Raw genomic sequence first — 70,008 nt, forward strand, 5'->3', positions numbered from 1 at the left:
AACGAGCCAGCCAGATATGAGAGCAAGCGGGCAAGCCAGATACGAGAGCGAGCGAGCCAGATAAGAGAGCGAGCCAGATATGAGAGCAAGCGAGCGAGCCATACATGAGAGCAAGCGGGCAAGCCAGATATGAGAGCGAGCGAGCCAGATAAGAGAGCGAGCCAGACAAGAGCGCAAGCGAGCGTGATAGATTTGAGAGCAAGACAGTAAGCCAGATATGCTAGCGAGCGAGCCATATAAGAGAACAAGCCAGACAAGAGAGCAAGCGAGCGAGCCAGATATGAGAGCGAGTGAGCCAGACATGAGAGCAAGCGAGTGAACCAGATATGAGAGTGAGCGAGCCAGACATGAGAGCAAGCGAGCGAGCCAGATATGAGAGCGAGCAAGCCAGACATGAGAGCAAGCGAGCGAGCCAGATATGAGAGCGAGCGAGCCAGACATGAGAGCAAGTGAGCGAGCCAGATATTATAGCGAGCGAGCCAGATATGCGAGCAAGCGAGCCAGATATGAGAGCGAGAGAGCCAGACAAGAGAGCAAGCGAGCGGGCCAGATATGAGAGCAAGCGAGTAAGCCAGATGTGAGAGCAAGCGAACGATCCAGATATGAGAGCGAGCAAGCCAGATAAGAGAGCAAGCGAGCGAGCCAGATATGAGAGCAAGCGAGCAAGCCAGATATGAGAGCAAGCGAGCGATCCAGCTATGAGAGCGAGCGAGCCTGACATGAGAGCAAGCGAGCGAGCCAGATATGTGAGCGAGCGAGACATGAGAGCAAGCGAGCCAGATATGAGAGTGAGCTAGCCAGATATGTGAGTGAACCAGATAAGAGAGCGAGCCAGACAAGAGAGCAAGCGAGCGAGCCAGATATGAGAGCAAGCGAGCGAGCCAGATTTGAGAGCAAGAGAGCATGCCAGACAAGACAGCAAGCGAGCGAGCCAGATATGAGAGCAAGAGAGCGAGCCAGAAATGAGAGCAAGCGAGCGAACCAGATATGAGAGCAAGCGAGCAAGCCAGATATGAGAGCGTGCCAGATAAGAGAGCGAACCAGACAAGAGAGCTAGCGAGCGAGACAGATATGAGAGCGAGCGAGCCAGACATGAGAGCAAGCCAGATATGTGAGCGAGCGAGCGAGACATGAGAGCAAGCGAGCGAGCCAGATATGAGAGCGAGCTAGCCAGATATGCGAGTGAACCAGATAAGAGAGCGAGCCAGACAAGAGAGCAAGCAAGCGAGCCAGATGTGAGAGCGAGCGAGCCAGATGTGAGAGTGAGCCATATAAGAGAGCGAGACAGACAAGAGAGCAAGCCAGATATGAGAGCAAGAGAGCAAACCAGACATGAGAGCGAGCCAGACAAGAGTTCAAGCGAACGAGCCAGATATGAGAGCAAGCGAGTGAGCCAGACATGCAAGCGAGCGAGCTATATAAGAGAGCGAGCCAGACATGAGAGCAAGCGAGCGAGCCAGGTATGACAGCGAGCGAGCCAGACATGAGAGCAAGCGAGCGAGCCAGATATGAAAGCGAGTGAGCCAGATATGCGAGCGAGCGAGCCAGATAAGAGCGAGCCAGATAAGAGAGCGAGCCAGACAAGAGAGCAAGCGATCGAGCCAGATGTGAGAGCGAGCAAGCCAGATATGCGAGCGAGCCAGATAAGAGAGCGAGCCAGACAAGAGAGCAAGCGAGCGAGCCAGATATGAGAGCGAGCGAACCAGACATGAGATCAAGCGAGCGAGCCAGATATGCGAGCGAGCGAGCCAGATAATAGAGCAAGCCAGACAAGAGAGCAAGCGAGCGAGACAGATATGAGTGCAAGCGAGCGAGCCAGATGTGAGAGCGAGCGAGCCAGATATGCGAGCGAGACAAACAAGAGAGCAAGCGAGCGAGCCAGATGTGAGTGAGTGAGCCAGATATGAGAGCAAGCAAGCCAAATATGAGAGTGAGCCAGATAAGAGAGCGAACCAGACAAGAGGGCAAGCGAGCGAGACAGATATGAGAGCGAGCGAGCCAGATATGAGAGCAAGTGAGCGAGACAGATATGAGAGCAAGCGAGCGATCCAGATATGAGAGCGAGCGAGCCAGACATGAGAGCAAGTGAGCGAGCCAGATATGAGAGCAATCGAGCCATCCAGATATGAGAGCGAGCGAGCCAGACATGAGAGCAAGCGAATGAGCCAGATGTGAGAGCAAGTGAGCGATCCAGATATGAGAGCGAGCAAGCCAGACATGAGAGCAAGCGAGCGAGCCAGATGTGAGAGTGAGTGAGCCAGATATGCGGGCGAGCCAGATAAGAGAGCGAGCCAGACAAGAGCGCTAGCGAGCGAGCCAGATATGAGAGCAAGCGAGTGAGCCAGATATGCGAGCGAGTGAGCCATATAAGTGAGCGAGCCAGACAACAGAGCAAGCGAGCGAGCCAGATATGAGAGCGAGTGAGCCAGACATGAATAAGTGAGCGAGCCAGATATGAGAGTGAGCGAGCCAGACATGAGAGCAAGCGAGCGAACCAGATATGAGAGCGAGCGAGCAAGATAAGGGAGCAAGCCAGACAAGAGAGCAAGCGAGCGAGCCAGATATGAGAGCAAGCGAGCGAGCCAGATGTGAGAGCGAGCCAGATAAGAGATCGATCCAGACAAGAGAGCAAGCGAGCGAGCAAGATATGAGAGCAAGCGAGCGAGCCAGATGTGAGAGCGAGCGAGCCAGATATGCGAGCAAACCAGATAAGAGAGCGAGCCAGATATGAGAGCAAGCGAGCGAGCCAGATGTGAGAGCGAGCAAGCCAGATATGAGAGCGAGCCATATAAGAGAGCGAGACAGACCAGAGAGCAAGCGAGCGAGCCAGATATGAGAACAAGCGAGCCAGCCAGATATGAGAGCAAGCGGGCAAGCCAGATATGAGAGCGAGCGAGCCAGATAAGAGAGCGAGCCAGATATGAGAGCAAGCGGGCGAGCCATATATGAGAGCAAGCGGGCAAGCCAGATATGAGAGCGAGCGAGCCAGATAAGAGAGCGAGCCAGACAAGAGCGCAAGCGAGCGTGATAGATATGAGAGCAAGACAGTGAGCCAGATATGCTAGCGAGCGAGCCATATAAGAGAACGAGCCAGACAAGAGAGAAAGCGAGCGAGCCAGATATGAGAGCGAGTGAGCCAGACATGAGAGCAAGCGAGTGAACCAGATATGAGAGTGAGCGAGCCAGACATGAGAGCAAGCGAGCGAGCCAGATATGAGAGCGAGCAAGCCAGACATGAGAGCAAGCGAGCGAGCCAGATATGAGAGCGAGCGAGCCAGACATGAGAGCAAGTGAGCGAGCCAGATATTATAGCAAGCGAGCCAGATATGCGAGCCAGATATGAGAGCGAGAGAGTCAGACAAGAGAGCAAGCGAGCGGGCCAGATATGAGAGCAAGCGAGTAAGCCAGATATGAGAGCATGCGAACGATCCAGATATGAGAGCGAGCAAGCCAGATAAGAGAGCAAGCGAGGGAGCCAGATATGAGAGCAAGCGAGCAAGCCAGATATGAGAGCAAGCGAGCGATCCAGATATGAGAGCGAGCGAGCCTGACATGAGAGCAAGCGAGCGAGCCAGATATGTGAGCGAGCGAGACATGAGAGCAAGCGAGCGAGCCAGATATGAGAGCGAGCTAGCCAGATATGCGAGTGAACCAGATAAGAGAGCGAGCCAGACAAGAGAGCAAGCGAGCGAGCCAGATATGAGAGCAAGCGAGCGAGCCAGATTTGAGAGCAAGAGAGCATGCCAGACAAGACAGCAAGCGAGCGAGCCAGATATGAGAGCGAGCCAGAAATGAGAGCAAGCGAGCGAACCAGATATGAGAGCAAGCGAGCAAGCCAGATATGAGAGCGAGCGAGCCAGACATGAGAGCAAGCGAGCAAGCCAGATATGTGAGCGAGCAAGCGAGACATGAGAGCAAGCGAGCGAGCCAGAAATGAGAGCAAGCTAGCCAGATATGCGAGTGAACCAGATAAGAGAGTGAGCCAGACAAGGGAGCAAGCAAGCGAGCCAGATATGAGAGCAAGCGAGCGAGCCAGATATGAGAGCAAGAGAGCATGCCAGACAAGACAGCAAGCGAGCGAGACAGATATGAGAGCGAGCCAGAAATGAGAGCAAGCGAGCAAGCCAGATATGAGAGCGTGCCAGATAAGAGAGCGAACCAGACAAAAGAGAAGCGAGCGAGACAGATATGAGAGCAAGAGAGCGAGCCAGAAATGAGAGCAAGCGACCCAGATATGAGAGCAAGCGAGCAAGCCAGATATGAGAGCGTGCCAGATAAGAGAGCGAACCAGACAAGAGAGCAAGCGAGCGAGACAGATATGAGAGCGAGCGAGCCAGACATGAGAGCAAGCCAGATATGTGAGCAAGCGAGCCAGACATGAGAGCAAGCGAGCGAGCCAGATATGAGAGCGAGCTAGCCAGATATGCGAGTGAACCAGATAAGAGAGCGAGCCAGACAAGAGAGCAAGCAAGCGAGCCAGATGTGAGAGCGAGCGAGCCAGATGTGAGAGTGAGCCATATAAGAGAGCGAGACAGACAAGAGAGCAAGCGAGCAAGCCAGATATGAGAGCAAGAGAGCAAACCAGACATGAGAGCGAGCCAGACAAGAGTTCAAGCGAGCGAGCCAGATATGAGAGCAAGCGAGTGAGCCAGACATGCAAGCGAGCGAGCTATATAAGAGAGCGAGCCAGACATGAGAGCAAGCGAGCGAGCCAGATATGACAGCGAGCGAGCCAGACATGAGAGCAAGCGAGCGAGCCAGATATGAAAGCGAGTGAGCCAGATATGCGAGCGAGCGAGCCAGATAAGAGCGAGCGAGCCAGATAAGAGAGCGAGCCAGACAAGAGAGCAAGCGAGCGAGCCAGATGTGAGAGCGAGCGAGCCAGATATGCGAGCGAGCCATATAAGAGAGCGAGACAGTCAAGAGAGCAAGCGAGCGAGCCAGATATGAGAGCAAGCGATCGAGCCAGATGTGAGAGCGAGCAAGCCAGATATGCGAGCGAGCCAGATAAGAGAGCGAGCCAGACAAGAGAGCAAGCGAGCGAGCCAGATATGAGAGCGAGCGAACCAGACATGAGATCAAGCGAGCGAGCCAGATATGCGAGCGAGCGAGCCAGATAATAGAGCAAGCCAGACAAGAGAGCAAGCGAGTGAGACAGATATGAGTGCAAGCGAGCGAGCCAGATGTGAGAGCAAACGAGCCAGATATGCGAGCGAGACAAACAAGAGAGCAAGCGAGCGAGCCAGATGTGAGTGAGTGAGCCAGATATGAGAGCAAGCAAGCCAAATATGAGAGTGAGCCAGATAAGAGAGCGAACCAGACAAGAGGGCAAGCGAGCGAGACAGATATGAGAGCGAGCGAGACAGATATGAGAGCGAGCGAGCGAGACAGATATGAGAGCAAGTGAGCGAGACAGATATGAGAGCAAGCGAGCGATCCAGATATGAGAGCGAGCGAGCCAGACATGAGAGCAAGTGAGCGAGCCAGATATGAGAGCAAGCGAGCGATCCAGATATGAGAGCGAGCGAGCCAGACATGAGAGCGAGCCATATGTGAGAGTGAGCGAGCCAGATATGCGGGAGAGCCAGATAAAAGAGCGAGCCAGACGAGCGCAGGCGAGCGAGCCAGATATGAGAGCAAGCGAGTGAGCCAGATATGCGAGCAAGTGAGCCATATAAGTGAGCGAGCCAGACAAGAGAGCAAGCGAGTGAGCCAGATATGAGAGCGAGTGAGCCAGATATGAGAGCAAGCGAGCGAGACAGATATGAGAGGCAGCGAGCCAGATATGAGAGCGAGCAAGCCAGATATGAGAGCAATCGAGCCATCCAGATATGAGAGCGAGCGAGCCAGACATGAGAGCAAGCGAATGAGCCAGATGTGAGAGCAAGTGAGCGATCCAGATATGAGAGCGAGCAAGCCAGACATGAGAGCAAGCGAGCGAGCCAGATGTGAGAGAGAGTGAGCCAGATATGCGGGCGAGCCAGATAAGAGAGCGAGCCAGACAAGAGCGCTAGCGAGCGAGCCAGATATGAGAGCAAGCGAGTGAGCCAGATATGCGAGTGAGCCATATAAGTGAGCGAGCCAGACAACAGAGCAAGCAAGCGAGCAAGATATGAGAGCGAGTGAGCCAGACATGAGAGCAAGTGAGCGAGCCAGATATGAGAGTGAGCGAGCCAGACATGAGAGCAAGCGAGCGAACCAGATATGAGAGCGAGCGAGCAAGATAAGGGAGCAAGCCAGACAAGAGAGCAAGCGAGCGAGCCAGATATGAGAGCAAGCGAGCGAGCCAGATGTGAGAGCGAGCCAGATAAGAGATCGATCCAGACAAGAGAGCAAGCGAGCGAGCAAGATATGAGAGCAAGCGAGCGAGCCAGATGTGAGAGCGAGCGAGCCAGATATGCGAGCAAACCAGATAAGAGAGCGAGCCAGATATGAGAGCAAGCGAGCGAGCCAGATGTGAGAGCGAGCAAGCCAGATATGAGAGCGAGCCATATAAGAGAGCGAGACAGACCAGAGAGCAAGCGAGCGAGCCAGATATGAGAACAAGCGAGCCAGCCAGATATGAGAGCAAGCGGGCAAGCCAGATATGAGAGCGAGCGAGCCAGATAAGAGAGCGAGCCAGATATGAGAGCAAGCGGGCGAGCCATATATGAGAGCAAGCGGGCAAGCCAGATATGAGAGCGAGCGAGCCAGATAAGAGAGCGAGCCAGACAAGAGCGCAAGCGAGCGTGATAGATATGAGAGCAAGACAGTGAGCCAGATATGCTAGCGAGCGAGCCATATAAGAGAACGAGCCAGACAAGAGAGCAAGCGAGCGAGCCAGATATGAGAGCGAGTGAGCCAGACATGAGAGCAAGCGAGTGAACCAGATATGAGAGTGAGCGAGCCAGACATGAGAGCAAGCGAGCGAGCCAGATATGAGAGCGAGCAAGCCAGACATGAGAGCAAGCGAGCGAGCCAGATATGAGAGCGAGCGAGCCAGACATGAGAGCAAGTGAGCGAGCCAGATATTATAGCGAGCGAGCTAGATATGCGAGCCAGATATGAGAGCGAGAGAGTCAGACAAGAGAGCAAGCGAGCGGGCCAGATATGAGAGCAAGCGAGTAAGCCAGATATGAGAGCATGCGAACGATCCAGATATGAGAGCGAGCAAGCCAGATAAGAGAGCAAGCGAGGGAGCCAGATATGAGAGCAAGCGAGCAAGCCAGATATGAGAGCAAGCGAGCGATCCAGATATGAGAGCGAGCGAGCCTGACATGAGAGCAAGCGAGCGAGCCAGATATGTGAGCGAGCGAGACATGAGAGCAAGCGAGCGAGCCAGATATGAGAGCGAGCTAGCCAGATATGCGAGTGAACCAGATAAGAGAGCGAGCCAGACAAGAGAGCAAGCGAGCGAGCCAGATATGAGAGCAAGCGAGCGAGCCAGATTTGAGAGCAAGAGAGCATGCCAGACAAGACAGCAAGCGAGCGAGCCAGATATGAGAGCGAGCCAGAAATGAGAGCAAGCGAGCGAACCAGATATGAGAGCAAGCGAGCAAGCCAGATATGAGAGCGAGCGAGCCAGACATGAGAGCAAGCGAGCAAGCCAGATATGTGAGCGAGCGAGCGAGACATGAGAGCAAGCGAGCGAGCCAGAAATGAGAGCGAGCTAGCCAGATATGCGAGTGAACCAGATAAGAGAGTGAGCCAGACAAGAGAGCAAGCAAGCGAGCCAGATATGAGAGCAAGCGAGCGAGCCAGATATGAGAGCAAGAGAGCATGCCAGACAAGACAGCAAGCGAGCGAGACAGATATGAGAGCAAGAGAGCGAGCCAGAAATGAGAGCAAGCGAGCAAGCCAGATATGAGAGCGTGCCAGATAAGAGAGCGAACCAGACAAAAGAGAAGCGAGCGAGACAGATATGAGAGCAAGAGAGCGAGCCAGAAATGAGAGCAAGCGACCCAGATATGAGAGCAAGCGAGCAAGCCAGATATGAGAGCGTGCCAGATAAGAGAGCGAACCAGACAAGAGAGCAAGCGAGCGAGACAGATATGAGAGCGAGCGAGCCAGACATGAGAGCAAGCGAGCAAGCCAGATATGTGAGCAAGCGAGCCAGACATGAGAGCAAGCGAGCGAGCCAGATATGAAAGCGAGCGAGCCAGATATGAGAGCAAGTGAGCGAGCCAGATATTAGAGCAAGCGAGTGAGCCAGATATGCGAGCGAGCGAGCCATATAGGAGAGCGAGCCAGACAAGAGAGCAAGCGAGCGAGCCAGATATGAGAGCGAGCCAGATAAGAGAGCGAGCCAGACAAGAGAGCAAGCGAGCGAGCCAGATGTGAGAGTGAGTGAGCCAGATAAGCGAGCGAGCCAGATATGAGAGTAAGCGAGTGAGCCAGATATGCGAGCGAGTGAGCCATATAAGTGAGCGAGCCAGACAACAGAGCAAGCGAGCGAGCCAGATATGAGAGCGAGTGAGCCAGACATGAGAGCAAGTGAGCGAGCCAGATATGAGAGTGAGCGAGCCAGACATGAGAGCAAGCGAGCGAGCCAGATATGAGAGCGAGCGAGCCAGATAAGGGAGCAAGCCAGACAAGAGAGCAAGCGAGCAAGCCAGATATGAGAGCGAGCGAGCCAGATGTGAGAGCGAGCCAGATAAGAGAGCAAGCGAGCGAGCAAGATATGAGAGCAAGCGAGCGAGCCAGATGTGAGAGCGAGCAAGCCAGATATGCGAGCAAACCAGATAAGAGAGCGAGCCAGATATGAGAGCAAGCGAGCGAGCCAGATATGAGAGCAAGCGAGCGAGCCAGATGTTAGAGCGAGCAAGCCAGATATGAGAGCGAGCCATAAAAGTGAACGAGACAGACCAGAGAGCAAGCGAGCGAGCCAGATATGAGAAGAAGCGAGCCAGCCAGATATGAGAGCAAGCGGGCAAGCCAGATACGAGAGCGAGCGAGCCAGATAAGAGAGCGAGCCAGATATGAGAGCAAGCGAGCAAGCCATATATGAGAGCAAGCAGGCAAGCCAGATATGAGAGCGAGCGAGCCAGATAAGAGAGCGAGCCAGACAAGAGCGCAAGCGAGCGTGATAGATATGAGAGCAAGAGAGTGAGCCAGATATGCTAGCGAGTGAGCCATATAAGAGAACGAGCCAGACAAGAGAGCAAGCGAGCGAGCCAGATATGAGAGCGAGTGAGCCAGACATGGGAGCAAGCGAGCGAGCCAGATATGAGAGCGAGCAAGCCAGACATGAGAGCAAGCGAGCGAGCCAGATATGAGAGCGAGCGAGCCAGACATGAGAGCGAGCGAGCCATACATGAGAGCGAGCGAGCCAGACATGAGTGCAAGCGAGCGAGACAGATATGAGAGCGAGCCAGATAAGAGAGTGAACCAGACAAGAGAGCAAGCGAGCAAGCCGGATATGAGAGGGAGCGAGCCAGACATGAGAGCAAGCAAGCGAGCCAGATATGAGAGCGAGCGAGCCAGCCATAAGAGCAAGCGAGCGAGCCAGATATGAGAGCGAGCGAGCCAGACATGAGAGCAAGCGAGCCAGACAAGAGCGCAAGCGAGCGAGCCAGATATGAGAGCAAGCGAGTGAGCCAGATATGCGAGTGAGCCATATAAGAGAGCGAGCCAGACAAGAGAGCAAGCGAGCGAACCAGATATGAGAGTGAGCGAGCCAGACATGAGAGCAAGCGAGCGAGCCAGATATGAGAGCCAGCGAGCCAGACATGAGAGCGAGCGAGCGATATATGAGAGCGAGCGAGCCTTACATGAGCGCAAGCGAGCGAGCCAGATATGAGAGTGAGCCAGATAAGAGAGCCAACCAGACAAGAGAGCAAGTGAGCGAGCCGGATATGAGAGGGAGTGAGTCAGACATGAGAGCAAGCGAGCGAGCCAGATATGAGAACGAGCAAGCCAGACATGAGAGCAAGTGTGCGAGCCAGATATAATAGCGAGCGAGCCAGATATGTGAGCAAGCGACCCAGATATGAGAGCGAGAGAGCCAGACAAGAGAGCAAGCGAGCGACCCAGATATGAGAGCAAGCGAGTAAGCCAGATATGAGAGCAAGCGAACGATCAAGATATGAGAGCGAGCAAGCTAGATAAGAGAGCAAGCGAGCGAGCCAGATATGAGAGCAAGCGAGCAAGCCAGATATGAGAGCAAGCGAGCGATCCAGATATGAGAGCGAGCGAGCCAGACATGAGAGCGAGCGAGCCATACATGAGAGCGAGCGAGCCAGACATGAGTGCAAGCGAGCGAGACAGATATGAGAGCGAGCCAGATAAGAGAGTGAACCAGACAAGAGAGCAAGCGAGCAAGCCGGATATGAGAGGGAGCGAGCCAGACATGAGAGCAAGCAAGCGAGCCAGATATGAGAGCGAGCGAGCCAGCCATAAGAGCAAGCGAGCGAGCCAGATATGAGAGCGAGCGAGCCAGACATGAGAGCAAGCGAGTAAGCCAGATATGAGAGCAAGCGAGTGAGCCAGATATGCGAGTGAGCCATATAAGAGAGCGAGCCAGACAAGAGCGCAAGCGAGCGAGCCAGATATGAGAGCAAGCGAGTGAGCCAGATATGCGAGTGAGCCATATAAGAGAGCGAGCCAGACAAGAGAGCAAGCGAGCGAACCAGATATGAGAGCAAGCGAGTAAGCCAGATATGAGAGCAAGCGAACGATCAAGATATGAGAGCGAGCAAGCTAGATAAGAGAGCAAGCGAGCGAGCCAGATATGAGAGCAAGCGAGCAAGCCAGATATGAGAGCAAGCGAGCGATCCAGATATGAGAGCGAGCGAGCCAGACATGAGAGCGAGCGAGCCATACATGAGAGCGAGCGAGCCAGACATGAGTGCAAGCGAGCGAGACAGATATGAGAGCGAGCCAGATAAGAGAGTGAACCAGACAAGAGAGCAAGCGAGCAAGCCGGATATGAGAGGGAGCGAGCCAGACATGAGAGCAAGCAAGCGAGCCAGATATGAGAGCGAGCGAGCCAGCCATAAGAGCAAGCGAGCGAGCCAGATATGAGAGCGAGCGAGCCAGACATGAGAGCAAGTGAGCCAGACAAGAGCGCAAGCGAGCGAGCCAGATATGAGAGCAAGCGAGCGAGCCAGATTTGAGAGCAAGAGAGCATGCCAGACAAGACAGCAAGCGAGCGAGCCAGATATGAGAGCAAGAGAGCGAGCCAGAAATGAGAGCAAGCGAGCGAACCAGATATGAGAGCAAGCGAGCAAGCCAGATATGAGAGCGTGCCAGATAAGAGAGCGAACCAGACAAGAGAGCTAGCGAGCGAGACAGATATGAGAGCGAGCGAGCCAGACATGAGAGCAAGCCAGATATGTGAGCGAGCGAGCGAGACATGAGAGCAAGCGAGCGAGCCAGATATGAGAGCGAGCTAGCCAGATATGCGAGTGAACCAGATAAGAGAGCGAGCCAGACAAGAGAGCAAGCAAGCGAGCCAGATGTGAGAGCGAGCGAGCCAGATGTGAGAGTGAGCCATATAAGAGAGCGAGACAGACAAGAGAGCAAGCGAGCAAGCCAGATATGAGAGCAAGAGAGCAAACCAGACATGAGAGCGAGCCAGACAAGAGTTCAAGCGAGCGAGCCAGATATGAGAGCAAACGAGTGAGCCAGACATGCAAGCGAGCGAGCTATATAAGAGAGCGAGCCAGACATGAGAGCAAGCGAGCGACCCAGATATGACAGCGAGCGAGCCAGACATGAGAGCAAGCGAGCGAGCCAGATATGAAAGCGAGTGAGCCAGATATGCGAGCGAGCGAGCCAGATAAGAGCGAGCGAGCCAGATAAGAGAGCGAGCTAGACAAGAGAGCAAGCGAGCGAGCCAGATGTGAGAGCGAGCGAGCCAGATATGCGAGCGAGCCATATAAGAGAGCGAGACAGTCAAGAGAGCAAGCGAGCGAGCCAGATATGAGAGCAAGCGATCGAGCCAGATGTGAGAGCGAGCAAGCCAGATATGCGAGCGAGCCAGATAAGAGAGCGAGCCAGACAAGAGAGCAAGCGAGCGAGCCAGATATGAGAGCGAGCGAACCAGACATGAGATCAAGCGAGCGAGCCAGATATGCGAGCGAGCGAGCCAGATAATAGAGCAAGCCAGACAAGAGAGCAAGCGAGCGAGACAGATATGAGTGCAAGCGAGCGAGCCAGATGTGAGAGCGAGCGAGCCAGATATGCGAGCGAGACAAACAAGAGAGCAAGCGAGCGAGCCAGATGTGAGTGAGTGAGCCAGATATGAGAGCAAGCAAGCCAAATATGAGAGTGAGCCAGATAAGAGAGCGAACCAGACAAGAGGGCAAGCGAGCGAGACAGATATGAGAGCGAGCGAGCCAGATATGAGAGCAAGTGAGCGAGACAGATATGAGAGCAAGCGAGCGATCCAGATATGAGAGCGAGCGAGCCAGACATGAGAGCAAGTGAGCGAGCCAGATATGAGAGCAAGCGAGCGATCCAGATATGAGAGCGAGCGAGCCAGACATGAGAGCGAGCCATATGTGAGAGTGAGCGAGCCAGATATGCGGGAGAGCCAGATAAAAGAGCGAGCCAGACGAGCGCAGGCGAGCGAGCCAGATATGAGAGCAAGCGAGTGAGCCAGATATGCGAGCAAGTGAGCCATATAAGTGAGCGAGCCAGACAAGAGAGCAAGCGAGTGAGCCAGATTTGAGAGCGAGTGAGCCAGATATGATAGCAAGCGAGCGAGACAGATATGAGAGGCAGCGAGCCAGATATGAGAGCGAGCGAGCCAGATATGAGAGCAATCGAGCCATCCAGATATGAGAGCGAGCGAGCCAGACATGAGAGCAAGCGAATGAGCCAGATGTGAGAGCAAGTGAGCGATCCAGATATGAGAGCGAGCAAGCCAGACATGAGAGCAAGCGAGCGAGCCAGATGTGAGAGTGAGTGAGCCAGATATGCGGGCGAGCCAGATAAGAGAGCGAGCCAGACAAGAGCGCTAGTGAGCGAGCCAGATATGAGAGCAAGCGAGTGAGCCAGATATGCGAGTGAGCCATATAAGTGAGTGAGCCAGACAACAGAGCAAGCGAGCGAGCAAGATATGAGAGCGAGTGAGCCAGACATGAGAGCAAGTGAGCGAGCCAGATATGAGAGTGAGCGAGCCAGACATGAGAGCAAGCGAGCGAACCAGATATGAGAGCGAGCGAGCAAGATAAGGGAGCAAGCCAGACAAGAGAGCAAGCGAGCGAGCCAGATATGAGAGCAAGCGAGCGAGCCAGATGTGAGAGCGAGCCAGATAAGAGATCGATCCAGACAAGAGAGCAAGCGAGCGAGCAAGATATGAGAGCAAGCGAGCGAGCCAGATGTGAGAGCGAGCGAGCCAGATATGCGAGCAAACCAGATAAGAGAGCGAGCCAGATATGAGAGCAAGCGAGCGAGCCAGATGTGAGAGCGAGCAAGCCAGATATGAGAGCGAGCCATATAAGAGAGCGAGACAGACCAGAGAGCAAGCGAGCGAGCCAGATATGAGAACAAGCGAGCCAGCCAGATATGAGAGCAAGCGGGCAAGCCAGATATGAGAGCGAGCGAGCCAGATAAGAGAGCGAGCCAGATATGAGAGCAAGCGGGCGAGCCATATATGAGAGCAAGCGGGCAAGCCAGATATGAGAGCGAGCGAGCCAGATAAGTGAGCGAGCCAGACAAGAGCGCAAGCGAGCGTGATAGATATGAGAGCAAGACAGTGAGCCAGATATGCTAGCGAGCGAGCCATATAAGAGAACGAGCCAGACAAGAGAGCAAGCGAGCGAGCCAGATATGAGAGCGAGTGAGCCAGACATGAGAGCAAGCGAGTGAACCAGATATGAGAGTGAGCGAGCCAGACATGAGAGCAAGCGAGCGAGCCAGATATGAGAGCGAGCAAGCCAGACATGAGAGCAAGCGAGCGAGCCAGATATGAGAGCGAGCGAGCCAGACATGAGAGCAAGTGAGCGAGCCAGATATTATAGCAAGCGAGCTAGATATGCGAGCCAGATATGAGAGCGAGAGAGTCAGACAAGAGAGCAAGCGAGCGGGCCAGATATGAGAGCAAGCGAGTAAGCCAGATATGAGAGCATGCGAACGATCCAGATATGAGAGCGAGCAAGCCAGATAAGAGAGCAAGCGAGGGAGCCAGATATGAGAGCAAGCGAGCAAGCCAGATATGAGAGCAAGCGAGCGATCCAGATATGAGAGCGAGCGAGCCTGACATGAGAGCAAGCGAGCGAGCCAGATATGTGAGCGAGCGAGACATGAGAGCAAGCGAGCGAGCCAGATATGAGAGCGAGCTAGCCAGATATGCGAGTGAACCAGATAAGAGAGCGAGCCAGACAAGAGAGCAAGCGAGCGAGCCAGATATGAGAGCAAGCGAGCGAGCCAGATTTGAGAGCAAGAGAGCATGCCAGACAAGACAGCAAGCGAGCGAGCCAGATATGAGAGCGAGCCAGAAATGAGAGCAAGCGAGCGAACCAGATATGAGAGCAAGCGAGCAAGCCAGATATGAGAGCGAGCGAGCCAGACATGAGAGCAAGCGAGCAAGCCAGATATGTGAGCGAGCGAGCGAGACATGAGAGCAAGCGAGCGAGCCAGAAATGAGAGCGAGCTAGCCAGATATGCGAGTGAACCAGATAAGAGAGTGAGCCAGACAAGAGAGCAAGCAAGCGAGCCAGATATGAGAGCAAGCGAGCGAGCCAGATATGAGAGCAAGAGAGCATGCCAGACAAGACAGCAAGCGAGCGAGACAGATATGAGAGCAAGAGAGCGAGCCAGAAATGAGAGCAAGCGAGCAAGCCAGATATGAGAGCGTGCCAGATAAGAGAGCGAACCAGACAAAAGAGAAGCGAGCGAGACAGATATGAGAGCAAGAGAGCGAGCCAGAAATGAGAGCAAGCGACCCAGATATGAGAGCAAGCGAGCAAGCCAGATATGAGAGCGTGCCAGATAAGAGAGCGAAACAGACAAGAGAGCAAGCGAGCGAGACAGATATGAGAGCGAGCGAGCCAGACATGAGAGCAAGCGAGCAAGCCAGATATGTGAGCAAGCGAGCCAGACATGAGAGCAAGCGAGCGAGCCAGATATGAAAGCGAGCGAGCTAGATATGAGAGCAAGTGAGCGAGCCAGATATTAGAGCAAGCGAGTGAGCCAGATATGCGAGCGAGCGAGCCATATAGGAGAGCGAGCCAGACAAGAGAGCAAGCGAGCGAGCCAGATATGAGAGCGAGCCAGATAAGAGAGCGAGCCAGACAAGAGAGCAAGCGAGCGAGCCAGATGTGAGAGTGAGTGAGCCAGATAAGCGAGCGAGCCAGATATGAGAGCAAGCGAGTGAGCCAGATATGCGAGCGAGTGAGCCATATAAGTGAGCGAGCCAGACAACAGAGCAAGCGAGCGAGCCAGATATGAGAGCGAGTGAGCCAGACATGAGAGCAAGTGAGCGAGCCAGATATGAGAGTGAGCGAGCCAGACATGAGAGCAAGCGAGCGAGCCAGATATGAGAGCGAGCGAGCCAGATAAGGGAGCAAGCCAGACAAGAGAGCAAGCGAGCAAGCCAGATATGAGAGCGAGCGAGCCAGATGTGAGAGCGAGCCAGATAAGAGATCGAGCCAGACAAGAGAGCAAGCGAGCGAGCAAGATATGAGAGCAAGCGAGCGAGCCAGATGTGAGAGCGAGCAAGCCAGATATGCGAGCAAACCAGATAAGAGAGCGAGCCAGATATGAGAGCAAGCGAGCGAGCCAGATATGAGAGCAAGCGAGCGAGCCAGATGTTAGAGCGAGCAAGCCAGATATGAGAGCGAGCCATAAAAGTGAACGAGACAGACCAGAGAGCAAGCGAGCGAGCCAGATATGAGAACAAGCGAGCCAGCCAGATATGAGAGCAAGCAGGCAAGCCAGATATGAGAGCGAGCGAGCCAGATAAGAGAGCGAGCCAGACAAGAGCGCAAGCGAGCGTGATAGATATGAGAGCAAGAGAGTGAGCCAGATATGCTAGCGAGTGAGCCATATAAGAGAACGAGCCAGACAAGAGAGCAAGCGAGCGAGCCAGATATGAGAGCGAGTGAGCCAGACATGGGAGCAAGCGAGCGAGCCAGATATGAGAGCGAGCAAGCCAGACATGAGAGCAAGCGAGCGAGCCAGATATGAGAGCGAGCGAGCCAGACATGAGAGCGAGCGAGCCATACATGAGAGCGAGCGAGCCAGACATGAGTGCAAGCGAGCGAGACAGATATGAGAGCGAGCCAGATAAGAGAGTGAACCAGACAAGAGAGCAAGCGAGCAAGCCGGATATGAGAGGGAGCGAGCCAGACATGAGAGCAAGCAAGCGAGCCAGATATGAGAGCGAGCGAGCCAGCCATAAGAGCAAGCGAGCGAGCCAGATATGAGAGCGAGCGAGCCAGACATGAGAGCAAGCGAGCCAGACAAGAGCGCAAGCGAGCGAGCCAGATATGAGAGCAAGCGAGTGAGCCAGATATGCGAGTGAGCCATATAAGAGAGCGAGCCAGACAAGAGAGCAAGCGAGCGAACCAGATATGAGAGTGAGCGAGCTAGACATGAGAGCAAGCGAGCGAGCCAGATATGAGAGCCAGCGAGCCAGACATGAGAGCGAGCGAGCGATATATGAGAGCGAGCGAGCCTTACATGAGCGCAAGCGAGCGAGCCAGATATGAGAGTGAGCCAGATAAGAGAGCCAACCAGACAAGAGAGCAAGTGAGCGAGCCGGATATGAGAGGGAGTGAGTCAGACATGAGAGCAAGCGAGCGAGCCAGATATGAGAACGAGCAAGCCAGACATGAGAGCAAGTGTGCGAGCCAGATATAATAGCGAGCGAGCCAGATATGTGAGCAAGCGACCCAGATATGAGAGCGAGAGAGCCAGACAAGAGAGCAAGCGAGCGACCCAGATATGAGAGCAAGCGAGTAAGCCAGATATGAGAGCAAGCGAACGATCAAGATATGAGAGCGAGCAAGCTAGATAAGAGAGCAAGCGAGCGAGCCAGATATGAGAGCAAGCGAGCAAGCCAGATATGAGAGCAAGCGAGCGATCCAGATATGAGAGCGAGCGAGCCAGACATGAGAGCGAGCGAGCCATACATGAGAGCGAGCGAGCCAGACATGAGTGCAAGCGAGCCAGACAGATATGAGAGCGAGCCAGATAAGAGAGTGAACCAGACAAGAGAGCAAGCGAGCAAGCCGGATATGAGAGGGAGCGAGCCAGACATGAGAGCAAGCAAGCGAGCCAGATATGAGAGCGAGCGAGCCAGCCATAAGAGCAAGCGAGCGAGCCAGATATGAGAGCGAGCGAGCCAGACATGAGAGCAAGCGAGCCAGACAAGAGCGCAAGCGAGCGAGCCAGATATGAGAGCAAGCGAGTGAGCCAGATATGCGAGTGAGCCATATAAGAGAGCGAGCCAGACAAGAGAGCAAGCGAGCGAACCAGATATGAGAGCAAGCGAGTAAGCCAGATATGAGAGCAAGCGAACGATCAAGATATGAGAGCGAGCAAGCTAGATAAGAGAGCAAGCGAGCGAGCCAGATATGAGAGCAAGCGAGCAAGCCAGATATGAGAGCAAGCGAGCGATCCAGATATGAGAGCGAGCGAGCCAGACATGAGAGCGAGCGAACCATACATGAGAGCGAGCGAGCCAGATATGAGTGCAAGCGAGCGAGACAGATATGAGAGCGAGCCAGATAAGAGAGTGAACCAGACAAGAGAGCAAGCGAGCAAGCCGGATATGAGAGGGAGCGAGCCAGACATGAGAGCAAGCAAGCGAGCCAGATATGAGAGCGAGCGAGCCAGCCATAAGAGCAAGCGAGCGAGCCAGATATGAGAGCGAGCGAGCCAGACATGAGAGCAAGCGAGCCAGACAAGAGCGCAAGCGAGCGAGCCAGATATGAGAGCAAGCGAGTGAGCCAGATATGCGAGTGAGCCATATAAGAGAGCGAGCCAGACAAGAGAGCAAGCGAGCGAACCAGATATGAGAGTGAGCGAGCCAGACATGAGAGCAAGCGAGCGAGCCAGATATAAGAGCCAGCGAGCCAGACATGAGAGCGAGCGAGCCTGACATGAGCGCAAGCGAGCGAGCCAGATATGAGAGCGAGCCAGATATGAGAGCGAACCAGATAAGAGAGCCAACCAGACAAGAGAGCAAGCGAGCGAGCCGGATATGAGAGGGAGCGAGTCAGACATGAGAGCAAGCGAGCGAGCCAGATATGAGAACGAGCAAGCCAGACATGAGAGCAAGTGTGCGAGCCAGATATAATAGCGAGCGAGCCAGATATGTGAGCAAGCGAGCCAGATATGAGAGCGAGAGAGCCAGACAAGAGAGCAAGCGAGCGACCCAGATATGAGAGCAAGCGAGTAAGCCAGATATGAGAGCAAGCGAACGATCAAGATAGGAGAGCGAGCAAGCTAGATAAGAGAGCAAGCGAGCGAGCCAGATATGAGAGCAAGCGAGCAAGCCAGATATGAGAGCAAGCGAGCGATCCAGATATGAGAGCGAGTGAGCCTGACATGAGAGCAAGCGAGCGAGCCAGATATGTGAGCGAGCGAGACATGAGAGCAAGCGAGCGAGCCAGATATGAGCGAGCTAGCCAGATATGCGAGTGAACCAGATAAGAGAGCGAGCCAGACAAGAGAGCAAGCGAGCGAGCCAGATATGAGAACAAGCGAGCCAGTTAGATGTGAGAGCGAGCGAGCCAGATATGAGAGCGAGCCAGATAAGAGAGTGAGCCAGACAAGAGAGCAAGCGAGCGAGCCAGATATGAGAGCAAGCGAGCGAGCCGGATATGAGAGCAAGCGAGCAAGCCAGATATGAGAGCAAGCGAGCGAGCCAGATTTGAGAGCGAGCGAGCCAGATATGCGAGCGGGCCATAAAAGAGAGCGAGACAGACAAGAGAGCAAGCGAGCGAGCCAGATATGAGAGCAAGCGAGCCAGCCAGAAATGAGAGCAAGTGAGCCAGTCAGATGTGAGAGCGAGCGAGCCAGATATGCGAGCAAGCCAGATAAGAGAGCGAGCCAGACAAGAGAGCAAGCGAGAAAGCCAGATATGAGAACGAGCGAGCCAGACATGAGAGCAAGCGAGCGAGCCAGATATGAGAGCGATCGAGCCAGATAAGAGAGCAAGCGTGCGAGCCAGATATGCTAGCGAGCAAGCTAGATAAGAGAGCGAGCCAGACAAGAGAGCAAGTGAGCGAGCCAGATATGAGAGCAAGCGAGCCAGCCAGATATGAGAGCAAGCGAGCAAGCCAGATATGAGAGCAAGCGAACGAGCCAGATATGAGAGCAAGCGAGCAAGCCAGATATGAGAGCAAGCGAGCGAACCAGATTTGAGAGCGAGCGAGCCAGATATGCGAGCGAGCCAGATAAGAGAGTGAGCCAGACAATAGAGCAAGCGAGTGAGCCAGATATGAGAGTAAGCGAGCGAGCCAGATATGAGAGCAAGCGAGCAAGCCAGATATGAGAGCGAAGCGAGCCAGACATGAGAGCGAGCGAGCCAGATATGCGAGCGAGCGAGCCAGATAAGAGAGCGAACCAGACAAGAGAGCAAGCGAGCGAGCCAGATATGAGAGCGAGCTAGCAAGGCAGATATAAGAGCGAGCCAGATAAGAGAGCGAGCCAGACAAGAGAGCAAGCGAGCCGGATATGAGAGCAAGCGAGCCAGCTAGATGTGAGAGCGAGCGAGCCAGGTATGCGAGCGAGCCAGATAAGAGAGCGAGCCAGACGAGAGCAAGCGAGAAAGCCAGATATGAGAGCGAGCCAGACATGAGAGCAAGCGAGCGAGCCATATATGAGAGCGAGCGAGCCAGATAAGAGAGCAAGCCAGACAAGAGAGCAAGCGTGCGAGCCAGATATGCTAGCGAGCAAGCCAGATAAGAGAGCGAGCCAGACAAGAAAGCAAGCGAGCGAGCCAGATATGAGAGCAAGCGAGCCAGCCAGATATGAGAGCGAGCAAGCCAGATAAGAGAGCGAGCAAGACAAGTGAGCAAGCGAGCTAGCCAGATATGAGAGCAAGCGAGCGAGCCAGATTTGAGAGCGAGCAAGCCAGATATGAGAGCGAGCCAGACAAGAGAGCGAGCCAGACAAGAGAGCAAGCGAGCGAGCCAGATATGAGAGCAAGCGAGCGAGCCGAATATGAGAGCAAGCGAGCAAGCCAGATATGAGAGCGAGCAAGCCAGATATGAGAGCAAGCGAGCGAGCCAGATATGCAAACGAGCCATAAAAGAGAGTGAGACAGACAAGAGAGCAAGCGAGCGAGCCAGATATGAGAGCAAGCGAGCCAGCCAGAAATGAGAGCAAGCCAGCCAGCCAGATGTGAGAGCGAGCGAGCCAGATAAGAGAACGAGCAAGACAAGAGAGCAAGCGAGCTAGCCAGATATGAGAGCAAGCGAGCGAACCAGATTTGAGAGTGAGCGAGCCAGATATGCGAGCGAGCCAGATAAGAGAGCGAGCCAGACAAGAGAGCAAGCGAGCGAGCCAGACAAGAGAGCAAGCGAGCGAGCCAGATATGAGAAAAAGCGAGCGAGCCAGATATGAGAGCAAGCGAGCGAGCCAGATATGAGAGCAAGCGAGCCAGCCAGATATGAGAGCGAGCGAGCCAGATAAGAGAGCGAGCAAGACAAAAGAGCAAGCGAGCTAGCCAGATATGAGAGCAAGCGAGCTAGCCAGATATGAGAGCAAGCGAGCGAGCCAGATTTGAGAGCGAGCGAGCCAGATATGCGAGCGAGCCAGATAAGAGAGCGAGCCAGACAAGAGAGCAAGCGAGCGAGCCAGACAAGAGAGCAAGCGAGCGAGCCAGATATGAGAAAAAGCGAGCGAGCCAGATATGAGAGCAAGCGAGCGAGCCAGATATGAGAGCAAGCGAGCCAGCCAGATATGAGAGCGAGCGAGCCAGATAAGAGAGCGAGCAAGACAAAAGAGCAAGCGAGCTAGCCAGATATGAGAGCAAGCGAGCTAGCCAGATATGAGAGCAAGCGAGCGAGCCAGATTTGAGAGCGAGCGAGCCAGATGTGCGAGCGAGCCAGATAAGAGAGTGAGCCAGACAATAGAGCAAGCGAGCGAGCCAGATATGAAAGTAAGCGAGCGAGCCAGATATGAGAGCAAGCGAGCAAGCCAGATATGAGAGCGAAGCGAGCCAGACATGAGAGCGAGCGAGCCAGATATGCGAGCGAGCGAGCCAGATAAGAGAGCGAACCAGACAAGAGAGCAAGCGAGCGAGCCAGATATGAGAGCGAGCTAGCAAGGCAGATATAAGAGCGAGCCAGATAAGAGAGCGAGCCAGACAAGAGAGCAAGCGAGCCGGATATGAGAGCAAGCGAGCCAGCTAGATGTGAGAGCGAGCGAGCCAGGTATGCGAGCGAGCCAGATAAGAGAGCGAGCCAGACGAGAGCAAGCGAGAAAGCCAGATATGAGAGCGAGCCAGACATGAGAGCAAGCGAGCGAGCCATATATGAGAGCGAGCGAGCCAGATAAGAGAGCAAGCCAGACAAGAGAGCAAGCGTGCGAGCCAGATATGCTAGCGAGCAAGCCAGATAAGAGAGCGAGCCAGACAAGAAAGCAAGCGAGCGAGCCAGATATGAGAGCAAGCGAGCCAGCCAGATATGAGAGCGAGCAAGCCAGATAAGAGAGCGAGCAAGACAAGTGAGCAAGCGAGCTAGCCAGATATGAGAGCAAGCGAGCGAGCCAGATTTGAGAGCGAGCAAGCCAGATATGAGAGCGAGCCAGACAAGAGAGCGAGCCAGACAAGAGAGCAAGCGAGCGAGCCAGATATGAGAGCAAGCGAGCGAGCCGAATATGAGAGCAAGCGAGCAAGCCAGATATGAGAGCGAGCAAGCCAGATATGAGAGCAAGCGAGCGAGCCAGATATGCAAACGAGCCATAAAAGAGAGTGAGACAGACAAGAGAGCAAGCGAGTGAGCCAGATATGAGAGCAAGCGAGCCAGCCAGAAATGAGAGCAAGCCAGCCAGCCAGATGTGAGAGCGAGCGAGCCAGATAAGAGAAAGAGCAAGACAAGAGAGCAAGCGAGCTAGCCAGATATGAGAGCAAGCGAGCGAGCCAGATTTGAGAGTGAGCGAGCCAGATATGCGAGCGAGCCAGATAAGAGAGCGAGCCAGACAAGAGAGCAAGCGAGCGAGCCAGACAAGAGAGCAAGCGAGCGAGCCAGATATGAGAAAAAGCGAGCGAGTCAGATATGAGAGCAAGCGAGCGAGCCAGATATGAGAGCAAGCGAGCCAGCCAGATATGAGAGCGAGCGAGCCAGATAAGAGAGCGAGCAAGACAAAAGAGCAAGCGAGCTAGCCAGATATGAGAGCAAGCGAGCTAGCCAGATATGAGAGCAAGCGAGCGAGCCAGATTTGAGAGCGAGCGAGCCAGATATGCGAGCGAGTCAGATAAGAGAGCGAGCCAGGCAAGAGAGCAAGCGAGCGAGCCAGATATGAGAGCAAGCCAGATATGGGAGAGAGCGAGCCAGACATGAGAGCGAGCGAGTAAGATATGAAAGCGAGCGAGCCAGATATGAGAGCGAACGAGCCAGAAATGAGAGCAAGCGAGCCAGCCAGATGTGAGAGCGAGCGAGCCAGATATGTGAGCAAGCCAGATAAGAGAGCGAGCCAGACAAGAGAGCAAGCGAGAAAGCCAGATATGAGAGCGAGCGAGCCAGACATGAGAGCAAGCGAGCGAGCCAGATATGAGAGCGAGCGAGCCAGATAAGAGATCAAGCCAGACAAGAGAGCAAGCGTGCGAGCCAGATATGCTAGCGAGCTAGCCAGATAAGAGAGCGAGCCAGACAAGAGAGCAAGCGAGCGAGCCAGATGTGAGACCAAGCTAGCCAGATATGCGAGCGAGCCATAAAAGAGAGCGAGACAGACAAGAGAGCAAGAGAGCGAGCCAGATATGAGAGCAAGCGAGCCAGCTAGATGTGAGAGCGAGCGAGCCAGATATGCGAGCGAGCCAGATAAGAGAGCGAGCCAGACAAGAGAGCAAGCGAGCGAGCCAGACAAGAGAGCAAGCGAGCGAGCCAGATATGAGAGCAAGCGAGCGAGCCGGATATGAGAGCAAGCGAGCAAGCCAGATATGAGAGCAAGCGAGCGAGCCAGATTTGAGAGCGAGCGAGCCAGATATGCGAGCGAGCCATAAAAGAGAGCGAGACAGACAAGAGAGCAAGCGAGCCAGATATGAGAGCAAGCGAGCCAGCCAGAAATGAGAGCAAGCGAGCCAGCCAGATGTGAGAGCGAGCGAGCCAGATATGCGAGCAAGCCAGATAAGAGAGCGAGCCAGACAAGAGAGCAAGCGAGAAAGCCAGATATGAAAGCGAGCGAGCCAGACATGAGAGCAAGCGAGCAAGCCAGATATGAGAGCGATCGAGCCAGATAAGAGAGCAAGCGTGCGAGCCAGATATGCTAGCGAGCAAGCCAGATAAGAGAGCGAGCCAGACAAGAGAGCAAGCGAGCGAGCCAGATATGCTAGCGAGCAAGCCAGATAAGAGAGCGAGCCAGACAAGAGAGCAAGCGAGCGAGCCAGATGTGAGAGCGAGACAGATAAGAGAGCAAGTCAGACAAGAGAGCAAGCGTGCGAGCCAGATATGCTAGCGAGCAAGCCAGATAAGAGAGCGAGCCAGACAAGAGAGCAAGCGAGCGAGCCAGATATGAGAGCAAGCGAACCAGCCAGATATGAGAGCGAGCGAGCCAGATATGAGAGCGAGCAAGACAAGAGAGAAAGCGAGCTAGCCAAATATGAGAGCAAGCGAGCGAGCCAGATTTGAGAGCGAGCGAGCCAGATATGCGAGCGAGCCAGAGAAGAGAGCGAGCCAGACAAGAGAGCAAGCGAGCGAGCCAGATATGAGAAAAAGCGAGCGAGCCAGATATGAGAGCAAGCGAGCGAGCCAGATATGAGAGCAAGCGAGCGAGCCAGATTTGAGAGCGAGCGAGCCAGATATGCGAGCGAGCCAGATAAGAGAGTGAGCCAGACAAGAGAGCAAGCGAGCGAGCCAGATATGAGAGTAAGCGAGCGAGCCAGATATGAGAGCAAGCGAGCAAGCCAGATATGAGAGCGAAGCGAGCCAGACATGAGAGCGAGCGAGCCAGATATGCGAGCGAGCGAGCCAGAAAAGAGAGCGAGCCAGACAAGAGAGCAAGCGAGCGAGCCAGATGTGAGAGCAAGCTAGCCAGATATGCGAGCGAGCCATAAAAGAGAGCAAGACAGACAAGAGAGCAAGCGAGCGAGCCAGATATAAGAGCGAGCTAGCAAGGCAGATATAAGAGCGAGCCAGATAAGAGAGCGAGCCAGACAAGAGAGCAAGCGAGCCAGATATGAGAGCAAGCGAGCCAGCTAGATGTGAGAGCGAGCGAGCAAGGTATGCGAGCGAGCCAGATAAGAGAGCGAGCCAGACAAGAGAGCATGCGAGAAAGCCAGATATGAGAGCGAGCCAGACATGAGAGCAAGCGAGCGAGCCAGATATGAGAGCGAGCGAGCCAGATAAGAGAGCAAGCCAGACAAGAGAGCAAGCGTGCGAGCCAGATATGCTAGCTACCAAGATAGATAAGAGAGCGAGCCAGACAAGAGAGCAAGCGAGCGAGCCAGTTATGAGAGCAAGCGAGCCAGCCAGATATGAGAGCGAGCGAGCCAGATAAGAGAGCGAGCAAGACAAGAGAGCAAGCGAGCTAGCCAGATATGAGAGCAAGCGAGCGAGCCAGAATTGAGAGCGAGCGAGCCAGATATGCGAGCGAGCCAGATAAGAGAGCGAGCCAGACAAGAGAGCAAGCGAGCAAGCCAGATATGCAAGCGAGCGAGCCGAATATGAGAGCAAGCGAGCAAGCCAGATATGAGAGTGAGCGAGCATGCCAGATATGAGAGCAAGCGAGCGAGCCAGATATGCAAACGAGCCATAAAAGAGAGTGAGACAGACAAGAGAGGAAGCGAGTGAGCCAGATATGAGAGCAAGCGAGCCAGCCAGAAATGAGAGCAAGCAAGCCAGCCAGATGTGAGAGCGAGCAAGCCAGATATGCGAGCGAGCCAGATATGCGAGCTAGCCAGATAAGAGAGCGAGCCAGACAAGAGAGCAAGCGAGAAAGCCAGATATGAGAGCGAGCCAGACATGAGAGCAAGCGAGCGAGCCAGACATGAGAGCAAGCGAGCGAGCCAGATATGAAAGCGAGCGAGCCAGATAAGAGAGCAAGCCAGACAAGAGAGCAAGCGTGCGAGCCAGATATGCTAGCGAGCAAACCAGATAAGAGAGCGAGCCAGGCAAGAGAGCAAGCGAGCGAGCCAGATATGAGAGCAAGCGAGCCAGCCAGATATGAGAGCGAGCGAGCCAGATAAGAGAGCGAGCAAGACAAGAGAGCAAGCGAGCTAGCCACATTTGAGAGCAAGCGAGCGAGCCAGATGTGAGAGCGAGCGAGCAAGATATGAGAGCAAGCGAGCCAGCCAGATATGAGAGCGAGCGAGCCAGATAAGAGAGCGAGCCAGACAATTAAGCAAGCGAGCGAGCCAGATATGAGAGCAAGTGGGCCAGATATGAGAGCAAGCGAGCGAGCCAGATATGAGAGCAAGCGAGCCAGTTAGATATGAGAGCGAGCGAGCCAGATAAGAGAGCGAGCAAGACAAGAGAGCAAACGAGCTAGCCAGATATGAGAGCAAGCGAGCTAGCCAGATATGAGAGCAAGCAAGCGAGCCAGATTTGAGAGTGAGCGCGCAAGATATGCGAGCGAGCCAGATAAGATAGCGAGCCAGACAAGAGAGCAAGCGAGCGAGCCAGATATGAGAGCAAGCGAGCAAGCTAGATATGAGAGCGAGCGAGCCAGACATGAGACGGAGCGAGTAAGATATGTGAGCGAGCGAACCAGATATGCGTGCGAGCAAGCGAGCGAGCCAGATATGAGAGCGAGCAAGCCAGATATGCGAGCGAGCTATAAAAGAGAGCGAGACAGAAAAGAGAGCAAACGAGCGAACCAGATATGAGAGCAAGCTAGCAAGTCAGATATGAGAGCGAGCCAGATAAGAGAGCGAGCCAGACAAGAGAGCAAGCGAGCGAGCCAAATATGAGAGCAAGCGAGCCAGCTAGATGTGAGAGCGAGCGAGCCAGATATATGAGCGAGCCAGATAAGAGAGCGAGCCAGACAAGAGAGAAAGCGAGCTAGCCAAATATGAGAGCAAGCGAGCAAGCCAGATATGAGAGCGAGCGAGCCAGATATGCGAGCGAGCCAGATAAGAGAGCGAGCCAGACAAGAGAGCAAGCGAGCGAGCCAGATATGAGAACAAGCGAGCGAGCCAGATATGAGAGCAAGTGAGCGAGCCAGATATGAGAGCAAGCGAGCAAGCCAGATATGAGAGCAAGCGAGCAAGCCAGATATGAGAGCGAGCGAGCCAGACATGAGAGCGAGCGAGCCAGATATGCGAGCGAGCGAGCCAGATAAGAGAGCGAGCCAGACAAGAGAGGAAGCGAGCGAGCCAGATGTGAGAGCAAGGGAGCCAGATATGCGAGCGAGCGAGCCAGATAAGAAAGCGATCCAGACAAGAGAGCAAGCGAGCGAGCCAGATATGAGAGCGAGCTAACAAGGCAGATATAAGAGCGAGCCAGATAAGAAAGCGAGCCAGACAAGAGAGCAAGCGAGCCATATATGAGAGCAAGGGAGCCAGCTAGATGGGAGAGCGAGCGAGCCAGGTATGAGAGCGAGCCAGATAAGAGAGCGAGCCAGACAAGAGAGCAAGCGAGAAAGCCAGATATGAGAGCGAGCGAGCCAGACATGAGAGCAAGCGAGCGAGCCAGATATGAGAGCGAGCGAGCCAGATAAGAGACCAAGCCAGACAAGAGAGCAAGCGTGCGAGCCAGATATGCTAGCGAGCTAGCCAGATAAGAGAGTGAGCCAGACAAGAGAGCAAGCGAGCGAACCAGATATGAGAGCAAGCGAGCCAGCCAGATATGAGAGCGAGCGAGCCAGATAAGAGAGCGAGCAAGACAAGAGAGCGAGCGAGCTAGCCAAATATGAGAGCAAGCGAGCGAGCCAGATAAGAGAGCGAGTGAGCCAGATATGCGAGCGAGCCAGATAAGAGAGCGAGCCAGACAAGAGAGCAAGCAAGCGAGCCAGATATGAGAGCAAGCGAGCAAGCCAGATATGAGAGCAAGCGAGCGAGCCAGATTTGAGAGCGAGCGAGCCAGATATGCGAGCGAGCCATAAAAGAGAGCGAGACAGACAAGAGAGCAAGCGAGCGAGCCAGATATGAGAGCGAGCGAGCCAGCCAGAAATGAGAGCAAGCGAGCCAGCCATATGTGAGAGCGAGCGAGCCAGATATGCGAGCAAGCCAGATAAGAGAGCGAGCCAGACAAGAGAGCAAGCGAGAAAGCCAGATATGAGAGCGAGCGAGCCAGACATGAGACGGAGCGAGTAAGATATGAGAGCGAGCGAACCAGATATGCGTGCGAGCAAGCGAGCGAGCCAGATGTGAGAGCGAGCAAGCCAGATATGCGAGCGAGCTATAAAAGAGAGCGAGACAGAAAAGAGAGCAAACGAGCGAACCAGATATGAGAGCAAGCTAGCAAGCCAGATATGAGAGCGAGCCAGATAAGAGAGCGAGCCAGACAAGAGAGCAAGCGAGCGAGCCAAATATGAGAGCAAGCGAGCCAGCTAGATGTGAGAGCGAGCGAGCCAGATATATGAGCGAGCCAGATAAGAGAGCGAGCCAGACAAGAGAGCAAGCGAGCGAGCCAGATATGAGAGCAAGCGAGCGAGCCAGATATGAGAGCGAGCGAGCCAGATAAGAGAGCAAGCCAGACAAGAGAGCAAGCGTGCAAGCCAGATATGCTAACGAGCAAGCCAGATAAGAGAGCGAGCCAGACAAGAGAGCAAGCGAGCGAGCCAGATATGAGAGCAAGCGAACCAGCCAGATATGATAGCGAGCAAGCCAGATAAGAGAGCGAGCAAGACAAGAGAGAAAGCGAGCTAGCCAAATATGAGAGCAAGCGAGCGAGCCAGATATGAGAGCGAGCGAGCCAGATATGCGAGCGAGCCAGATAAGAGAGCGAGCCAGACAAGAGAGCGAGCCAGACAAGAGAGCAAGCGAGCGAGCCAGATATGAGAACAAGCGAGCGAGCCAGATATGAGAGCAAGTGAGCGAGCCAGATATATGAGAGCAAGCGAGCAAGCCAGATATGAGAGCAAGCAAGCAAGCCAGATATGAGAGCGAGCGAGCCAGACATGAGAGCGAGCGAGACAGATATGCGAGCGAGCGAGCAAGATAAGAGAGCGAGCCAGACAAGAGAGCAAGCGAGCGAGCCAGATGTGAGAGCAAGGGAGCCAGATATGCGAGCGAGCGAGCCAGATAAGAGAGCGAGCCAGACAAGAGAGCAAGCGAGCGAGCCAGATATGAGAGCGAGCTAGCAAGGCAGATATAAGAGCGAGCCAGATAAGAAAGCGAGCCAGACAAGAGAGCAAGCGAGCCAGATATGAGAGCAAGGGAGCCAGCTAGATGTGAGAGCGAGCGAGCCAGGTATGAGAGCGAGCCAGATAAGAGAGCGAGCCAGACAAGAGAGCAAGCGAGAAAGCCAGATATGAGAGCGAGCGAGCCAGACATGAGAGCAAGCGAGCGAGCCAGATATGAGAGCGAGCGAGCCAGATAAGAGACCAAGCCAGACAAGAGAGCAAGCGTGCGAGCCAGATATGAGAGCAAGCGAGCCAGCCAGATATGAGAGCGAGCGAGCCAGATAAGAGAGCGAGCAAGACAAGAGAGCGAGCGAGCTAGCCAGATATGAGAGCAAGCGAGCGAGCCAGATTTGAGAGCGAGCGAGCCAGATATGCGAGCGAGCCAGATAAGAGAGCGAGCCAGACAAGAGAGCAAGCGAGCGAGCCAGATATGAGAGCAAGCGAGCAAGCCAGATATGAGAGCAAGCGAGCGAGCCAGATTTGAGAGCGAGCGAGCCAGATATGCGAGCGAGCCATAAAAGAGAGCGAGACAGACAAGAGAGCAAGCGAGCGAGCCAGATATGAGAGCAAGCGAGCCAGCCAGAAATGAGAGCAAGCGAGCCAGCCAGATGTGAGAGCGAGCGAGCCAGATATGCGAGCAAGCCAGATAAGAGAGCGAGCCAGACAAGAGAGCAAGCGAGAAAGCCAGAAATGAGAGCAAGCGAGCCAGCCAGATGTGAGAGCGAGCGAGCCAGATATGCGAGCAAGCCAGATAAGAGAGCGAGCCAGACAAGAGAGCAAGCGAGAAAGCCAGATATGAGAGTGAGCGAGCCAGACATGAGAGCAAGCGAGCGAGCCAGATATGAGAGCGATAGAGCAAGATAAGAGAGCAAGCGTGCGAGCCAGATATGCTAGCGAGCAAGCCAGATAAGAGAGCGAGCCAGACAAAAGAGCAAGCGAACGAACCAGATATGAGAGCAAGCGAGCGAGCCAGATGTGAGAGCGAGACAGATAAGAGAGCAAGCCAGACAAGAGAGCAAGCGTGCGAGCCAGATATGTGAGCGAGCCAGATAAGAGAGCGAGCCAGACAAGAGAGCAAGCGAGCGAGCCAGATATGAGAAAAAGCGAGCGAGCCAGATATGAGAGCAAGCGAGCGAGCCAGATATGAGAGCAAGCGAGCAAGCCAGATATGAGAGCAAGCGAGCGAGCCAGATTTGAGAGCGAGCGAGCCAGATATGCGAGCGAGCCAGATAAGAGAGTGAGCCAGACAAGAGAGCAAGCGAGCGAGCCAGATATGAGAGTAAGCGAGCGAGCCAGATATGAGAGCAAGCGAGCAAGCCAGATATGAGAGCGAGCGAGCCAGACATGAGAGCGAGCGAGCCAGATATGCGAGCGAGCGAGCCAGATAAGAGAGCGAGCCAGACAAGAGAGCAAGCGAGCGAGCCAGATGTGAGAGCAAGCTAGCCAGATATGCGAGCGAGCCATAAAAGAGAGCGAGACAGACAAGAGAGCAAGCGAGCGAGCCAGATATGAGAGCGAGCTAGCAAGGCAGATATAAGAGCGAGCCAGATAAGAGAGCGAGCCAGACAAGAGAGCAAGCGAGCCAGATATGAGAGCAAGCGAGCCAGCTAGATGTGAGAGCGAGCGAGCCAGATATGCGAGCGAGCCAGATAAGAGAGCGAGCCAGACAAGAGAGCAAGCGAGCGAGCCAGATATGAGAGCAAGCGAGCGAGCCGGATATGAGAGCAAGCGAGCAAGCCAGATATGAGAGCAAGCGAGCGAGCCAGATTTGAGAGCGAGCGAGCCAGATATGCGAGTGAGCCATAAAAGAGAGCGAGACAGACAAGAGAGCAAGCGAGCGAGCCAGATATGAGAGCAAGCGAGCCAGCCAGAAATGAGAGCAAGCGAGCCAGCCAGATGTGAGAGCGAGCGAGCCAGATATGCGAGCAAGCCAGATAAGAGAGCGAGCCAGACAAGAGAGCAAGCGAGAAAGCCAGATATGAGAGCGAGCGAGCCAGATATGAGAGCAAGCGAGCGAGCCAGATATGAGAGCGAGCTAGCCAGATAAGAGAGCGAGCCAGACAAGAGAGCAAGCGAGCGAGCCAGATATGAGAGCAAGCGAGCCAGCCAGATATGAGAGCGAGCGAGCCAGATAAGAGAGCGAGCAAGACAAGAGAGCAAGCGAGCTAGCCAGATATGAGAGCAAGCGAGCGAGCCAGATTTGAGAGCGAGTGAGCCAGATATGCGAGTGAGCCATAAAAGAGAGCGAGACAGACAAGAGAGCAAGCGAGCGAGCCAGATATGAGAGCAAGCGAGCCAGCCAGAAATGAGAGCAAGCGAGCCAGCCAGATGTGAGAGCGAGCGAGCCAGATATGCGAGCAAGCCAGATAAGAGAGCGAGCCAGACAAGAGAGCAAGCGAGAAAGCCAGATATGAGAGCGAGCGAGCCAGATATGAGAGCAAGCGAGCGAGCCAGATATGAGAGCGAGCTAGCCAGATAAGAGAGCGAGCCAGACAAGAGAGCAAGCGAGCGAGCCAGATATGAGAGCAAGCGAGCCAGCCAGATATGAGAGCGAGCGAGCCAGATAAGAGAGCGAGCAAGACAAGAGAGCAAGCGAGCTAGCCAGATATGAGAGCAAGCGAGCGAGCCAGATTTGAGAGCGAGTGAGCCAGATATGCGAGCGAGCATAAAAGAGAGCGAGACAGACAAGAGAGCAAGCGAGCGAGTCAGATATGAGAGCAAGCGAGCCAGCCAGAAATGAGAGCAAGCAAGCGAGCCAGATATGCGAGCAAGCCAGATAAGAGAGCGAGCCAGACAAGAGAGCAAGCTAGAAAGCCAGATATGAGAGCGAGCGAGCCAGACATGAGGGCAAGCGAGCGATCCAGATATGAGAGCGATCGAGCCAGATAAGAGAGCGAGCCAGACAAGAGAGCAAGCGAGCGAGCCAGATATGAGAGCAAGCGAGCAAGCCAGATATGAGAGAGAGCCAGATAAGAGAGCGAACCAGACAAGAGAGCAAGCGAGAAAGCCAGATATGAGAGCGAGCGAGCCAGACATGAGAGCAAGCGAGCGAGCCAGATATGAGAGCGAGCGAGCCAGATAAGAGACCAAGCCAGACAAGAGAGCAAGCGTGCGAGCCAGATATGCTAGCGAGCAAGCCAGATAAGAGAGCGAGCCAGACAAGAGAGCAAGCGAGCGAGCCAGATATGAGAGCAAGCGAACCAGCCAGATATGAGAGCGAGCGAGCCAGATAAGAGAGCGAGCAAGACAATAGAGAAAGCGAGCTAGCCAAATATGAGAGCAAGCGAGCGAGCCAGATTTGAGAGCTAGCGAGCCAGATATGCGAATGAGCCAGATAAGAGAGCGAGCCAGACAAGAGAGCAAGCGAGCGAGCCAGATATGAGAACAAGCGAGCAAGCCAGATATGAGAGCGAGCCAGATAAGAGAGCGACCATACAAGAGAGCAAGTGAGAAAGCCAGATATGAGAGCGAGCGAGCCAGACATGAGAGCAAGCGAGCGAGCCAGATATGAGAGCGATCGAGCCAGATAAGAGAGCAAGCCAGACAAGAGAGCAAGCGTGCGAGCCAGATATGCTAACGAGCAAGCCAGATAAGAGAGCGAGCCAGACAAGAGAGCAAACGAGCGAGCCAGATATGAGAGCAAGCGAGCGAGCCAGATGTGAGAGCGAGTCAGATAAGAGAGCAAGCCAGACAAGAGAGCAAGCGTGCGAGCCAGATATGCTAGCGAGCAAGCCAGATAAGAGAGCGAGCCAGACAAGAGAGCAAGCGAGCGAGCCAGATATGAGAGTAGGCGAACCAGCCAGATATGAGAGCGAGCGAGCCAGATAAGAGAGCGAGCAAGACAAGATAGAAAGAGAGCTAGCCAAATATGAGAGCAAGCGAGCGAGCCAGATATGAGAGCGTGCGAGCCAGATATGCGAGCGAGCCAGATAAGAGAGCGAGCCAGACAAGAGAGCAAGCGAGCGAGCCAGATATGAGAACAAGCGAGCGAGCCAGATATGAGAGCAAGCAAGCGAGCCAGATATGAGAGCAAGCGAGCAAGCCAGATATGAGAGCAAGCGAGCAAGCCAGATGAGAGCGAGCGAGCCAGACATGAGAGCGAGCGAGCCAGATATGCGAGCGAGCGAGCCAGATAAGAGAGCGAGCCAGACAAGAGAGCAAGCGAGCGAGCCAGATGTGAGAGCAAGGGAGCCAGATATGCGAGCGAGCCATAAAAGAGAGCGAGACAGACAAGAGAGCAAGCGAGCGAGCCAGATATGAGAGCGAGCTAGCAAGGCAGATATAAGAGCGAGCCAGATAAGAAAGCGAGCCAGACAAGAGAGCAAGAGAGCCAGATATGAGAGCAAGGGAGCCAGCTAGATGTGAGAGCGAGCGAGCCAGTTATGAGAGCGAGCCAGATAAAAGAGCGAGCCAGACAAGAGAGCAAGCGAGAAAGCCAGATATGAGAGCGAGCGAGCCAGACATGAGAGCAAGCGAGCGAGCCAGATATGAGAGCGAGCGAGCCGGATAAGAGAGCAAGCCAGACAAGAGAGCAAGCGTGCGGGCCAGATATGAGAGCGAGCGAGCCAGATAAGAGAGCAAGCCAGACAAGAGAGCAAGCGTGCGAGCCAGATATGCTAGCGAGCGAGCCAGATAAGTGAGCGAGCAAGACAAGAGAGCAAGCGAGCTAGCCAGATATGAGAGCAAGTGAGCGAGCCAGATTTGAGAGCGAGCGAGCCAGTTATGCGAGCGAGCCAGATAAGAGAGCGAGCCAGACAAGAGAGCAAGCGAGCAAGCCAGATATGAGAGCAAGCGAGCGAGCCGGATATGAGAGCAAGCGAGCAAGCCAGATATGAGAGCAAGCGAGCGAGCCAGATTTGAGAGCGAGCGAGCCAGATATGCGAGCGAGCCATAAAAGAGAGCGAGACAGACAAGAGAGCAAGCGAGCGAGACAGATATGAGAGCAAGCGAGCCAGCCAGAAATGAGAGCAAGCGAGCCAGCCAGATGTGAGAGCGAGCGAGCCAGATATGCGAGCAAGCCAGATAAGAGAGCGAGCCAGACAAGAGAGCAAGCGAGAAAGCCAGATATGAAAGCGAGCGAGCCAGACATGAGAGCAAGCGAGCCATATATGAGAGCGATCGAGCAAGATAAGAGAGCAAGCGTGCGAGCCAGATATGCTAGCGAGCAAGCCAGATAAGAGAGCGAGCCAGACAAAAGAGCAAGCGAGCGAGCCAGATATGAGAGCAAGCGAGCGAGCCAGATGTGAGAGCGAGACAGATAAGAGAGCAAGCCAGACAAGAGAGCAAGCGTGCGAGCCAGATATGCTAGCGAGCAAGCCAGATAAGAGAGTGAGCCAGACAAGAGAGCAAGCGAGCGAGCCAGATATGAGAGCAAGCGAACCAGCCAGATATGAGAGCGAGCGAGCCAGATATGAGAGCGAGCAAGAAAAGAGAGAAAGCGAGCTAGCCAAATATGAGAGCAAGCGAGCGAGCCAGATTTGAGAGCGAGCGAGCCAGATATGCGAGCGAGCCAGATAAGAGAGCAAGCCAGATAAGAGAGTGAGCCAGACAAGAGAGCAAGCGAGCGAGCGAGATATGAGAAAAAGCGAGCGAGCCAGATATGAGAGCAAGCGAGCGAGCCAGATATGGGAGCAAGCGAGCAAGCCAGATATGAGAGCAAGCGAGCGAGCCAGATTTGAGAGCGAGCGAGCCAGATATGCGAGCGAGCCAGATAAGAGAGTGAGCCAGACAAGAGAGCAAGCGAGCGAGCCAGATATGAGAGTAAGCGAGCGAGCCAGATATGAGAGCAAGCGAGCAAGCCAGATATGAGAGCGAGCGAGCCAGACATGAGAGCGAGCGAGCCAGATATGCGAGCGAGCGAGCCAGATAAGAGAGCGAGCCAGACAAGAGAGCAAGCGAGCGAGCCAGATATGAGAGCGAGCTAGCAAGGCAGATATAAGAGCGAGCCAGATAAGAAAGCGAGCCAGACAAGAGAGCAAGAGAGCCAGATATGAGAGCAAGGGAGCCAGCTAGATGTGAGAGCGAGCGAGCCAGTTATGAGAGCGAGCCAGATAAAAGAGCGAGCCAGACAAGAGAGCAAGCGAGCGAACCAGATATGAGAGCGAGCGAGCCAGACATGAGAGCAAGCGAGCGAGCCAGATATGAGAGCGAGCGAGCCGGATAAGAGAGCAAGCCAGACAAGAGAGCAAGCGTGCGAGCCAGATATGAGAGCGAGCGAGCCAGATAAGAGAGCAAGCCAGACAAGAGAGCAAGCGTGCGAGCCAGATATGCTAGCGAGCTAGCCAGATAAGAGAGCGAGCCAGACAAGAGAGCAAGCGAGCCAGCCTGATATGAGAGCAAGCGAGCCAGCCAGATATGAGAGCGAGCGAGCCAGATAAGTGAGCGAGCAAGACAAGAGAGCAAGCGAGCTAGCCAGATATGAGAGCAAGTGAGCGAGCCAGATTTGAGAGCGAGCGAGCCAGTTATGCGAGCGAGCCAGATAAGAGAGCGAGCCAGACAAGAGAGCAAGCGAGCGAGCCAGATATGAGAGCAAGCGAGCGAGCCGGATATGAGAGCAAGCGAACAAGCCAGATATGAGAGCAAGCGAGCGAGCCAGATTTGAGAGCGAGCGAGCCAGATATGCGAGCGAGCCATAAAAGAGAGCGAGACAGACAAGAGAGCAAGCGAGCGAGCCAGATATGAGAGCAAGCGAGCCAGCCAGAAATGAGAGCAAGCGAGCCAGCCAGATGTGAGAGCGAGCGAGCCAGATATGCGAGGAAGCCAGATAAGAGAGGGAGCCAGACAAGAGAGCAAGCGAGAAAGCCAGATATGAAAGTGAGCGAGCCAGACATGAGAGCAAGCGAGCCATATATGAGAGCGATCGAGCAAGATAAGAGAGCAAGCGTGCGAGCCAGATATGCTAGCGAGCAAGCCAGATAAGAGAGCGAGCCAGACAAAAGAGCAAGCGAGCGAGCCAGATATGAGAGCAAGCGAGCGAGCCAGATGTGAGAGCGAGACAGATAAGAGAGCAAGCCAGACAAGAGAGCAAGCGTGCGAGCCAGATATGCTAGCGAGCAAGCCAGATAAGAGAGTGAGCCAGACAAGAGAGCAAGCGAGCGAGCCAGATATGAGAGCAAGCGAACCAGCCAGATATGAGAGCGAGCGAGCCAGATATGAGAGCGAGCAAGACAAGAGAGAAAGCGAGCTAGCCAAATATGAGAGCAAGCGAGCGAGCCAGATTTGAGAGCGAGCGAGCCAGATATGCGAGCGAGCCAGATAAGAGAGCAAGCCAGATAAGAGAGTGAGCCAGACAAGAGAGCAAGCGAGCGAGCGAGATATGAGAAAAAGCGAGCGAGCCAGATATGAGAGCAAGCGAGCGAGCCAGATATGGGAGCAAGCGAGCAAGCCAGATATGAGAGCAAGCGAGCGAGCCAGATTTGAGAGCGAGCGAGCCAGATATGCGAGCGAGCCAGATAAGAGAGTGAGCCAGACAAGAGAGCAAGCGAGCGAGCCAGATATGAGAGTAAGCGAGCGAGCCAGATATGAGAGCAAGCGAGCAAGCCAGATATGAGAGCGAGCGAGCCAGACATGAGAGCGAGCGAGCCAGATATGCGAGCGAGCGAGCCAGATAAGAGAGCGAGCCAGACAAGAGAGCAAGCGAGCGAGCCAGATGTGAGAGCAAGCTAGCCAGATATGCGAGCGAGCCATAAAAGAGAGCGAGACAGACAAGAGAGCAAGCGAGCGAGCCAGATATGAGAGCGAGCTAGCAAGGCAGATATAAGAGCGAGCCAGATAAGAGAGCGAGCCAGACAAGAGAGCAAGCGAGCCAGATATGAGAGCAAGCGAGCCAGCTAGATGTGAGAGCGAGCGAGCCAGATATGCGAGCGAGCCAGATAAGAGAGCGAGCCAGACAAGAGAGCAAGCGAGCGAGCAAGATATGAGAGCAAGCGAGCGAGCCGGATATGAGAGCAAGCGAGCAAGCCAGATATGAGAGCAAGCGAGCGAGCCAGATTTGAGAGCGAGCGAGCCAGATATGCGCGCGAGCCATAAAAGAGAGCGATACAGACAAGAGAGCAAGCGAGTGAGCCAGATATGAGAGCAAGCGAGCCAGCCAGAAATGAGAGCAAGCGAGCCAGCCAGATGTGAGAGCGAGCGAGCCAGATATGCGAGCAAGCCAGATAAGAGAGCGAGCCAGACAAGAGAGCAAGCGAGAAAGCCAGATATGAGAGCGAGCGAGCCAGACATGAGAGCAAGCGAGCGAGCCCGATATGAGAGCGATGGAGCCAGATAAGAGAGCAAGCGTGCGAGCCAGATATGCTAGCGAGCAAGCCAGATAAGAGAGCGAGCCAGACAAGAGAGAAAGCGAGCGAGCCAGATAAGAGAGCAAGCGAGCGAGCCAGATGTGAGAGCGAGACAGATAAGAGAGCAAGCCAGACAAGAGAGCAAGCGTGCGAGCCAAATATGCTAGCGAGCAAGCCAGATAAGAGAGCGAGCCAGACAAGAGAGCAAGCGAGCGAGCCAGATATGAGAGCAAGCGAACCAGCCAGATATGAGAGCGAGCGAGCCAGATATGAGAGCGAGCAAGACAAGAGAGCAAGCGAGCTAGCCAGATATGAGAGCAAGCGAGCGAGCCAGATTTGAGAGCGAGCGAGCCAGATATGCGAGCGAGCCAGATAAGAGAGCGAGCCAGACAAGAGAGCAAGCGAGCGAGCCAGATATGAGAAAAAGCGAGCGAGCCAGATATGAGAGCAAGCGAGCGAGCCAGATATGAGAGCAAGCGAGCAAGCCAGATATGAGAGCAAGCGAGTGAGCCAGATTTGAGAGCGAGCGAGGTAGATATGCGAGCGAGCCAGATAAGAGAGTGAGCTAGACAAGAGAGCAAGCGAGCGAGCCAGATATGAGAGTAAGCGAGCGAGCCAGATATGAGAGCAAGCCAGATATGAGAGCGAAGCGAGCCAGACATGAGAGCGAGCGAGCCAGATATGCGAGCGAGCCAGATAAGAGAGCAAACCAGACAAGAGAGCAAGCGAGCGAGCCAGATGTGAGAGCAAGCTAGCCAGATATGCGAGCGAGCCATAAAAGAGAGGGAGACAGACAAGAGAGCAAGCGAGCGAGCCAGATATGAGAGCGAGCTAGCAAGGCAGATATAAGAGCGAGCCAGATAAGAGAGCGAGCCAGACAAGAGAGCAAGCGAGCCAGACATGAGAGCAAGCGAGCCAGCTAGATGTGAAAGCGAGCGAGCCAGGTATGCGAGCGAGCCAGATAAGAGAGCGAGCCAGACAAGAGAGCAAGCGAGAAAGCCAGATATGAGAGCGAGCCAGACATGAGAGCAAGCGAGCGAGCCAGATATGAGAGCGAGCGAGCCAGATAAGAGAGCAAGCCAGACAAGAGAGCAAGCGTGCGAGCCAGATATGCTAGCGAGCAAGCCAGATAAGAGAGCGAGCCAGACAAGAAAGCAAGCGAGCGAGCCAGATATGAGAGCAAGCGAGCCAGCCAGATATGAGAGAGAGCGAGCCAGATAAGAGAGCGAGCAAGGCAAGAGAGCAAGCGAGCTAGCCAGATATGAGAGCAAGCGAGTGAGCCAGATTTGAGAGCGAGCAAGCCAGATATGCGAGCGAGCCAGATAAGAGAGCGAGCCAGACAAGAGAGCAAGCGAGCGAGCCAGATATGAGAGCAAGCGAGCGAGCCGAATATGAGAGCAAGCGAGCAAGCCAGATATGAGAGTGAGCGAGCGAGCCAGATATGCAAACGAGCCATAAAAGAGAGTGAGACAGACAAGAAAGCAAGCGAGCGAGCCAGATATGAGAGCAAGCGAGCCAGCCAGACATGAGAGCAAGCGAGCCAGCCAGATGTGAGAGCGAGCGAGCCAGATAAGAGATCGAGCAAGACAAGAGAGCAAGCGAGCTAGCCAGATATGAGAGCAAGCGAGCGAGCCAGATTTGAAAGCGAGCGAGCCAGATATGCGAGCGAGCCAGATAAGAGAGCGAGCCAGACAAGAGAGCGAGCCAGACAAGAGAGCAAGCGAGCGAGCCAGACAAGAGAACAAGCGAGCGAGCCAGATATGAGAAAAAGCGAGCGAGCCAGATATGAGAGCAAGCGAGCGAGCCAGATATGAGAGCAAGCGAGCAAGCCAGATATGAGAGCAAGCGAGCGAGCCAGATTTGAGAGCGAGCGAGCCAGATATGCGAGAGAGCCAGATAAGAGAGTGAGCCAGACAAGAGAGCAAGCGAGCGAGCCAGATATGAGAGTAAGCGAGCGAGCCAGATATGAGAGCAAGCGAGCAAGCCAGATATGAGAGCGAAGCGAGCCAGACATGAGAGCGAGCGAGCCAGATATGCGAGCGAGCCAGATAAGAGAGCGAGCCAGACAAGAGAGCAAGCGAGCGAGCCAGATGTGAGAGCAAGCTAGCCAGATATGAGAGCGAGCCATAAAAGAGAGCGAGACAGACAAGAGAGCAAGCGAGCGAGCCAGATATGAGAGCGAGCTAGCAAGGCAGATATAAGAGCGAGCCAGATAAGAGAGCAAGCCAGACAAGAGAGCAAGCGTGCGAGCCAGATATGAGAGCAAGCGAGCGAGCCAGATGTGAGAGCGAGACAGATAAGAGAGCAAGCCAGACAAGAGAGCAAGCGAGCGAGCCAGATATGCTAGCGAGCAAGCCAGATAAGAGAGTGAGCCAGACAAGAGAGCAAGTGAGCCAAATGTGAGAGCGAGCGAGCAAGATATGCGAGCGAGCCAGATAAGAGAGCGAGCCAGACAAGAGAGCAGCGAGCGAGCCAGATATTAGAGCAAGCGAGCAAGCCAGATGTGAAAGAGAGCGAGGCAGATAAGAGAGTGAGCCAGACAATTAAGCAAGCGAGCGAGCCAGATATGAGAGCAAGCGAGCGATCCAGATATGAGAGCGAGCCAGACATGAGAGTGAGCGAGCCAGACATGAGAACGAGCGAGCCAGATATGAGAGCAAGCGAGCGAGCCAGATATGAGAGCAAGCGAGCCAGCCAGATATGAGAGCGAGCAAGCCAGATAAGAGAGCGAGCAAGACAAGAGAGCAAGCGAGCTAGCCAGATATGAGAGCAAGCGAGCTAGCCAGATATGAGAGCAAGCGAGCGAGCCAGATTTGAGAGCGATCGAGCCAGATAAGAGAGCAAGCGTGCGAGCCAGATATGCTAGCGAGCAAGCCAGATAAGAGAGCGAGCCAGACAAAAGAGCAAGCGAGCGAGCCAGATATGAGAGCAAGCGAGCGAGCCAGATGTGAGAGCGAGACAGATAAGAGAGCAAGCCAGACAAGAGAGTAAGCGAGCGAGCCAGATATGAGAGCAAGCGAACCAGCCAGATATGAGAGCGAGCGAGCCAGATATGAGAGCGAGCAAGACAAGAGAGAAAGCGAGCTAGCCAAATATGAGAGCAAGCGAGCGAGCCAGATTTGAGAGCGAGCGAGCCAGATATGCGAGCGAGCCAGATAAGAGAGCAAGCCAGACAAGAGAGCAAGCGACCGATCCAGATATGAGAAAAAGCGAGCGAGCCAGATATGAGAGCAAGCGAGCGAGCCAGATATGAGAGCAAGCGAGCAAGCCAGATATGAGAGCAAGCGAGCGAGCCCGTTTTGAGAGCGAGCGAGCCAGATATGCGAGCGAGCCAGATATGAGAGCAAGCGAGCAAGCCAGATATGAGAGCAAGCAAGCGAGGCAGATATGACAGTAAGCGAGCGAGCCAGATATGAGAGCAAGCGAGCAAGCCAGATATGAGAGCGAGCGAGCCAGACATGAGAGCGAGCGAGCCAGATATGCGAGCAAGCGAGCCAGATAAGAGAATGACCCAGACAAGAGAGCAAGCGAGCGAGCCAGATGTGAGAGCAAGCTAGCCAGATATGCGAGCGAGCCATAAAAGAGAGCGAGACAGACAAGAGAGCAAGCGAGCGAGCCAGATATGAGAGCGAGCTAGCAAGGCAGATATAAGAGCGAGCCAGATAAGAGAGCGAGCCAGACAAGAGAGCAAGCGAGCCAGATATGAGAGCAAGCGAGCCAGCTAGATGTGAGAGCGAGCGAGCCAGATATGCGAGCGAGCCAGATAAGAGAGCGAGCCAGACAAGAGAGCAAGCGAGCGAGCCAGATATGAGAGCAAGCGAGCGAGCCAGATATGAGAGGAAGCGAGCAAGCCAGATATGAGAGCAAGCGAGCGAGCCCGATTTGAGAGCGAGCGAGCCAGATATGCGAGCGAGCCAGATATGAGAGCAAGCGAGCGAGCCAGATATGAGAGCAAGCAAGCGAGCCAGATATGACAGTAAGCGAGCGAGCCAGATATGAGAGCAAGCGAGCAAGCCAGATATGAGAGCGAGCGAGCCAGACATGAGAGCGAGCGAGCCAGATATGCGAGCGAGCGAGCCAGATAAAAGAATGACCCAGACAAGAGAGCAAGCGAGCGAGCCAGATATGAGAGCGAGCTAGCAAGGCAGATATAAGAGCGATCCAGATAAGAGAGCGAGCCAGACAAGAGAGCAAGCGAGCCAGATATGAGAGCAAGCGAGCCAGCTAGATGTGAGAGCGAGCGAGCCAGATATGCGAGCGAGCCAGATAAGAGAGCGAGCCAGACAAGAGAGCAAGCGAGCGAGCCAGATATGAGAGCGAGCGAGCGAGCCGGATATGAGAGCAAGCGAGCAAGCAAGATATGAGAGCAAGCGAGCGAGCCAGATTTGAGAGCGAGCAAGCCAGATATGTGAGCGAGCCATAAAAGAGAGCGAGACAGACGAGAGCAAGCAAGCGAGCCAGATATGAGAGCAAGCGAGCCAGCCAGAAATGAGAGCAAGCGAGCCAGCCAGATGTGAGAGCGAGCGAGCCAGATATGCGAGCAAGCCAGATAAGAGAGCAAGCCAGACAAGAGAGCAAGCGAGAAAGCCAGATATGAGAGCGAGCAAGCTAGATAAGAGAGTGAGCCAGACAAGAGAGCAAGTGAGCCAAATGTGAGAGCGAGCGAGCAAGATATGCGAGCGAGCCAGATAAGAGAGCGAGCCAGACAAGAGAGCAGCGAGCGAGCCAGATATTAGAGCAAGCGAGCAAGCCAGATGTGAAAGAGAGCGAGGCAGATAAGAGAGTGAGCCAGACAATTAAGCAAGCGAGCGAGCCAGATATGAGAGCAAGCGAGCGATCCAGATATGAGAGCGAGCCAGACATGAGAGTGAGCGAGCCAGACATGAGAACGAGCGAGCCAGATATGAGAGCAAGCGAGCGAGCCAGATATGAGAGCAAGCGAGCCAGCCAGATATGAGAGCGAGCAAGCCAGATAAGAGAGCGAGCAAGACAAGAGAGCAAGCGAGCTAGCCAGATATGAGAGCAAGCGAGCTAGCCAGATATGAGAGCAAGCGAGCGAGCCAGATTTGAGAGCGATCGAGCCAGATAAGAGAGCAAGCGTGCGAGCCAGATATGCTAGCGAGCAAGCCAGATAAGAGAGCGAGCCAGACAAAAGAGCAAGCGAGCGAGCCAGATATGAGAGCAAGCGAGCGAGCCAGATGTGAGAGCGAGACAGATAAGAGAGCAAGCCAGACAAGAGAGTAAGCGAGCGAGCCAGATATGAGAGCAAGCGAACCAGCCAGATATGAGAGCGAGCGAGCCAGATATGAGAGCGAGCAAGACAAGAGAGAAAGCGAGCTAGCCAAATATGAGAGCAAGCGAGCGAGCCAGATTTGAGAGCGAGCGAGCCAGATATGCGAGCGAGCCAGATAAGAGAGCAAGCCAGACAAGAGAGCAAGCGACCGATCCAGATATGAGAAAAAGCGAGCGAGCCAGATATGAGAGCAAGCGAGCGAGCCAGATATGAGAGCAAGCGAGCAAGCCAGATATGAGAGCAAGCGAGCGAGCCCGTTTTGAGAGCGAGCGAGCCAGATATGCGAGCGAGCCAGATATGAGAGCAAGCGAGCAAGCCAGATATGAGAGCAAGCAAGCGAGCCAGATATGACAGTAAGCGAGCGAGCCAGATATGAGAGCAAGCAAGCAAGCCAGATATGAGAGCGAGCGAGCCAGACATGAGAGCGAGCGAGCCAGATATGCGAGCAAGCGAGCCAGATAAGAGAATGACCCAGACAAGAGAGCAAGCGAGCGAGCCAGATGTGAGAGCAAGCTAGCCAGATATGCGAGCGAGCCATAAAAGAGAGCGAGACAGACAAGAGAGCAAGCGAGCGAGCCAGATATGAGAGCGAGCTAGCAAGGCAGATATAAGAGCGAGCCAGATAAGAGAGCGAGCCAGACAAGAGAGCAAGCGAGCCAGATATGAGAGCAAGCGAGCCAGCTAGATGTGAGAGCGAGCGAGCCAGATATGCGAGCGAGCCAGATAAGAGAGCGAGCCAGACAAGAGAGCAAGCGAGCGAGCCAGATATGAGAGCAAGCGAGCGAGCCAGATATGAGAGGAAGCGAGCAAGCCAGATATGAGAGCAAGCGAGCGAGCCCGATTTGAGAGCGAGCGAGCCAGATATGCGAGCGAGCCAGATATGAGAGCAAGCGAGCGAGCCAGATATGAGAGCAAGCAAGCGAGCAAGATATGACAGTAAGCGAGCGAGCCAGATATGAGAGCAAGCGAGCAAGCCAGATATGAGAGCGAGCGAGCCAGACATGAGAGCGAGCGAGCCAGATATGCGAGCGAGCGAGCCAGATAAAAGAATGACCCAGACAAGAGAGCAAGCGAGCGAGCCAGTTATGAGAGCGAGCTAGCAAGGCAGATATAAGAGCGATCCAGATAAGAGAGCGAGCCAGACAAGAGAGCAAGCGAGCCAGATATGAGAGCAAGCGAGCCAGCTAGATGTGAGAGCGAGCGAGCCAGATATGCGAGCGAGCCAGATAAGAGAGCGAGCCAGACAAGAGAGCAAGCGAGCGAGCCAGATATGAGAGCGAGCGAGCGAGCCGGATATGAGAGCAAGCGAGCAAGCAAGATATGAGAGCAAGCGAGCGAGCCAGATTTGAGAGCGAGCAAGCCAGATATGTGAGCGAGCCATAAAAGAGAGCGAGACAGACGAGAGCAAGCAAGCGAGCCAGATATGAGAGCAAGCGAGCCAGCCAGAAATGAGAGCAAGCGAGCCAGCCAGATGTGAGAGCGAGCGAGCCAGATATGCGAGCAAGCCAGATAAGAGAGCAAGCCAGACAAGAGAGCAAGCGAGAAAGCCAGATATGAGAGCGAGCAAGCTAGATAAGAGAGCAAGCCAGACAAGAGAGCAAGCGTGCGAGCCAGATATGCTAGCGAGCTAGCCAGATAAGAGAGCGAGCCAGATATGAGAGCAAGCGAGCGAGCCAGATATGAGAGCAAGCGAGCCAGACAGATATGAGAGCAAGCGAGCGAGCCAGATTTGAGAGCGAGTGAGCCAGATATGCGAGCGAGCCATAAAAGAGAGCGAGACAGACAAGAGAGCAAGCGAGCGAGCCAGATATGAGAGCAAGCGAGCCAGCCAGAAATGAGAGCAAGCGAGCCAGCCAGATGTGAGAGCGAGCGAGCCAGATATGCGAGCAAGCCAGATAAGAGAGCGAGCCAGACAAGAGAGCAAGCGAGAAAGCCAGATATGAGAGCGAGCGAGCCAGACATGAGAGCAAGCGAGCGAGCCAGATATGAGAGCGATCGAGCCAGATAAGAGAGCGAGCCAGACAAGAGAGCAAGCGAGCGAGCCAGATATGAGAGCAAGCGAGCAAGCCAGATATGAGAGAGAGCCAGATAAGAGAGCGAACTAGACAAGAGAGCAAGCGAGAAAGCCAGATATGAGAGCGAGCGAGCCAGACATGAGAGCAAGCGAGCGAGCCAGATATGAGAGCGAGCGAGCCAGACATGAGAGCAAGCGAGCGAGCCAGATATGAGAGCGAGCGAGCCAGATAAGAGACCAAGCCAGACAAGAGAGCAAGCGTGCGAGCCAGATATGCTAGCGAGCAAGCCAAATAAGAGAGCGAGCCAGACAAGAGAGCAAGCGAGCGAGCCTGATATGAGAGCAAGCGAACCGGCCAGATATGAGAGCGAGCGAGCCAGATAAGAGAGCGAGCAAGACAAGAGAGAAAGCGAGCTAGCCAAATATGAGAGCAAGCGAGCGAGCCAGATTTGAGAGCTAGCGAGCCAGCTATGCGAGCGAGCGAGATAAGAGAGCGAGCCAGACAAGAGAGCAAGCGAGCAAGCCAGATATGAGAACAAGCCAGATAAGAGAGCGACCAGACAAGAGAGCAAGTGAGAAAGCCAGATATGAGAGCGAGCGAGCCAGACATGAGAGCAAGCGAGCGAGCCAGATATGAGAGCGATCGAGCCAGATAAGAGAGCAAGCCAGACAAGAGAGCAAGCGAGCGAGCCAAATATGAGAGCAAGCGAGCGAGCCAGATTTGAGAGCTAGCGAGCCAGCTATGCGAGCGAGCGAGATAAGAGAGCGAGCCAGACAAGAGAGCAAGCGAGCAAGCCAGATATGAGAACAAGCCAGATAAGAGAGCGACCAGACAAGAGAGCAAGTGAGAAAGCCAGATATGAGAGCGAGCGAGCCAGACATGAGAGCAAGCGAGCGAGCCAGATATGAGAGCGATCGAGCCAGATAAGAGAGCAAGCCAGACAAGAGAGCAAGCGTGCGAGCCAGATATGAGAGCAAGCGAGCGAGCCAGATGTGAGAGCGAGACAGATAAGAGAGCAAGCCAGACAAGAGAGCAAGCGAGCGAGCCAGATATGCTAGCGAGCAAGCCAGATAAGAGAGTGAGCCAGACAAGAGAGCAAGTGAGCCAAATGTGAGAGCGAGCGAGCAAGATATGCGAGCGAGCCAGATAAGAGAGCGAGCCAGACAAGAGAGCAGCGAGCGAGCCAGATATTAGAGCAAGCGAGCAAGCCAGATGTGAGAGAGAGCGAGGCAGATAAGAGAGTGAGCCAGACAATTAAGCAAGCGAGCGAGCCAGATATGAGAGCAAGCGAGCGATCCAGATATGAGAGCGAGCCAGACATGAGAGTGAGCGAGCCAGACATGAGAACGAGCGAGCCAGATATGAGAGCAAGCGAGCCAGCCAGATATGAGAGCGAGCGAGCCAGATAAGAGAGCGAGCAAGACAAAAGAGCAAGCGAGCTAGCCAGATATGAGAGCAAGCGAGCTAGCCAGATATGAGAGCAAGCGAGCGAGCCAGATTTGAGAGCGAGCGAGCCAGATATGCGAGCGAGTCAGATAAGAGAGCGAGCCAGACAAGAGAGCAAGCGAGCGAGCCAGATATGAGAGCAAGCCAGATATGGGAGAGAGCGAGCCAGACATGAGAGCGAGCGAGTAAGATATGAAAGCGAGCGAGCCAGATATGAGAGCGAACGAGCCAGAAATGAGAGCAAGCGAGCCAGCCAGATGTGAGAGCGAGCGAGCCAGATATGCGAGCAAGCCAGATAAGAGAGCGAGCCAGACAAGAGAGCAAGCGAGAAAGCCAGATATGAGAGCGAGCGAGCCAGACATGAGAGCAAGCGAGCGAGCCAGATATGAGAGCGAGCGAGCCAGATAAGAGATCAAGCCAAACAAGAGAGCAAGCGTGCGAGCCAGATATGCTAGCGAGCAAGCCAGATAAGAGAGCGAGCCAGACAAGAGAGCAAGCGAGCGAGCCAGATATGAGAGCAAGCGAGCCAGCCAGATATGAGAGCGAGCGAGCCAGATAAGAGAGCGAGCAAGACAAGAGAGCAAGCGAGCTAGCCAGATATGAGAGCAAGCGAGCGAGCCAGATTTGAGAGCGAGCGAGCCAGTTATGCGAGCGAGCCAGATAAGAGAGCGAGCCAGACAAGAGAGCAAGCGAGCGTGCCAGATATGAGAGCAAGCGAGCGAGCCGAATATGAGAGCAAGCGAGCAAGCCAGATATGAGAGTGAGCGAGCATGCCAGATATGAGAGCAAGCAAGCGAGCCAGATATGCAAACGAGCCATAAAAGAGAGTGAGACAGACAAGAGAGCAAGCGAGCGAGCCAGATATGAGAGCAAACGAGCCAGCCAGAAATGAGAGCAAGCGAGCCAGCCAGATGTGATAGCGAGCGAGCCAGATATGCGAGCGAGACAGATAAGAGAGCGAGCCAGACAAGAGAGCAAGTGAGAAAGCCAGATATGAGAGCGAGCCAGACATGAGAGCAAGCGAGCCAGACATGAGAGCAAGCGAGCGAGCCAGATATGAAAGCGAGCGAGCCAGATAAGAGAGCAAGCCAGACAAGAGAGCAAGCGAGCGAGCCAGATATGCTAGCGAGCAAGCCAGATAAGAGAGCGAGCCAGACAAAAGAGCAAGCGAGCGAGCCAGATATGAGAGCAAGCGAGCGAGCCAGATGTGAGAGCGAGACAGATAAGAGAGCAAGCCAGACAAGAGAGCAAGCGAGCGAGCCAGATATGAGAGCAAGCGAACCAGCCAGATATGAGAGCGAGCGAGCCAGATATGAGAGTGAGCAAGACAAGAGAGAAAGCGAGCTAGCCAAATATGAGAGCAAGCGAGCGAGCCAGATTCGAGAGCGAGCGAGCCAGATATGCGAGCGAGCCAGATAAGAGAGCAAGCCAGACAAGAGAGCAGGCGAGCGATCCAGATATGAGCAAAAGCGAGCGAGCCAGATATGAGAGCAAGCGAGCGAGCCAGATATGAGAGCAAGCGAGCAAGCCAGATATGAGAGCAAGCGAGCGAGCCCGATTTGAGAGCGAGCGAGCCAGATATGCGAGCGAGCCAGATATGAGAGCAAGCGAGCGAGCCAGATATGAGAGCAAGCAAGCGAGCCAGATATGACAGTAAGCGAGCGAGCCAGATATTAGAGCAAGCGAGCAAGCCAGATATGAGAGCGAGCGAGCCAGATAAGAGAATGACCCAGACAAGAGAGCAAGCGAGCGAGCCAGATGTGAGAGCAAGCTAGCCAGATATGCGAGCGAGCCATAAAAGAGAGCGAGACAGACAAGAGAGCAAGCGAGCGAGCCAGATATGAGAGCGAGCTAGCAAGGCAGATATAAGAGCGAGCCAGATAAGAGAGCGAGCCAGACAAGAGAGCAAGCGAGCCAGATATGAGAGCAAGCGAGCCAGCTAGATGTGAGAGCGAGCGAGCCAGATATGCGAGCGAGCCAGATAAGAGAGCGAGCCAGACAAGAGAGCAAGCGAGCGAGCCAGATATGAGAGCAAGCGAGCGAGCCAGATATGAGAGCAAGCGAGCAAGCCAGATATGAGAGCAAGCGAGCGAGCCCGATTTGAGAGCGAGCGAGCCAGATATGCGAGCGAGCCAGATATGAGAGCAAGCGAGCGAGCCAGATATGAGAGCAAGCAAGCGAGCCAGATATGACAGTAAGCGAGCGAGCCAGATATGAGAGCAAGCGAGCAAGCCAGATATGAGAGCGAGCGAGCCAGACATGAGAGCGAGCGAGCCAGATATGCGAGCGAGCGAGCCAGATAAGAGAATGACCCAGACAAGAGAGCAAGCGAGCGAGCCAGATGTGAGAGCAAGCTAGCCAGATATGCGAGCGAGCCATAAAAGAGAGCGAGACAGACAAGAGAGCAAGCGAGCGAGCCAGATATGAGAGCGAGCTAGCAAGGCAGATATAAGAGCGAGCCAGATAAGAGAGCGAGCCAGACAAGAGAGCAAGCGAGCCAGATATGAGAGCAAGCGAGCCAGCTAGATGTGAGAGCGAGCAAGCCAGATATGCGAGCGAACCAGATAAGAGAGCGAGCCAGACAAGAGAGCAAGCGAGCGAGCCAGATATGAGAGCGAGCGAGCGAGCCGGATATGAGAGCAAGCGAGCAAGCAAGATATGAGAGCAAGCGAGCGAGCCAGATTTGAGAGCGAGCAAGCCAGATATGCGAGCGAGCCATAAAAGAGAGCGAGACAGACGAGAGCAAGCGAGCGAGCCAGATATGAGAGCAAGCGAGCCAGCCAGAAATGAGAGCAAGCGAGCCAGCCAGATGTGAGAGCGAGTGAGCCAGATATGCGAGCGAGCCATAAAAGAGAGCGAGACAGACAAGAGAGCAAGCGAGCGAGCCAGATATGAGAGCAAGCGAGCCAGCCAGAAATGAGAGCAAGCGAGCCAGCCAGATGTGAGAGCGAGCGAGCCAGATATGCGAGCAAGCCAGATAAGAGAGCGAGCCAGACAAGAGAGCAAGCGAGAAAGCCAGATATGAGAGCGAGAGAGCCAGACATGAGAGCAAGCGAGCGAGCCAGATATGAGAGCGATCGAGCCAGATAAGAGAGCGAGCCAGACAAGAGAGCAAGCGAGCGAGCCAGATATGAGAGCAAGCGAGCAAGCCAGATATGAGAGAGAGCAAGATAAGAGAGCGAACTAGACAAGAGAGCAAGCGAGAAAACCAGATATGAGAGCGAGCGAGCCAGACATGAGAGCAAGCGAGCGAGCCAGATATGAGAGCGAGCGAGCCAGACATGAGAGCAAGCGAGCGAGCCAGATATGAGAGCGAGCGAGCCAGATAAGAGACCAAGCCAGACAAGAGAGGAAGCGTGCGAGCCAGATATGCGAGCGAGTCAGATAAGAGAGCGAGCCAGACAAGAGAGCAAGCGAGCGAGCCAGATATGAGAGCAAGCCAGATATGGGAGAGAGCAAGCCAGACATGAGAGCGAGCGAGTAAGATATGAAAGCGAGCGAGCCAGATATGAGAGCGAACGAGCCAGAAATGAGAGCAAGCGAGCCAGCCAGATGTGAGAGCGAGCGAGCCAGATATGCGAGCAAGCCAGATAAGAGAGCGAGCCAGACAAGAGAGCAAGCGAGAAAGCCAGATATGAGAGCGAGCGAGCCAGACATGAGAGCAAGCGAGCGAGCCAGATATGAGAGCGAGCGAGCCAGATAAGAGATCAAGCCAGACAAGAGAGCAAGCGTGCGAGCCAGATATGCTAGCGAGCAAGCCAGATAAGAGAGCGAGCCAGACAAGAGAGCAAGCGAGCGAGCCAGATATGAGAGCAAGCGAGCCAGCCAGATATGAGAGCGAGCGAGCCAGATAAGAGAGCGAGCAAGACAAGAGAGCAAGCGAGCTAGCCAGATATGAGAGCAAGCGAGCGAGCCAGATTTGAGAGCGAGCGAGCCAGTTATGCGAGCGAGCCAGATAAGAGAGCGAGCCAGACAAGAGAGCAAGCGAGCGTGCCAGATATGAGAGCAAGCGAGCGAGCCGAATATGAGAGCAAGCGAGCAAGCCAGATATGAGAGTGAGCGAGCATGCCAGATATGAGAGCAAGCGAGCGAGCCAGATATGCAAACGAGCCATAAAAGAGAGTGAGACAGACAAGAGAGCAAGCGAGCGAGCCAGATATGAGAGCAAGCGAGCCAGCCAGAAATGAGAGCAAGCGAGCCAGCCAGATGTGAGAGCGAGCGAGCCAGATATGCGAGCGAGCCAGATAAGAGAGCGAGCCAGACAAGAGAGCAAGTGAGAAAGCCAGATATGAGAGCGAGCCAGACATGAGAGCAAGCGAGCCAGACATGAGAGCAAGCGAGCGAGCCAGATATGAAAGCGAGCGAGCCAGATAAGAGAGCAAGCCAGACAAGAGAGCAAGCGAGCGAGCCAGATATGCTAGCGAGCAAGCCAGATAAGAGAGCGAGCCAGACAAAAGAGCAAGCGAGCGAGCCAGATATGAGAGCAAGCGAGCGAGCCAGATGTGAGAGCGAGACAGATAAGAGAGCAAGTCAGACAAGAGAGCAAGCGAGCGAGCCAGATATGAGAGCAAGCGAACCAGCCAGATATGAGAGCGAGCGAGCCAGATATGAGAGCGAGCAAGACAAGAGAGAAAGCGAGCTAGCCAAATATGAGAGCAAGCGAGCGAGCCAGATTTGAGAGCGAGCGAGCCAGATATGCGAGCGAGCCAGATAAGAGAGCAAGCCAGACAAGAGAGCAGGCGAGCGATCCAGATATGAGAAAAAGCGAGCGAGCCAGATATGAGAGCAAGCGAGCGAGCCAGATATGAGAGCAAGCGAGCAAGCAAGATATGAGAGCAAGCGAGCGAGCCCGATTTGAGAGCGAGCGAGCCAGATATGCGAGCGAACCAGACAAGAGAGCAAGCGAGCGAGCCAGATGTGAGAGCAAGCTAGCCAGATATGCGAGCGAGCCATAAAAGAGAGCGAGACAGACAAGAGAGCAAGCGAGCGAGCCAGATATGAGAGCGAGCTAGCAAGGCAGATATAAGAGCAAGCCAGATAAGAGAGCGAGCCAGACAAGAGAGCAAGCGAGCCAGATATGAGAGCAAGCGAGCCAGCTAGATGTGAGAGCGAGCGAGCCAGGTATGCGAGCGAGCCAGATAAGAGAGCGAGCCAGACAAGAGAGCAAGCGAGAAAGCCAGATATGAGAGCGAGCCAGACATGAGAGCAAGCGAGCGAGCCAGATATGAGAGCGAGCGAGCCAGATAAGAGAGCAAGCCAGACAAGAGAGCAAGCGTGCGAGCCAGATATGCTAGCGAGCAAGCCAGATAAGAGAGCGAGCCAGACAAGAGAGCAAGCGAGCGAGCCAGATATGAGAGCAAGCGAACCGGCCAGATATGAGAGCGAGTGAGCCAGATAAGAGAGCGAGCAAGACAAGAGAGAAAGCGAGCTAGCCAAATATGAGAGCAAGCGAGCGAGCAAGATTTGAGAGCTAACGAGCCAGCTATGCGAGCGAGCCAGATAAGAGAGCGAGCCAGACAAGAGAGCAAGCGTACAAGCCAGATATGAGAACAAGCCAGATAAGAGAGCGACCAGACAAGAGAGCAAGTGAGAAAGCCAGATATGAGAGCGAGCGAGCCAGACATGAGAGCAAGCGAGCGAGCCAGATATGAGAGCGATCGAGCCAGATAAGAGAGCAAGCCAGACAAGAGAGCAAGCGTGCGAGCCAGATATGAGAGCAAGCGAGCGAGCCAGATGTGAGAGCGAGACAGATAAGAGAGCACGCCAGACAAGAGAGCAAGCGAGCGAGCCAGATATGCTAGCGAGCAAGCCAGATAAGAGAGTGAGCCAGACAAGAGAGCAAGTGAGCCAAATGTGAGAGCGAGCGAGCAAGATATGCGAGCGAGCCAGATAAGAGAGCGAGCCAGACAAGAGAGCAGCGAGCGAGCCAGATATTAGAGCAAGCGAGCAAGCCAGATGTGAGAGAGAGCGAGGCAGATAAGAGAGTGAGCCAGACAATTAAGCAAGCGAGCGAGCCAGATATGAGAGCAAGCGAGCGATCCAGATATGAGAGCGAGCCAGACATGAGAGTGAGCGAGCCAGACATGAGAACGAGCGAGCCAGATATGAGAGCAAGCGAGCGAGCCAGATATGAGAGCAAGCGAGCCAGCCAGATATGAGAGCGAGCGAGCCAGATAAGAGAGCGAGCAAGACAAAAGAGCAAGCGAGCTAGCCAGATATGAGAGCAAGCGAGCTAGCCAGATATGAGAGCAAGCGAGCGAGCCAGATTTGAGAGCGAGCGAGCCAGATATGCGAGCGAGTCAGATAAGAGAGCGAGCCAGACAAGAGAGCAAGCGAGCGAGCCAGATATGAGAGCAAGCCAGATATGGGAGAGAGCGAGCCAGACATGAGAGCGAGCGAGTAAGATATGAAAGCGAGCGAGCCAGATATGAGAGCGAACGAGCCAGAAATGAGAGCAAGCGAGCCAGCCAGATGTGAGAGCGAGCGAGCCAGATATGCGAGCAAGCCAGATAAGAGAGCGAGCCAGACAAGAGAGCAAGCGAGAAAGCCAGATATGAGAGCGAGCGAGCCAGACATGAGAGCAAGCGAGCGAGCCAGATATGAGAGCGAGCGAGCCAGATAAGAGATCAAGCCAGACAAGAGAGCAAGCGTGCGAGCCAGATATGCTAGCGAGCAAGCCAGATAAGAGAGCGAGCCAGACAAGAGAGCAAGCGAGCGAGCCAGATATGAGAGCAAGCGAGCCAGCCAGATATGAGAGCGAGCGAGCCAGATAAGAGAGCGAGCAAGACAAGAGAGCAAGCGAGCTAGCCAGATATGAGAGCAAGCAAGCGAGCCAGATTTGAGAGCGAGCGAGCCAGTTATGCGAGCGAGCCAGATAAGAGAGCGAGCCAGACAAGAGAGCAAGCGAGCGTGCCAGATATGAGAGCAAGCGAGCGAGCCGAATATGAGAGCAAGCGAGCAAGCCAGATATGAGAGTGAGCGAGCATGCCAGATATGAGAGCAAGCGAGCCAGCCAGAAATGAGAGCAAGCGAGCCAGCCAGATGTGAGAGCGAGCGAGCCAGATATGCGAGCGAGCCAGATAAGAGAGCGAGCCAGACAAGAGAGCAAGTGAGAAAGCCAGATATGAGAGCGAGCCAGACATGAGAGCAAGCGAGCCAGACATGAGAGCAAGCGAGCGAGCGAGATATGAAAGCGAGCGAGCCAGATAAGAGAGCAAGCCAGACAAGAGAGCAAGCGTGCGAGCCAGATATGCTAGCGAGCAAACCAGATAAGAGAGCGAGCCAGACAAGAGAGCAAGCGAGCGATCCAGATATGAGAGCAAGCGAGCCAGCCAGATATGAGAGCGAGCGAGCCAGATAAGAGAGGGAGCAAGACAAGAGAGCAAGCGAGCTAGCCACATTTGAGAGCAAGCGAGCGAGCCAGATGTGAGAGCGAGCGAGCAAGATATGCGAGCGAGCCAGATAAGAGAGCGAGCCAGACAAGAGAGCAGCGAGCAAGCCAGATGTGAGAGAGAGCAAGCCAGATAAGAGAGCGAGCCAGACAATTAAGCAAGCGAGCGAGCCAGATCTGAGAGCAAGAGAGCCAGATATGAGAGCAAGCGAGCGAGCCAGATTTGAGAGCGAGCGAGCCAGATATGCGAGCGAGTCAGATAAGAGAGCGAGCCAGACAAGAGAGCAAGCGAGCGAGCCAGATATGAGAGCAAGCCAGATATGAGAGCGAGGGAGCCAGACATGAGAGCGAGCGAGTAAGATATGAAAGCGAGCGAGCCAGATATGAGAGCGAACGAGCCAGACATGAGAGCAAGCGAGCGAGCCACATTTGAGAGCAAGCGAGCGAGCCAGATGTGAGAGCGAGCGAGCGAGATATGCGAGCGAGCCAGATAAGAGAGCGAGCCAGACAATTAAGCAAGCGAGCGAGCCAGATATGAGAGTAAGAGAGCCAGATATGAGAGCAAGCGAGCGAGCCAGATATGAGAGCGAGCGAGCCAGCCAGATATGAGAGCGAGCGAGCCAGATAAGAGAGCGAGCAAGACAAGAGAACAAACGAGCTAGCCAGATATGAGAGCAAGCGAGCTAGCCAGATATGAGAGCAAGCAAGCGAGCCAGATTTGAGAGTGAGCGCGCAAGATATGCGAGCGAGCCAGATAAGAGAGCGAGCCAGACAAGAGAGCAAGCGAGCGAGCCAGATATGAGAGCAAGCGAGCAAGCCAGATATGAGAGCGAGCGGGTAAGATATGAGAGCGAGCGAACCAGATATGCGAGCGAGCAAGCGAGCGAGCCAGATGTGAGAGCGAGCGAGCCAGATATGCGAGCGAGCCATAAAAGAGAGCGAGACAGACAAGAGAGCAAGCGAGCGAGCCAGATATGAGAGCAAGCTAGCAAGCCAGATATGAGAGCGAGCCAGATAAGAGAGCGAGCCAGACAAGAGAGCAAGCGAGCGAGCCAAATATGAGAGCAAGCGAGCCAGCTAGATGTGAGAGCGAGCGAGCCAGATATGTGAGCGAGCCAGATAAGAGAGCGAGCCAGACAAGAGAGCAAGCGAGCGAGCCAGACATGAGAGCAAGCGAGCGAGCCAGATATGAGAGCGAGCGAGCCAGATAAGAGAGCAAGCCAGACAAGAGAGCAAGCGTGCAAGTCAGATATGCTAGCGAGCAAGCCAGATAAGAGAGCGAGATAGACAAGAGAGCAAGCGAGCGAGCCAGATATGAGAGCAAGCGAACCAGCCAGATATGAGAGCGAGCGAGCCAGATAAGAGAGCGAGCAAGACAAGAGAGAAAGCGAGCTAGCCAAATATGAGAGCAAGCCAGATATGAGAGCGAGCGGGGCCAGATATGCGAGCGAGCCAGATAAGAGAGCGAGCCAGACAAGAGAGCAAGCGAGCGAGCCAGATATGAGAACAAGCGAGCGAGCCAGATATGAGAGCAAGCGAGCGAGCCAGATATGAGAGCAAGCGAGCAAGCCAGATATGAGAGCAAGCGAGCAAGCCAGATATGAGAGCGAGCGAGCCAGACATGAGAGCGAGCGAGCCAGATATGCGAGCGAGCGAGCCAGATAAGAGAGCGAGCCAGAAAAGAGAGCAAGCGAGCGAGCCAGATGTGAGAGCAAGGGAGCCAGATATGCGAGCGAGCCATAAAAGTGAGCGAGACAGACAAGAGAGCAAGCCAGATATGAGAGCAAGCTAGCAAGGCAGATATAAGAGCGAGCCAGATAAGAAAGCGAGCCAGACAAGAGAACAAGCGAGCCAGATATGAGAGCAAGGGAGCCAGCTAGATATGAGAGCAAGCGAGCCAGCCAGAAATGAGAGCAAGCGAGCCAGCCAGATGTGAGAGCGAGCGAGCCAGATATGCGAGCGAGCCAGATAAGAGAGCGAGCCAGACAAGAGAGCAAGTGAGAAAGCCAGATATGAGAGCGAGCCAGACATGAGAGCAAGCGAGCCAGACATGAGAGCAAGCGAGCGAGCGAGATATGAAAGCGAGCGAGCCAGATAAGAGAGCAAGCCAGACAAGAGAGCAAGCGTGCGAGCCAGATATGCTAGCGAGCAAACCAGATAAGAGAGCGAGCCAGACAAGAGAGCAAGCGAGCGATCCAGATATGAGAGCAAGCGAGCCAGCCAGATATGAGAGCGAGCGAGCCAGATAAGAGAGGGAGCAAGACAAGAGAGCAAGCGAGCTAGCCACATTTGAGAGCAAGCGAGCGAGCCAGATGTGAGAGCGAGCGAGCAAGATATGCGAGCGAGCCAGATAAGAGAGCGAGCCAGACAAGAGAGCAGCGAGCAAGCCAGATGTGAGAGAGAGCAAGCCAGATAAGAGAGCGAGCCAGACAATTAAGCAAGCGAGCGAGCCAGATCTGAGAGCAAGAGAGCCAGATATGAGAGCAAGCGAGCGAGCCAGATTTGAGAGCGAGCGAGCCAGATATGCGAGCGAGTCAGATAAGAGAGCGAGCCAGACAAGAGAGCAAGCGAGCGAGCCAGATATGAGAGCAAGCCAGATATGAGAGCGAGGGAGCCAGACATGAGAGCGAGCGAGTAAGATATGAAAGCGAGCGAGCCAGATATGAGAGCGAACGAGCCAGACATGAGAGCAAGCGAGCGAGCCACATTTGAGAGCAAGCGAGCGAGCCAGATGTGAGAGCGAGCGAGCGAGATATGCGAGCGAGCCAGATAAGAGAGCGAGCCAGACAATTAAGCAAGCGAGCGAGCCAGATATGAGAGTAAGAGAGCCAGATATGAGAGCAAGCGAGCGAGCCAGATATGAGAGCGAGCGAGCCAGCCAGATATGAGAGCGAGCGAGCCAGATAAGAGAGCGAGCAAGACAAGAGAACAAACGAGCTAGCCAGATATGAGAGCAAGCGAGCTAGCCAGATATGAGAGCAAGCAAGCGAGCCAGATTTGAGAGTGAGCGCGCAAGATATGCGAGCGAGCCAGATAAGAGAGCGAGCCAGACAAGAGAGCAAGCGAGCGAGCCAGATATGAGAGCAAGCGAGCAAGCCAGATATGAGAGCGAGCGGGTAAGATATGAGAGCGAGCGAACCAGATATGCGAGCGAGCAAGCGAGCGAGCCAGATGTGAGAGCGAGCGAGCCAGATATGCGAGCGAGCCATAAAAGAGAGCGAGACAGACAAGAGAGCAAGCGAGCGAGCCAGATATGAGAGCAAGCTAGCAAGCCAGATATGAGAGCGAGCCAGATAAGAGAGCGAGCCAGACAAGAGAGCAAGCGAGCGAGCCAAATATGAGAGCAAGCGAGCCAGCTAGATGTGAGAGCGAGCGAGCCAGATATGTGAGCGAGCCAGATAAGAGAGCGAGCCAGACAAGAGAGCAAGCGAGCGAGCCAGACATGAGAGCAAGCGAGCGAGCCAGATATGAGAGCGAGCGAGCCAGATAAGAGAGCAAGCCAGACAAGAGAGCAAGCGTGCAAGTCAGATATGCTAGCGAGCAAGCCAGATAAGAGAGCGAGCCAGACAAGAGAGCAAGCGAGCGAGCCAGATATGAGAGCAAGCGAACCAGCCAGATATGAGAGCGAGCGAGCCAGATAAGAGAGCGAGCAAGACAAGAGAGAAAGCGAGCTAGCCAAATATGAGAGCAAGCCAGATATGAGAGCGAGCGGGGCCAGATATGCGAGCGAGCCAGATAAGAGAGCGAGCCAGACAAGAGAGCAAGCGAGCGAGCCAGATATGAGAACAAGCGAGCGAGCCAGATATGAGAGCAAGCGAGCGAGCCAGATATGAGAGCAAGCGAGCAAGCCAGATATGAGAGCAAGCGAGCAAGCCAGATATGAGAGCGAGCGAGCCAGACATGAGAGCGAGCGAGCCAGATATGCGAGCGAGCGAGCCAGATAAGAGAGCGAGCCAGAAAAGAGAGCAAGCGAGCGAGCCAGATGTGAGAGCAAGGGAGCCAGATATGCGAGCGAGCCATAAAAGTGAGCGAGACAGACAAGAGAGCAAGCGAGCGAGCCAGATATGAGAGCAAGCTAGCAAGGCAGATATAAGAGCGAGCCAGATAAGAAAGCGAGCCAGACAAGAGAACAAGCGAGCCAGATATGAGAGCAAGGGAGCCAGCTAGATGTGAGAGCGAGCGAGCCAGGTATGAGAGCGAGCCAGATAAGAGAGCGAGCCAGACAAGAGAGCAAGCGAGAAAGCCAGATATGAGAGCGAGCGAGCCAGACATGAGAGCAAGCGAGCGAGCCAGATATGAGAGCGAGCGAGCCAGATAAGAGAGCAAGCCAGACAAGAGAGCAAGCGTGCGAGCCAGATATGCTAGCGAGCTAGCCAGATAAGAGAGCGAGCCAGACGAGAGCAAGCGAGCGAGCCAGATATGAGAGCAAACGAGCCAGCCAGAAATGAGAGCGAGCGAGCCAGATAAGAGAGCGGGCAAGACAAGAGAGCAAGCGAGCTAGCCAGATATGAGAGCAAGCGAGCGAGCCAGATAAGAGAGCGAGCCAGACAAGAGAGCAAGCGAGCGAGCCAGATATGAGAGCAAGCGAGTGAGCCGGATATGAGAGCAAGCGAGCAAGCCAGATATGAGAGCAAGCGAGCGAGCCAGATTTGAGAGCGAGCGAGCCAGATATGCGAGCAAGCCATAAAAGAGAGCGAGACAGACAAGAGAGCAAGCGAGCGAGCCAGACATGAGAGCAAGCGAGCGAGCCAGATATGAGAGCGAGCGAGCCAGATAAGAGAGCAAGCCAGACAAGAGAGCAAGCGTGCGAGCCAGATATGCTAGCGAGCTAGCCAGATAAGAGAGCGAGCCAGACAAGAGAGCAAGCGAGCGAGCCAGATATGAGAGCAAGCGAGCCAGCCAGATATGAGAGCGAGCGAGCCAGATAAGAGAGCGAGCAAGACAAGAGAGCAAGCGAGCTAGCCAGATATGAGAGCAAGCGAGCGAGTCAGATAAGAGAGCGAGCCAGACAAGAGAGCAAGCGAGCGAGCCAGATATGAGAGCAAGCGAGCGAGCCGGATATGAGAGCAAGCGAGCAAGCCAGATATGAGAGCAAGCGAGCGAGCCAGATTTGAGAGCGAGCGAGCCAGATATGCGAGCAAGCCATAAAAGAGAGCGAGACAGACAAGAGAGCAAGCGAGCGAGCCAGATATGAGAGCAAGCGAGCCAGCCAGAAATGAGAGCAAGCGAGCCAGCCAGATGTGAGAGCGAGCGAGCCAGATATGCGAGCAAGCCAGATAAGAGAGCGAGCCAGACAAGAGAGCAAGCGAGAAAGCCAGATATGAGAGCGAGCCAGACATGAGAGCAAGCGAGCGAGCCAGATATGAGAGCGATCGAGCCAGATAAGAGAGCAAGCGTGCAAGCCAGATATGCTAGCGAGCAAGCCAGATAAGAGAGCGAGCCAGACAAAAGAGCAAGCGAGCGAGCCAGATATGAGAGCAAGCGAGCGAGCCAGATGTGAGAGCGAGACAGATAAGAGAGCAAGCCAGACAAGAGAGCAAGCGAGCGATCCAGATATGAGAGCAAGCGAACCAGCCAGATATGAGAGCGAGCGAGCCAGATATGAGAGCGAGCAAGACAAGAGAGAAAGCGAGCTAACCAAATATGAGAGCAAGCGAGCGAGCCAGATTTTAGAGCGAGCGAGCCAGATATGCGAGCGAGCCAGATAAGAGAGCGAGCCAGACAAGAGAGCAAGCGAGCGAGCCAGATATGAGAAAAAGCGAGCGAGCCAGATATGAGAGCAAGCGAGCGAGCCAGATATGAGAGCAAGCGAGCAAGCCAGATATGAGAGCAAGCGAGCGAGCCCGATTTGAGAGCGAGCGAGCCAGATATGCGAGCGAGCCAGATAAGAGAGCGAGCCAGACAAGAGAGCAAGCGAGCGAGCCAGATATGAGAGCAAGCGAGCGAGCCGGATATGAGAGCAAGCGAGCAAGCCAGATATGAGAGCAAGCGAGCGAGCCAGATTTGAGAGCGAGTGAGCCAGATATGCGAGCGAGCCATAAAAGAGAGCGAGACAGACAAGAGAGCAAGCGAGCGAGCCAGATATGAGAGCAAGCGAGCCAGCCAGAAATGAGAGCAAGCGAGCCAGCCAGATGTGAGAGCGAGCGAGCCAGATATGCGAGCAAGCCAGATAAGAGAGCGAGCCAGACAAGAGAGCAAGCGAGAAAGCCAGATATGAGAGCGAGAGAGCCAGACATGAGAGCAAGCGAGCGAGCCAGATATGAGAGCGATCGAGCCAGATAAGAGAGCGAGCCAGACAAGAGAGCAAGCGAGCGAGCCAGATATGAGAGCAAGCGAGCAAGCCAGATATGAGAGAGAGCCAGATAAGAGAGCGAACCAGACAAGAGAGCAAGCGAGAAAGCCAGATATGAGAGCGAGCGAGCCAGACATGAGAGCAAGCGAGCGAGCCAAATATGAGAGCGAGCGAGCCAGACATGAGAGCAAGCGAGCGAGCCAGATATGAGAGCGAGCGAGCCAGATAAGAGACCAAGTCAGACAAGAGAGCAATCGTGCGAGCCAGATATGCTAGCGAGCAAGCCAGATAAGAGAGCGAGCCAGACAAGAGAGCAAGCGAGCGAGCCAGATATGAGAGCAAGCGAACCGGCCAGATATGAGAGCGAGCGAGCCAGATAAGAGAGCGAGCAAGACAAGAGAGAAAGCGAGCTAGCCAAATATGAGAGCAAGCGAGCGAGCCAGATTTGAGAGCTAGCGAGCCAGCTATGCGAGCGAGCCAGATAAGAGAGCGAGCCAGACAAGAGAGCAAGCGAGCAAGCCAGATATGAGAACAAGCGAGCAAGCCAGATATGAGAGCGAGCCAGATAAGAGAGCGACCAGACAAGAGAGCAAGTGAGAAAGCCAGATATGAGAGCGAGCGAGCCAAACATGAGAGCAATCGAGCGAGCCAGATATGAGAGCGATCGAGCCAGATAAGAGAGCAAGCCAGACAAGAGAGCAAGCGTGCGAGCCAGATATGAGAGCAAGCGAGCGAGCCAGATGTGAGAGCGAGACAGATAAGAGAGCAAGCCAGACAAGAGAGCAAGCGAGCGAGCCAGATATGCTAGCGAGCAAGCCAGATAAGAGAGTGAGCCAGACAAGAGAGCAAGTGAGCCAAATGTGAGAGCGAGCGAGCAAGATATGCGAGCGAGCCAGATAATAGAGCGAGCCAGACAAGAGAGCAGCGAGCGAGCCAGATATTAGAGCAAGCGAGCAAGCCAGATGTGAGAGAGAGCGAGGCAGATAAGAGAGTGAGCCAGACAATTAAGCAAGCGAGCGAGCCAGATATGAGAGCAAGCGAGCGATCCAGATATGAGAGCGAGCCAGACATGAGAGTGAGCGAGCCAGACATGAGAACGAGCGAGCCAGATATGAGAGCAAGCGAGCGAGCCAGATATGAGAGCAAGCGAGCCAGCCAGATATGAGTGCGAGCAAGCCAGATAAGAGAGCGAGCAAGACAAGAGAGCAAGCGAGCTAGCCAGATATGAGAGCAAGCGAGCTAGCCAGATATGAGAGCAAGCGAGCGAGCCAGATTTGAGAGCGATCGAGCCAGATAAGAGAGCAAGCGTGCGAGCCAGATATGCTAGCGAGCAAGCCAGATAAGAGAGCGAGCCAGACAAAAGAGCTAGCGAGCGAGTCAGATATGAGAGCAAGCGAGCGAGCCAGATGTGAGAGCGAGACAGATAAGAGAGCAAGCCAGACAAGAGAGCAAGCGAGTGAGCCAGATATGAGAGCAAGCGAACCAGCCAGATATGAGAGCGAGCGAGCCAGATATGAGAGCGAGCAAGACAAGAGAGAAAGCGAGCTAGCCAAATATGAGAGCAAGCGAGCGAGCCAGATTTGAGAGCGAGCGAGCCAGATATGTGAGCGAGCCAGATAAGAGAGCGAGCCAGACAAGAGAGCAAGCGAGCGATCCATATATGAGAAAAAGCGAGCGAGCCAGATATGAGAGCAAGCGAGCGAGCCAGATATGAGAGCAAGCGAGCAAACCAGATATGAGAGCAAGCGAGCAAGCCAGATATGAGAGCAAGCGAGCGAGCCCGATTTGAGAGCGAGCGAGCCAGATATGCGAGCGAGCCAGATAAGAGAGTGAGCCAGACAAGAGAGCAAGCAAGCGAGCCAGATATGACAGTAAGCGAGCGAGCCAGATATGAGAGCAAGCGAGCAAGCCAGATATGAGAGCGAGCGAGCCAGACATGAGAGCGAGCGAGCCAGATATGCGAGCGAGCGAGCCAGATAAGAGAATGACCCAGACAAGAGAGCAAGCGAGCGAGCCAGATGTGAGAGCAAGCTAGCCAGATATGCGAGCGAGCCATAAAAGAGAGCGAGACAGACAAGAGAGCAAGCGAGCGAGCCAGACATGAGAGCGAGCTAGCAAGGCAGATATAAGAGCGAGCCAGATAAGAGAGCGAGCCAGACAAGAGAGCAAGCGAGCCAGATATGAGAGCAAGCGAGCCAGCTAGATGTGAGAGCGAGCGAGCCAGATATGCGAGCGAGCCAGATAAGAGAGCGAGCCAGACAAGAGAGCAAGCGAACGAGCCAGATATGAGAGCGAGCGAGCGAGCCGGATATGAGAGCAAGCGAGCAAGCAAGATATGAGAGCAAGCGAGCGAGCCAGATTTGAGAGCGAGCAAGCCAGATATGCGAGCGAGCCATAAAAGAGAGCGAGACAGACGAGAGCAAGCGAGCGAGCCAGATATGAGAGCAAGCGAGCCAGCCAGAAATGATAGCAAGCGAGACAGCCAGATGTGAGAGCGAGCGAGCCAGATATGCGAGCAAGCCAGATAAGAGAGCAAGCCAGACAAGAGAGCAAGCGAGAAAGCCAGATATGAGAGCGAGCAAGCCAGATAAGAGAGAAAGCCAGACAAGAGAGCAAGCGTGCGAGCCAGATATGCTAGCGAGCTAGCCAGATAAGAGAGCGAGCCAGACAAGAGAGCAAGCGAGCGAGCCAGATATGAGAGCAAGCGAGCCAGACAGATATGAGAGCAAGCGAGCCAGATAAGAGAGCGAGCAAGACAAGAGAGCAAGGGAGCTAGCCAGATATGAGAGCAAGCGAGCGAGCCAGATTTGAGAGCGAGCGAGCCATATATGCGAGCGAGCCAGATAAGAGAGCGAGCGAGCGAGCCGGATATGAGAGCAAGCGAGCGAGCCAGATTTGAGAGCGAGCGAGCCAGATATGCGAGCGAGCCAGACAAGAGAGCAAGCGAGCGAGCCAGATATGAGAGCAAGCGAGCGAGCCGGATATGAGAGCAAGCGAGCAAGCCAGATATGAGAGCAAGCGAGCGAGCCAAATTTGAGAGCGAGTGAGCCAGATATGCGAGCGAGCCATAAAAGAGAGCGAGACAGACAAGAGAGCAAGCGAGCGAGCCAGATATGAGAGCAAGCGAGCCAGCCAGAAATGAGAGCAAGCGAGCCAGCCAGATGTGAGAGCGAGCGAGCCAGATATGCGAGCAAGCCAGATAAGAGAGCGAGCCAGACAAGAGAGCAAGCGAGAAAGCCAGATATGAGAGCGAGCGAGCCAGACATGAGAGCAAGCGAGCGAGCCAGATATGAGAGCGATCGAGCCAGATAAGAGAGCGAGCCAGACAAGAGAGCAAGCGAGCGAGCCAGATATGAGAGCAAGCGAGCAAGCCAGATATGAGAGAGAGAGCCAGATAAGAGAGTGAACTAGACAAGAGAGCAAGCGAGAAAGCCAGATATGAGAGCGAGCGAGCCAGACATGAGAGCAAGAGAGCAAGCCAGATATGAGAGCGAAAAGCCAGACATGAGAGCAAGCGAGCGAGCCAGATATGAGAGCGAGCGAGCCAGATAAGAGACCAAGCCAGACAAGAGAGCAAGCGTGCGAGCCAGATATGCTAGCGAGCAAGCCAGATAAGAGAGCGAGCCAGACAAGAGAGCAAGCGAGCGAGCCAGATATGAGAGCAAGCGAACCGGCCAGATATGAGAGCGAGCGAGCCAGATAAGAGAGCGAGCAAGACAAGAGAGAAAGCGAGCTAGCCAAATATGAGAGCAAGCGAGCGAGCCAGATTTGAGAGCTAGCGAGCCAGCTATGCGAGCGAGCCAGATAAGAGAGCGAGCCAGACAAGAGAGCAAGCGAGCAAGCCCGATATGAGAACAAGCCAGATAAGAGAGCGACCAGACAAGAGAGCAAGTGAGAAAGCCAGATATGAGAGCGAGCGAGCCAGACATGAGAGCAAGCGAGCGAGCCAGATATGAGAGCGATCAAGCCAGATAAGAGAGCAAGCGTGCGAGCCAGATATGAGAGCAAGCGAGCGAGCCAGATGTGAGAGCGAGACAGATAAGAGAGCAAGCCAGACAAGAGAGCAAGCGAGCGAGCCAGATATGCTAGCGAGCAAGCCAGATAAGAGAGTGAGCCAGACAAGAGAGCAAGTGAGCCAAATGTGAGAGCGAGCGAGCAAGATATGCGAGCGAGCCAGATAAGAGAGCGAGCCAGACAAGAGAGCAGCGAGCGAGCCAGATATTAGAGCAAGCGAGCAAGCCAGATGTGAGAGAGAGCGAGGCAGATAAGAGAGTGAACCAGACAATTAAGCAAGCGAGCGAGCCAGATATGAGAGCAAGCGAGCGATCCAGATATGAGAGCGAGCCAGACATGAGAGTGAGCGAGCCAGACATGAGAACGAGCGAGCCAGATATGAGAGCAAGCGAGCGAGCCAGATATGAGAGCAAGCGAGCCAGCCAGATATGAGAGCAAGCGAGCCAGATAAGAGAGCGAGCAAGACAAAAGAGCAAGCGAGCTAGCCAGATATGAGAGCAAGCGAGCTAGCCAGATATGAGAGCAAGCGAGCGAGCCAGATTTGAGAGCGAGCGAGCCAGATATGCGAGCGAGTCAGATAAGAGAGCGAGCCAGACAAGAGAGCAAGCGAGCGAGCCAGATATGAGAGCAAGCGAGCCAGCCAGATATGAGAGCGAGCGAGCCAGATAAGAGAGCGAGCCAGACAAGAGAGCAAGCAAGCGAGCCAGATATGAGAGCAAGCAAGATATGGGAGAGAGCGATCCAGACATGAGAGCGAGCGAGTAAGATATGAAAGCGAGCGAGCCAGATATGAGAGCGAACGAGCCAGAAATGAGAGCAAGCGAGCCAGCCAGATGTGAGAGCGAGCGAGCCAGATATGCGAGCAAGCCAGATAAGAGAGCGAGCCAGACAAGAGAGCAAGCGAGAAAGCCAGATATGAGAGCGAGCGAGCCAGACATGAGAGCAAGCGAGCGAGCCAGATATGAGAGCGAGCGAGCCAGATAAGAGATCAAGCCAGACAAGAGAGCAAGCGTGCGAGCCAGATATGCTAGCGAGCAAGCCAGATAAGAGAGCGAGCCAGACAAGAGAGCAAGCGAGCAAGCCAGATATGAGAGCAAGCGAGCCAGCCAGATATGAGAGCGAGCGAGCCAGATAAGAGAGCGAGCAAGACAAGAGAGCAAGCGAGCTAGCCAGATATGAGAGCAAGCGAGCGAGCCAGATTTGAGAGCGAGCGAGCCAGTTATGAGAGCGAGCCAGATAAGAGAGCGAGCCAGACAAGAGAGCAAGCGAGCGTGCCAGATATGAGAGCAAGCGAGCGAGCCGAATATGAGAGCAAGCGAGCAAGCCAGATATGAGAGTGAGCGAGCATGCCAGATATGAGAGCAAGCGAGCGAGCCAGATATGCAAACGAGCCATAAAAGAGAGTGAGACAGACAAGAGAGCAAGCGAGCGAGCCAGATATGAGAGCAAGCGAGCCAGCCAGAAATGAGAGCAAGCGAGCCAGCCAGATGTGAGAGCGAGCGAGCCAGATATGCGAGCGAGCCAGATAAGAGAGCGAGCCAGACAAGAGAGCAAGTGAGAAAGCCAGATATGAGAGCGAGCCAGACATGAGAGCAAGCGAGCCAGACATGAGAGCAAGCGAGCGAGCCAGATATGAAAGCGAGCGAGCCAGATAAGAGAGCAAGCCAGACAAGAGAGCAAGCGTGCGAGCCAGATATGCTAGCGAGCAAACCAGATAAGAGAGCGAGCCAGACAAGAGAGCAAGCGAGCGATCCAGATATGAGAGCAAGCGAGCCAGCCAGATATGAGAGCGAGCGAGCCAGATAAGAGAGGGAGCAAGACAAGAGAGCAAGCGAGCTAGCCACATTTGAGAGCAAGCGAGCGAGCCAGATGTGAGAGCGAGCGAGCAAGATATGCGAGCGAGCCAGATAAGAGAGCGAGCCAGACAAGAGAGCAGCGAGCAAGCCAGATGTGAGAGAGAGTAAGCCAGATAAGAGAGCGAGCCAGACAATTAAGCAAGCGAGCGAGCCAGATCTGAGAGCAAGAGAGCCAGATATGAGAGCAAGCGAGCGAGCCAGATATGAGAGCAAGCGAGCCAGCCAGATATGAGAGCGAGCGTGCCAGATAAGAGAGCGAGCAAGACAAGAGAGCAAGCGAGCTAGCCAGATATGAGAGCAAGCGAGCTAGCCAGATATGAGAGCAAGCGAGCGAGCCAGATTTGAGAGCGAGCGAGCCAGATATGCGAGCGAGTCAGATAAGAGAGCGAGCCAGACAAGAGAGCAAGCGAGCGAGCCAGATATGAGAGCAAGCCAGATATTAGAGCGAGGGAACCAGACATGAGAGCGAGCGAGTAAGATATGAAAGCGAGCGAGCCAGATATGAGAGCGAACGAGCCAGACATGAGAGCAAGCGAGCGAGCCACATTTGAGAGCAAGCGAGCGAGCCAGATGTGAGAGCGAGCGAGCGAGATATGCGAGCGAGCCAGATAAGAGAGGGAGCCAGACAATTAAGCAAGCGAGCGAGCCAGATATGAGAGCAAGAGAGCCAGATATGAGAGCAAGCGAGCGAGCCAGATATGAGAGCGAGCGAGCCAGCCAGATATGAGAGCGAGCGAGCCAGATAAGAGAGCGAGCAAGACAAGAGAACAAACGAGCTAGCCAGATATGAGATCAAGCGAGCTAGCCAGATATGAGAGCAAGCAAGCGAGCCAGATTTGAGAGTGAGCGCGCAAGATATGCGAGCGAGCCAGATAAGAGAGCGAGCCAGACAAGAGAGCAAGCGAGCGAGCCAGATATAAGAGCAAGCGAGCAAGCCAGATATGAGAGCAAGCGAGCCAGACATGAGACGGAGCGAGTAAGATATGAGAGCGAGCGAACCAGATATGCGAGCGAGCAAGCGAGCGAGCCAGATGTGAGAGCGAGCGAGCCAGATATGCGAGCGAGCCATAAAAGAGAGCGAGACAGACAAGAGAGCAAGCGAGCGAGCCAGATATGAGAGCAAGCTAGCAAGCCAGATATGAGAGCGAGCCAGATAAGAGAGCGAGCCAGACAAGAGAGCAAGCGAGCGAGCCAAATATGAGAGCAAGTGAGCCAGCTAGATGTGAGAGCGAGCGAGCCAGATATGTGAGCGAGCCAGATAAGAGAGCGAGCCAGACAAGAGAGCAAGCGAGCGAGCCAGACATGAGAGCAAGCGAGCGAGCCAGATATGAGAGCGAGCGAGCCAGATAAGAGAGCAAGCCAGACAAGAGAGCAAGCGTGCAAGTCAGATATGCTAGCGAGCAAGCCAGATAAGAGAGCGAGCCAGACAAGAGAGCAAGCGAGCGAGCCAGATATGAGAGCAAGCGAACCAGCCAGATATGAGAGCGAGCGAGCCAGATAAGAGAGCGAGCAAGACAAGAGAGAAAGCGAGCTAGCCAAATATGAGAGCAAGCCAGATATGAGAGCGAGCGGGGCCAGATATGCGAGCGAGCCAGATAAGAGAGCGAGCCAGACAAGAGAGCAAGCGAGCGAGCCAGATATGAGAACAAGCGAGCGAGCCAGATATGAGAGCAAGCGAGCGAGCCAGATATGAGAGCAAGCGAGCGAGCCAGATATGAGAGCAAACGAGCCAGCCAGATATGAGAGCGAGCGAGCCAGATAAGAGAGCGAGCAAGACAAGAGAGCAAGCGAGCTAGCCAGATATGAGAGCAAGCGAGCGAGCCAGATAAGAGAGCGAGCCAGACAAGAGAGCAAGCAAGCGAGCCAGATATGAGAGCAAGCGAGCGAGCCGGATATGAGAGCAAGCGAGCAAGCCAGATATGAGAGCAAGCGAGCGAGCCAGATTTGAGAGCGAGCGAGCCAGATATGCGAGCAAGCCATAAAAGAGAGCGAGACAGACAAGAGAGCAAGCGAGCGAGCCAGACATGAGAGCAAGCGAGCGAGCCAGATATGAGAGCGAGCGAGCCAGATAAGAGAGCAAGCCAGACAAGAGAGCAAGCGTGCGAGCCAGATATGCTAGCGAGCTAGCCAGATAAGAGAGCGAGCCAGACAAGAGAGCAAGCGAGCGAGCCAGATATGAGAGCAAGCGAGCCAGCCAGATATGAGAGCGAGCGAGCCAGATAAGAGAGCGAGCAAGACAAGAGAGCAAGCGAGCTAGCAAGATATGAGAGCAAGCGAGCAAGCCAGATAAGAGAGCGAGCCAGACAAGAGAGCAAGCGAGCGAGCCGGATATGAGAGCAAGCGAGCAAGCCAGATATGAGAGCAAGCGAGCGAGCCAGATTTGAGAGCGAGCGAGCCAGATATGCGAGCAAGCCATAAAAGAGAGCGAGACAGACAAGAGAGCAAGCGAGCGAGCCAGAAATGAGAGCAAGCGAGCGAGCCAGATATGAGAGCGAGCGAGCCAGATAAGAGAGCAAGCCATAAAAGAGAGCGAGACAGACAAGAGAGCAAGCGAGCGAGCCAGAAATGAGAGCAAGCGAGCCAGCCAGAAATGAGAGCAAGCGAGCCAGCCAGATGTGAGAGCGAGCGAGCCAGATATGCGAGCAAGCCAGATAAGAGAGCGAGCCAGACAAGAGAGCAAGCGAGCAAGCCAGATATGAGAGCAAGCGAGCGAGCCAGATTTGAGAGCGAGCGAGCCAGATATGCGAGCAAGCCATAAAAGAGAGCGAGACAGACAAGAGAGCAAGCGAGCGAGCCAGAAATGAGAGCAAGCGAGCCAGCCAGAAATGAGAGCAAGCGAGCCAGCCAGATGTGAGAGCGAGCGAGCCAGATATGCGAGCAAGCCAGATAAGAGAGCGAGCCAGACAAGAGAGCAAGCGAGAAAGCCAGATATGAGAGCGAGAGAGCCAGACATGAGAGCAAGCGAGCGAGCCAGATATGAGAGCGATCGAGCCAGATAAGAGAGCGAGCCAGACAAGAGAGCAAGCGAGCGAGCCAGATATGAGAGCAAGCGAGCAAGCCAGATATGAGAGAGAGCCAGATAAGAGAGTGAACTAGACAAGAGAGCAAGCGAGAAAGCCAGATATGAGAGCGAGCGAGCCAGACATGAGAGCAAGCGAGCGAGCCAGATATGAGAGCGAAAAGCTAGACATGAGAGCAAGCGAGCGAGCCAGATATGAGAGCGAGCGAGCCAGATAAGAGACCAAGCCAGACAAGAGAGCAAGCGTGCGAGCCAGATATGCTAGCGAGCAAGCCAGATAAGAGAGCGAGCCAGACAAGAGAGCAAGCGAGCGAGCCAGATATGAGAGCAAGCGAACCGGCCAGATATGAGAGCGAGCGAGCCAGATAAGAGAGCGAGCAAGACAAGAGAGAAAGCGAGCTAGCCAAATATGAGAGCAAGCGAGCGAGCCAGATTTGAGAGCTAGCGAGCTAGCTATGCGAGCGAGCCAGATAAGAGAGCGAGCCAGACAAGAGAGCAAGCGAGCAAGCCCGATATGAGAACAAGCCAGATAAGAGAGCGACCAGACAAGAGAGCAAGTGAGAAAGCCAGATATGAGAGCGAGCGAGCCAGACATGAGAGCAAGCGAGCGAGCCAGATATGAGAGCGATCGAGCCAGATAAGAGAGCAAGCCAGACAAGAGAGCAAGCGTGCGAGCCAGATATGCTAGCGAGCAAGCCAGATAAGAGAGTGAGCCAGACAAGAGAGCAAGTGAGCCAAATGTGAGAGCGAGCGAGCAAGATATGCGAGCGAGCCAGATAAGAGAGCGAGCCAGACAAGAGAGCAGCGAGCGAGCCAGATATTAGAGCAAGCGAGCAAGCCAGATGTGAGAGAGAGCGAGGCAGATAAGAGAGTGAGCCAGACAATTAAGCAAGCGAGCGAGCCAGATTTGAGAGCGATCGAGCCAGATAAGAGAGCAAGCGTGCGAGCCAGATATGCTAGCGAGCAAGCCAGATAAGAGAGCAAGCCAGACAAAAGAGCTAGCGAGCGAGTCAGATATGAGAGCAAGCGAGCGAGCCAGATGTGAGAGCGAGACAGATAAGAGAGCAAGCCAGACAAGAGAGCAAGCGAGTGAGCCAGATATGAGAGCAAGCGAACCAGCCAGATATGAGAGCGAGCGAGCCAGATATGAGAGCGAGCATGACAAGAGAGAAAGCGAGCTAGCCAAATATGAGAGCAAGCGAGCGAGCCAGATTTGAGAGCGAGCGAGCCAGATATGTGAGCGAGCCAGATAAGAGAGCGAGCCAGACAAGAGAGCAAGCGAGCGATCCATATATGAGAAAAAGCGAGCGAGCCAGATATGAGAGCAAGCGAGCGAGCCAGATATGAGAGCAAGCGAGCGAGCCAGATATGAGAGCAAGCGAGCAAGCCAGATATGAGAGCAAGCGAGCGAGCCCGATTTGAGAGCGAGCGAGCCAGATATGCGAGCGAGCCAGATAAGAGAGTGAGCCAGACAAGAGAGCAAGCAAGCGAGCCAGATATGACAGTAAGCGAGCGAGCCAGATATGAGAGCAAGCGAGCAAGCCAGATATGAGAGCGAGCGAGCCAGACATGAGAGCGAGCGAGCCAGATATGCGAGCGAGCCAGATAAGAGAATGACCCAGACAAGAGAGCAAGCGAGCGAGCCAGATGTGAGAGCAAGCTAGCCAGATATGCGAGCGAGCCATAAAAGAGAGCGAGACAGACAAGAGAGCAAGCGAGCGAGCCAGACATGAGAGCGAGCTAGCAAGGCAGATATAAGAGCGAGCCAGATAAGAGAGCGAGCCAGACAAGAGAGCAAGCGAGCCAGATATGAGAGCAAGCGAGCCAGCTAGATGTGAGAGCGAGCGAGCCAGATATGCGAGCGAGCCAGATAAGAGAGCGAGCCAGACAAGAGAGCAAGCGAACGAGCCAGATATGAGAGCGAGCGAGCGAGCCAGATATGAGAGCAAGCGAGCAAGCAAGATATGAGAGCAAGCGAGCGAGCAAGATTTGAGAGCGAGCAAGCCAGATATGCGAGCGAGCCA

This window comes from Hyla sarda, chromosome 11 (assembly GCF_029499605.1).
Source record: "Hyla sarda isolate aHylSar1 chromosome 11, aHylSar1.hap1, whole genome shotgun sequence".
In the NCBI taxonomy this organism is placed as follows: Eukaryota; Metazoa; Chordata; class Amphibia; order Anura; family Hylidae; genus Hyla; species Hyla sarda.